The sequence below is a fragment of the Emydura macquarii genome, unplaced genomic scaffold (assembly GCF_026122565.2).
Source record: "Emydura macquarii macquarii isolate MOO-44397 ecotype Brisbane River unplaced genomic scaffold, CSIRO-AGI_Emac_v2 contig_3044, whole genome shotgun sequence".
NCBI classification, from domain to species: Eukaryota; Metazoa; Chordata; order Testudines; family Chelidae; genus Emydura; species Emydura macquarii.
This window is the reverse complement of record NW_027133181.1, coordinates 6,195,250-6,267,338: the sequence shown is the minus strand read 5'-3', so window position 1 is coordinate 6,267,338 and position 72,089 is coordinate 6,195,250. Positions and strand designations below refer to the sequence as shown.

General features: G+C 39.3%; 1 protein-coding gene across 2 annotated transcripts; it reads right to left on the bottom strand.

Annotated features, from left to right (window-relative positions):
- Positions 1-35,443: 35,443 nt before the first annotated feature.
- Positions 35,444-71,429, bottom strand: PCDH10 (protocadherin 10). Of its 2 annotated transcripts, XM_067530179.1 has the most exons (6): positions 68,829-71,429; positions 66,986-67,044; positions 66,265-66,371; positions 57,378-57,683; positions 54,788-54,820; positions 35,444-36,068 (listed from the first exon to the last, which is right to left on the bottom strand). In XM_067530179.1, exons 1-5 carry the CDS (start codon positions 71,427-71,429, stop codon positions 54,807-54,809), a joined length of 3,087 nt encoding a protein of 1,028 aa, XP_067386280.1. In that variant the 3' UTR covers positions 35,444-36,068; positions 54,788-54,806. The 2 variants fall into 2 exon arrangements, with proteins under 2 accessions (XP_067386280.1, XP_067386279.1); XM_067530178.1 differs by lacking the exon at positions 54,788-54,820.
- Positions 71,430-72,089: the final 660 nt, after the last annotated feature.

Here is a 72,089-nt window from a genome sequence, read left to right as displayed (position 1 = left end):
CCACAGTTTGCATTTATAGTACATCTAGTTCATGGACAATACATGACTATTAACTGACTGAGAATATCATTGAAAATTCTGAGTCCAGATTCTGTTGTTGGGATGGAAGAGATACTTCCTACCCCTCATCCTTGGGTGTGAAGGGCCCTGTCAGAGCAGAACTAATGTGCTTCCACTGTGCAAAGGGCAGCAGGTATCTGGGGATTTGATCACACAAGTATTCCTCTTCTTATAATGTGTGGAGATCATCTCTGACTTCCCAATGCGGCAGCATACAAGGGAATGGGGAAAAGGAGGCAGGGCATGAGGATGGAGAATGACATGAGGGAAAGAATGGGAGGGCCCAAGGAGCGATGGTAGGGGTCCGAAGAGGAGTATGAGCCAGCTCTGTTACATGGGAAAAGGATTCCATCCCTATTTCATACACATCTTCCCAGCTTGCTGAGCTCAAGGATTAGCTCCTAATTGCAGATTTTCCTAACTGAAACTGAACATTTTAATGGACCATAAGTCATGACCCATCATACTTGTACATAAAACAGATACAACATAGAAGCACAAAGGATTGCAGGAAAAGTGTTGGGGAATAATTGATTTTTTTCAGATCAGCCAACAAAGTGAAAAGTCAGGAAAAAAATATGGAGCCAGGAAAATGTTTGGAGCTTGTCAGAAAATTGGACAAGTCTGTTCTGAGCCAGGAAAGCGTCCCCTTTATAACATTCAGTCCAGCAGTTGGGCCCATGCCTGAGATGTAGTAGATTCAAGTTTGAATCTCCATGCTGAAATAGGACTTGAACTCTGATCTCCCCTCTGGCAAACTAGTGCCCTAGCTTCCAGCATATACATTATTGTGCAATGGGTTGCTTTCAGTCTCTCTGACTGAAGCTGTTCCACTTTGTATAAATACATACATATTCACTGGGACCAAGAGAGTAAGAACTGTAGCCTACAGATTAAGGCACATACCAGGGAGATCAGAAATATGGATTCAAATTCCTCCTCTGAATCAGGCATCTTACAGCCTTCCATCTTGCGAGTTCATGGGTGCTAGTTTTTTAAATGAAGATTAGTAGGCCAGATGCTCAGTCAATGTGACTCAGCATAGTTCCAATGACGTTAATAGAGCTATTCCTTTTTCTACAAACTGATGATCTAGTTCACAAACTTTAACAGTCTCTTCCTGTATTGTACAGAGATTATAGGCCAGCTATTCAGAACAAGAGAATTGCAGTTTTAACACTGTGCTCTTTATGACATGGATGAAATAGTAAATGTTCCAAAGCATGGATCTGATCCAGCTCCCATTGAACTGAATAGCAGAACTCCGACAGATTGTGATGGGAGCAGGATCAGGCCAAAGAGACATCTATTCCTAGATGGGAAAAGACAATACATGAAGGCTGAGCTATAGTCTGACCTTTATCTTCATATTTGGTGATTCTCAAATGACCAAAAGGTTAACTAAACTCTAAAAAGGTCACCTGTCCTTAATCTAGCTACATAGCTCCTTTTCTGGTGTTTAATAATTATTCAACTCTGTTCATTAAATATCATCCCTCCTTTGTGATTTTTCCCTTTTTCTGTATCAACAAAAGCTAACTTTATTTTGTCATATTAAATAATTGCAACTTTTTTTAAAGATGCAATTTATTTGTAGTAGGAAATATTTGTTAAAAATATACTAACATTCAACATGACCCCAAAGTGAATTCAAAAGTGAATTGTTTTAATTGTGGTTTCTACTATGTAATACATCACCTACAATATAATGACATCAAAATATTATGCTCTAGTTTTCATTCGTGTTTGGAGTAAGCAATTAATGTGCTTTCAAAACTGAAAAGTCTTTTTTTTTTTTAATCCTATTCATGTGAAATAAAAAAACCCGATAGTCCTTAAAATGGCAAATACACAAGTCTCAGAGCCTAAAACATGTAAAATTATATTTTCAACCAAATCATACTTGTATTGCACAAAATTATCAGTTTGTTAATCAAAAGCAAAAGGCTGAGTTATATATGAAAAGCTTATATTCAGGGCATGGAGACTTAACTTTTTAAGATTGCTACAGAAAGTTTACAGGAAGAATATCTATAGACTTCTAGAAGGTGCAATAGAATTTGAGAGGGAAATAAATTTCCATTTAGTTGTATTGCGGTGCACAGTCTAGATAACCAAGTGTTTGCTGTCATTGTTACTCATCATTTCGCCTCATCCCTTTCATTTGTTTATTACAGTGTAATTTAGAACTATAAGCAACTCCTGAGTGTAAGTTCTTCATGGCAGAGACCTTTACGGGTTTCCAATGAATACTGACTAAACACATGCATGTGAAAATACGTAGTTTGGCACTATGTGACTGGGTCACTGGTAAAAATGTGGTTCCTTTCACTGCTTGCATTACTTGTCAAAATTAAGCTGGATCAGATAGAAAGATGTTATAATCTAATGGCTGTTCATTGAACTATATGAAAGAAAGAAGATGTGCAGTTCATAGAGCACATGTTTTCATACCACAAAAAATAATTACATTTGGCAATGACTGGCAACCATTTTTTGTGAATCTCAGCACATACTTCAGGGATTTAATGAGCAGGGAAAACTCTATTACCTTCTCATTCCTAGTCACCTACTTTTATCACTGTCAGGGTTCAGGCACATTGGCAGGATACTGTGGTAAATGCATGCTGAGCATTCTGCACACGTTCCATGGATAAATAGCTCTACAAAGACTGGCACCTTTCACCATAATCAAATGCACTAAAGAGATTTTATAAAGTTCATTCCTGACACTTTTCCATTCTTGTTTGAAAGAATATCTTGGACAGGGGTGGGAGAAACAGTTAAAGAAGATCTCCTTTGACCTTTAAATAACTATTTTAGCTATGCAAGGGGCAGTGAATAACCTTCTCAGAAGGCAATTCCATTTCCTTCAGAACCTCATCCCTGTGAAAACAAAACACGAATAAGGCCAACCAAGAAGAGAAAGATGCTGGAAGTGCTTTCTTCATTATTCTTTGTAGGTTTACAGGTTTAGGACAGGATCAATACCCCAGCCCCAGGTTTATGAACTAGAGGGAAAAAGGAAAGAAGAGGAAATGTTAGCAATCTATGGGTTAGTGATCTTGTTTAGACTTTCCTACCTCCTGTGGGTCTAATTATAGTGCACTGATTATGAAGCTGAGGAGCAATACTTAACCACCCTTCTCCCTCCCCCCCCCCCCCCCAATATGTGTAGAGAGATCAGTTTGGTTTCATCTGGTGTGGGAATGTGTGGTGTTGCCAACAGCAATAGAGGAGGATACTAGCGTTGGCTTCAAGAGATTGTCAGCTATTCTTCAAGGCCCATAGAAACCTTCCACAGGTACACCATGGAGGTGTGGCCAGATGTAAGAAAGGGGCTTGGGAAAGGGGGAGTCTTCAAGGCACCATCTCCCAAAACCTCATGAACTAGGCAGCACAATTTACTGCTAGTTGTTTTTTCATGTAGTGATCTCCCTAGCCTTGTTGGAGCATTTGAGGCAACCAAAGGCAGATTTGGCATGACAACCAGGATACTATGGGAACTGGAAGAGAAGTGGCTCAAGAAGCTGTGTGAATATCCTTGGCCTCTGTCAGTGTCCTAAGAGCTGTATACATCTTGGGACATCTCCTGGTTTAGAGGGTGAACCCCATACTTGATCTGCCTTCCCAATAGAACAATGACAAAGGAACTGAAAATATTAATGTTTGTATATACTTTCCTATATGAAGTACACTAACCCATTGCAAATTTGTAAGTAGTCCTATTGACTTTGGATGAAGTCTTATAGTCCAGTAAAGGATTGTGGAGGCTCCGAATTCACTAAACTGATGCAGTTCATCTCTCCTGAAATGGACAGGACAAGGGAATAGAGTGAGCCCCAGGGCAACCACGTCCCTGTGTGCTGCTGAGCACAGCTTTACAGGGTTCCTGTTACCCTGAAAGGTTGCATTTTGAGGGTGGGCACGAAAAGGGATCACATTTCCTGTGTCACTGGCTGTGCAGAGCTACAGTTCAGCTACTTCCACCATGGTGGAGGACTCAGCCACCACAGGGACTACTGTCAAAGATGATCTCCAGGTTGTGAACCAGGGTGACAGGAAGGATTATGATGCTGTCAACGGCAATAAGGAATGGAGGAGGTGGAAAGGGTTTAAAAATAAGGTGGTTTATTTAGCTTTATTAAGCTTGAATTGTTGGTGAACTATCCAGGAAGAAAAGGCAAACTATTACAGGGCAGTCTAGGTGCTGCGAAAATTTGAGCCAGCCTAAAACTGTCTTTTGAATTAGTGCAGATGACACTCATTCTCCATACTCAACTATTTTACAAAGTTTTCAAGACCTACAGAATAGCCTGAAGGATCAGTAATGCACCATATGTCTCTTCTAGGTCATTAGTTCAAATCTGGCTCCAGTGAGGAGTGCTGGAAAATAATCATCTAACCACTGTTTTGTGACCTATTATGAAATGGGTTTTGCAGCCTCAGTCTACTTGCTAGCAGACAGGTGTTCACACCACAAATGGCACTAATTGGCTCCCTTGTTAGCAATTTCAGCAGAGAGGGCAAGGAGTGAATAGATATGGACACTAAACTGTCTTCTTAGACTCCAGGTTTTAGGCACAATGGCACAGATTTAAAAAAACAAGTCCTTGGATAATGGCAACAAATGCCATTTTTATATAGATGTTGTGAGTGAATGTTCCCTTCATAATGCATGCACATAACATCCATTAAAGAGGCTTGGTTATAAAGTTCTGTAAATAGTGATATACAGTGGAAGTTCTCATGAAGCCTTGGTACAGCACTCCAAACCCAAGTCTAAAAGCAGAGTGCTCTGAATAGTCAGAAGATACAAAAGTGTTGTAATATTAAATCATTTTTATCGTCCTTCAGAAGTACCATTTGGTTTGTGTCTGAGCTTCTGAATAGTGGGTGGATGGTTTTTTCAGACAAGGTAATTTTAGTGAAAGCCATATTTCCCACAGTGATTAGGAATTTTTACTTAGTCCACATAGAAGCCACTTTACAAACCAGCTGCTTTATTAAAGAAGAGGTCGCATTGCAGACTGCTATTTAATTTAAGTGCAGTTACTTTGATCAAACAATTTCTGGATGTTCTGTAAGACAGTACAACGTGAGGGAGGCACTGTTTCTTTCAGCACACTGATATATGCCTCACCCTTTAAAGTGTGTAAATAGTCCAGGAACTTGCTCTTGTCTCTGAAGCCAAATAAATATAATAATACTATTAAGCATTAAAAAAAGATAGGAGAGAACTTCTAAAAAAAACCAAGTGATTAAACAGCTGTAACTTTAAGATTACTAATTTCTGAATTTTCCTGTCTCATATTAGCTGAATATGGAGATGTGCTTAATTTGTAATGAAAGAGGTGCCAGGGTTCAATCAATTAGGTGTCGGGGCTCAAGCAATTTTTTTACATTCATAATTGATGCAGCAAGCCCAGAGGTGCCAGGACTATCAAGCTTAGAGGTGCCAGGGCTCAGCCCTATCAAAACATATGCTCCTTATTGTGCATATGGATAATTTTAGTAATGTCTGATTTTTGGAAGATCCTTGATTGATGTGACAATGTACCATTCCAAACATCATGGACTTTACATTAAATTCCAAAATGTTTACCATTTGAAACAAACTAGTATTAATCACACCTCAGAGTTAATCAGATGCATATATTTAAAAAAATTCATTCACTAAGTTTCTGTAGGAAATTACAGATTTACTACCTCAACCTAAACAGACTTGACAAGCTCAGTAGGATCTGATCTGATTAAATCAATTAGGATGTTTTTTAAAAGGAAAGTATTGTTGACTCACACTTCTGAGTCCACTTTGGATAAATTCTTTTCCAGCTACTACGGGTTACTGTGCTGTTGGTTGTGCCATCTTTCAGATGCAGTGTAAAAACCAACATTCTTCCACTAGTGATGATTGTTGCTAAAGTGTACTGCCAAACTGGTGATGTCTTTCATGCTGGAGGAAAATTATTCCATATTCTAATACAGATATCAACTATTAGAGGGAAATAGCAATAACATATTTCCCAAAGTTGAAATACGTGAAAATCTCAAGGAATATCACTTGTAGTCTTAGGCTGAAGACAATATACCATAAATGAACTGTTTTTACTACTATTTCCTCTCCCCATGAAAGTCAGAATTTGGGTTGTTATCTTTGGGAACTCTTTCCCCACCAGTTTCAATGCTAATTTATCTGTTGGAGACATAATCCACTATCTCCTCCATATATGATAGGAACACTGATTGAGGCAAATTCCATGGATCTTGCTCTCCTTTCCCAAGCCAGAGAAGTTTTGGGTAGGAGAGGGACAAATTATCTCATACACTGATATAAATCCTGTAATTACAATGGAGTAACTCCAGATTTACAGCAGTATAAATAAGGGAAGAATATGACATAGCATCTTATAGAAGGGGAATAGTTACTGATAATCTTGCATTTATAAAGTATGCAAATACCATCTAAAACCTTCTATAATAATAAAGAAGTGTGTCAGAAAACAACACACACTAGAACATACCTTCAAACAATACAACATTCCTGAATAATTGTGAAGTGATTTTTTTTTATTATGATTTGTATTCCAGGTGTACTCCTCTAGCTCTGTTCTAGGTAATGAAATAATGATTCCTGACTGACTATCTCCCTCCTCCCTCCCTTTTTTCTCTTCAGCTCAAATGCTAAGCAGTTGAAAGTCCATTTTTAACAAACTGAGAAATTTGCCAACTGTGATGGGGTGTACTTGCCCCACACTGGAAAGAAAGAGGTTAAGCCAATACTCCTGGCAGCAGAAGCCATGCCCCTTCTCCCCTGCTAGGCATGCTTCAACTGCTGTTTTCAGCATAAGGGGGCCTGCCCAGCTCACTCTGGGTGAGATGCTGAGGAGGAAGGATGTGTGGTGGAGCCAGAGGAGCTTGCAGATGCCCCACAGAAGTTGGATTCACAGGCTGCTATGCCTGCTGAAGGAGCCGGAGACCCCTAAGATGCCCAGGCAGAGGCTTCAGGAATTGGATTAGGAAGTGATCCAGGGTGAGGACTGCCTATTGGCCCATGAAGAAGCAGCATGCTTCAGCTGGATCCCTGCTGATACTGTGGCACTCACAGGTCAGACAGGGCCTGATAGAGGGAGGGGCCTGTTCCTTGTACCCTGGCTGCCACCCATCCCCAGGTGGCAGCTGCTTCTACTCTGGCCATTAGGCCATGCTACCCTGAAGACTGGGGTCATGCTGTTGACTCTGGGCATTAGGCCGTGCTGCCCTGAAGGCAGGGGCAGCTCCATTGACTTTGTCATATAGGCTGCTGAGCCCTGAACCTAAGGGCCGTTATTGACTCTGGCCCTTAGGCTGTGCCGTCTGAAGGCTGGGGCAGCCCCAAGGGCTCTGGCCGCTAGGCCATGCTGCCCAAAGGCAGTGGAAGCTCCACTGACTTGGGCCACTAGGCCACCTACCCTGAACATAAGGGCCGCTGTTGAGTTTGACCCTTAGGCCATGCCTCTCCAAAGGCAGGGGCGGCTCCTTTGACTCGGGTCTCTAGGCTACCCAGCCCTAGACATATGGCAGTTATTGGCCCTAGCCCCTAGGCCACACTACCCCAAATTCAGGGGTGTGTCTACTGACTCAGGCCACTAGGCCACTTTGCCCCGAGGCTGAGGGCAGTCAGCCAGATTTCACTGAGGAACCACAGGGCCCATATACCACCCTCATGGGAGATGAGTGTATGTGCCGTGTGACAACAATTCATAATTCAAAGAGTATAGTATAAAATACTCAAGGTAACGTTCTCCCAATATCTTCACAAATAAGTAAATGGAATCTACATGAGTAACTAGTAACAAATGGGCTTCTATCTCAGTATCAGTTTTTTGTCATTAGCAACTTCCCAACTATGTTGTCCTTTGAGCATGTTTCTCTGGTCCCACAAGGAGATGACACTGAATAACACTGTGACCAAATGAACTCCTTTACTGATGATTCCTCAGGCTCAATTGTTAAACCTTTTGTTTATTGAAAGTTTTAATTGAGCTAAAGAAAATACTCATAAGAATTAAGCAGTTATCACTGATATGCAAGTTTTCTATTGAAAGGAAAACGGTTTGCTGCAATAGTAAAAATGTTTGCTTTGCTGTGGCCTTTGAATTGCCCCTAGATGAATGCCCTTCATATGTTCCATTAGTTGTAAATTCTCGCCTGCTGGGATGAACCTGATTGTCTGGTAAGGAAGGCAGTGTACAGTGTTTGGTAAAGAGACCTGTCTTTGCCAAAGAGTCTTGAAACCCAGTGTTCTCATATTTTAAGAGGCTTACATGACTTACAACATTCTGGGTTTCTGTGAGTAAGTAATTGGGCTAATTGGATGGTAAGTTAATGGAGGTACAAGTGGGTGAGTAGGTGGATGGATAACACACTGTACTACAAATATTAGGCCTGATTTGCCACTGCCTTGCACCTGTATCTACTTACAACTATCCAAAATATCTAAAAGTCTCTAAAAGCTTACCATTCTCTTCTGGGAGATTTTTACACCCATTCAGCACTCTCTTTTTATAGTGTACATAAATACTCTAAAAAAATCAGTAGCTAAAAAGCCTGATTCATAACTGTTATTCCAGTTTAAGTCAATTAAGTTGCATTACTGTAAAACTAAAGTAACAGTTATGAATCATGACAACACCATTGTAGTGACCAGACAAAAGTGTGGGACAGCACAAATCAGCTTCTGAAAGGCATAATGCTGTAAGAGGAGAAGGAAGAGTGGGGATCTGCAAGCACACTGCGAGGATGCAGAGGACCATAAGTAGGGTCTTCAACACTAGGACACCAGGGTCAACTACATAAAGAAAGAGGATGTGGGCCTCTTTCTTTTGTGCATTATTTCTGAATGAAAGAGCAAATAATGTTTCTTTACAAAATGACAAATCCGTAACTAGTTATTGACAGCCTCATTTATATTTCTCCTTTAATATCCAGTCATATGGATATACAATTAGTGGTCTCAAACTACATTTTTAGTTAAAGCATCCACTTCTTGTCTGGACTGACTGTTATAAAGGTACAGACTCCATGTACAAATCTTTTGTTTTAGTTTTGTTCTAAAGATTCAGCTGTATTTCATATTTCATGCACATTTGCTCCTAAGCACTAAATTTTTTTTTTCTTCTTTTGAAAGAGAGATGACAAAACATGAGATGGGTCTAGTACAGGAAGATTTAGAAGACTTCTAAAGCACTCAGATAGCATATCTTGACTACAGAAAGACTTTCTATACGGATCTGTGTATGTGATACTTGAAGCATGGCTGAAGACAATCATGAGAATAAGGTGTGTATGAATAATAGAACAGTAGCTCACTTTCACTTTGTACTGTTTCTTTAAGTCTATAATAAGAAGTCAGGTGAAGTTCTAGGTAGAAGCTGTGCTTCACTGCAACAAGGATAGAATAGATAAGGGATCCTCCTGTCAATACATATGCAGCTCTATATAAATAGCACAATACATTCACGCCACTTCTAAAATGGGGTCATGCCCAGGAACGCATTGGAAGTAATTAGGCCATGGCTATGATCTGGGCGCTGCCCCCACCTGATCAGTTGAAAGTTAGATGAGAATTACTAGCTTTGGATCTATGCTGCCTCAGAACTTCACTGAAGGGGTAACATTTATGCAGCCACTATCATAGAACCAGGAGCAGCATTTCAAGTGAGTAAATAATGCTGCCAGTTCTTGGGAAGTGGGTGAACATGTCCAGATACTCAAAGGATGTGGATTCATTGTGGCCATGGAACTCCCATGATGTAGCTATGACAGATATGGCAATTTCCTGCAATATTCCCAAGATACATTATATTAATGTTATGTAGCATTATGGGCCAGGATTGTATGTAACCTTTCTATGGAGGAAGTATGACTAATGTAAGGCCCAGGAGTTCAAGAGATTATACTGAAAACATGTCAGACAAATATGGAGTTTGGGGACAAGAAGTGTGAAGTGGATTTTCTGGAGAATCCCTATGGAGAACTTCAATGCAAATTACCCACCTCTGTTATACAAAATACAGCTTTTTGTAGTTACACCCTGAGGAAAGTGTCACTGGCTGGTGATTACCTGTTACAGAGGGCAAAGATCAAAGACCCCATTTGAATAATGAAACGGTTTATCTACCCAGTCTTTGTTCTGATTCTGCATCCAGATTGGATATGAACTTAACCATGGGGGTAAGGAGGAGAAAGGGGAAACAATTGTTTGTTTCGAAGGACTGACACCTACCAGAGCCTACGTTGGAGCTAGGGATGATGTGTAGTAAGCTTTAACATGTATGTAGATTTTTTTATTGTTTAAATATATTTTGTCTGTAATGCTTTAACCTGTATAATAAGTGTGCTTGCTTAGAAGGAGCAGTATGGTAACTTAATTGCCAGCCATGCAATGGTCATGGACTGCAGAGAAAAAGCCAAGCAGAAATACTGGCTTTCTAGGCCGTCTGGCTGCTAGGACTATCACAGTGTAGGCAGGGAACTGTGCAGCCATAAAACCCTCAGTCAGGAGAGAGAGACACATTTCTACCCAAGAGGTGACAGCCGGCAGATGGAAATCCCTTTTGTGGTCCCTTGAGGGTACACACTAAAAGAATACAGGTGGCTACCTTGAAATTGACGATAGCACCTCCCATCACAGGAAATGGGAGGGGACAGACTGTGATACATCATTCATAGGAGATGCAGGCTGACCAGGATGCCTGGCTCATTGAGGAGAATGATAACAGGAGGCACCACCTCAGATATCCAAATCTAACTTTTTGGGCTAAAATGTCAAATTTTCATGCATGAAAAAGGTTCAGATGAGCTCTGTACTCAACTTTTGATTTTTATTTGCCATAGATCTCTCCTGTATAAGCCCATGTTGTTTTTTTCTTATCACTGGTCTCTTGTGGGAGAGAGTGAGCACCTGAGTCAATAAGCCTGGGTCTGGAGAGAGCAGAGAACCCAATCTTCATCCCACTGAAGTCGAAGTGTTGCCACTGGATTTCGCTGGGACTAGAATTTGACCCTTAATTATCAAAGGGTATTACTTTTTTGTAAAAAAAAAAAAAAAAAAAAAAGTTATAATTTCCATTATTTGCTCCAAAATTTAGCAAGCCATCCTGCTGGTTATCTGGAGAATCAGCTCTCATCCAGGCAGATCCTCCTGTCTCGCACTCAGTCCTGTGTCCGCTGGACCCTCCTTCTCATGACTCAAGCCTCTGGTCAAGTCATCATCTATGCTCCCTCCTTCTGGGGGATTCTGCAGTTCATTCTAGCCACTTCCTGTGTGGCCCCCACACTCCTGCCGCCAGTCCTATGTCAATGAGGGGTGTGGCGGGGACCCAGGCCTCCCCATTACTCTGGGTCCCAGCCCAGGGACCCTATGTTTGGGTAGCCTTCCCTGACTGCCTTCCTCTGCATCTTCCTCACAACTTCTCTGTAGATTTCCTTGGGCCACTCCCCTGCAGCCCCAGTACCTTCTCCACTCTTGCTTCAGGGCATTTGGCTATGCTCTGTCCAGGGTGCTGACAGTCCTTCCCCTTTAAGCTCCTGGAAGACACTGTCCTTGTTTGCTGCTGCAACTCCCTTATACACTGGCCTCCTATACCCTGACTGGCTAACATGCAGCCCCTTATTAGTGGCTACTTCTCATGCAGCCTCTCCAAGGGCCCTCTTAACGCTTTCCTGGCCAGCGAACCTGGATATCAGTGATGATTATTCAGCTGTCAGCCTTCACTAACCAAGCCTTACAAATAATAGAAGTGGAGACGGCCATAACACTTTCTCTTGCAAGCCAAAACTGAGAGAAATGGCCTATGTGGGTGATATACTGGTAGCAAAGAGTGAGGAATTATGGACCTTGGATTATAGTGTAATGGAAAGAGAGTTAGAATTTAGCTATGGCTAGAGAATGAGTAGTGTAGAGAGTAATCTTAAATCTAGTTTTTAATCTACAAGTAATGCCATTTATATCAATGAGACTACCAATAAAAATTAAATTAGGCATAGTCTTAAATTCCTTGTTGGATCAGGCCACAGTGATGAAATGATACATAAATAAATCTGAAAATATCTGCTCATAGACTCTAAGGTCAGAAGGGACCAATAGTAGCCTAACCTCCTGCACATTGCAGGTCAAAGAACTTCACCCATCCACTCCTGTAATAAACGTCTAACCTATGACTGAGTTATTAAAGTCCTTAACTCATGGTTTAAAGACTTTAAGGTACAGAGAATCCACCAGCAAGTGAGCCGTGCCCCAAGCTACAGAGGACGGCAAAAAAACCCCAGAGCCTTTGCCAATCTGCCCTGTGGGAAAATTCCTTCCCATCCCCAAATATGGTGATCAGTTAAACCCTGAGCATGTGGGCAAGACTCATGAGCTGGACACCCAAGAAAGAATTCTCTATAATAACTCAGAACCCACCCCATCTAATATCCCTTCACTGGTCATTGGCATATCTACCACCAGTAGTCAAAGATCAATCAATTGCCAAACTAGGATGTCCCATCAGACCATACCCTCCATAAATTTATCAAGCTCAGTTTTGAAGCCAGCTAGGTTTTTTTGCCCCCACTGCTCCCCTTGGAAGGCTATTCCAGAACTTCACTCCTCTGATGGTTAGAAACCTGTGTCTAATTTCAAGTCTAAATTTCCTGATGGCCAGTTTATATCCATTAGTTCTTGTGTGTGCATTGGCACTGAACTTAAACAATTCCTCTCCCTCCCTGGCATTTATCCCTCTGATATATTTATAGAGAGCAATTTTTGACGCTTCATGTGCAGAGGCAGTCAAAAAAGCCAACAAAATGTTAGGAACCTTTAGGAAAGGATAGATAAGACAGAAAATATTATAATGTATCTATATAAATACATGAAATGCCCACATTTTGAAGACTGCATGCAGATCTGGTCATCTCATCAATCATTGCAGGGTCCTAGATCTTGAGCTCCAGCCCAAGCCCAAATGTCTATACTGCAGTTAAACAGCCTTTTAGCCTGAGCTTCGGAATCCCAAGTCAGCTGGCATGGGACAGCCATGGGTGTCGAACTGTAGTGTAGACATTAACCCTTTCATCACATGCATGGGGTAGACATCCCCATCACAGGGAAAGAAATATTGGTGGCACTCTCCAATGAATCATATATATTTCTATAGCACATTTATATGTGTATAATGGTACTATCATGTATTATCTCAATCATATATATTCAAAGTCTGTCTCTGCAACAATTATAGAATAATCTAAATGTATAAGTGTTTAAAAAGATGATGTTTGGCATACTTGTAAAATATTTACTTTTGTTTTTAAAAATGTGCACCATTTATTAAAATTCCTGTAATTGTTCAAATTTGTAACAAAATTTCCAAGAAACACTGTAAAATAGTAAACAAAAATATCACCTAGAGAATAAAATAAACTCCTTTCCATGTCACCAAGCCAAATCCTGAAGTTTTTACTGCATTACTACTCTGTTTTTACTGTAGATCAGATGAAGTCTATTGACGTATGGAAGTGATTTTCAAAGGCACAAAGTGAAATTAGGTTCCCAACTCCCATTTAAAGTCAAATTAAATTTTAAATGAACCTGATCTAGGAGGAGGGAAAAACTAAATAAAAATGGAGAAAACCTCAGAATTTGGTCCACGCATAACAAAAAATATAGGTCCAGATCCTGAGATCTTTACTCATATAAAACTCCTATTGTCAAAACATGAAGGGGGAAAAATACATTTCATCAATATACATAAATAATTTCAAGATTCAGCAAGTATTGCATCCAAAGTAGGTACTTTTTCATTACATCTATTTCATTATTCATTATATCTCTATTTTTAGAGTAATATCAATAAGGAGAGAAGAGAGTCTGGTTTCTGTTTGTTGGATAAAAATGGCACTGAGGTCAAATTCCTCCTTCAGAGCCTTGGATGAAATATATCCAAAATAATGATCCAGAATATATCACTGCTATATAGCTCTAAGTCTGTCAGCTCCTCAGTTACGATGTTTTATTGCTTTTGTTCTTGAAACTTGTGTGAAGAAACAGGGCGTCCCTGGTTAGGGTGTGAGGGTGCAATCCATGAAGCAAGGTAGGCACCTAAATGCCAAAATTAGGTACCTAAATCCCTATATGCAGCACAACTGCAATTCACAAAACTCTTGGTTGTCTGCTGCCTAACCTCCAAGGTGCCTAGCTCTCCACTGTAAAAGTTCCTAGGTTTTAGACTGGGGCAGGCTGCTGCTTCACTCCAGGCACCCAGGAGCCTATCTCCTGACTAAGCCCCAGAGCAATGAACAAACCAGGGGAAGAAAGGTGTTCATCTACCTGAGTCAAATGCTGGGCCTGATCTGGTAGGCAGCATCTTAGCTGGTCTAGCAGACTGAGTCTGGTTAGACAAGGAGTCCATCATAACTCAGTCCAGTGACCCAAAGCACTCAGGATATAGGAGACCCAGGTTTAATTCTTCCTTTCCCCTGGGGGGGGTAGGGGAGAGAAGGAAGAAATGGGAAAGGATTTGAACTGGGGTCTCCTACCTCTATAGAAAGTTGTTCAGGTCCCTAAACTATGGGATATTCTGATGTTTGGGAAGGGGCATTCTTAGCTTCTCCTGTTGAAGCTGTTCAACTGTAGATAAATAATGAAAGATCCGGGCTTTCCCACCTGTTGGCTGGCTGCCCTAACAACTGAAGTACGGAGTCATTCTCTCTGGTCCACTGTGGATAAACACCTAAATAGCCCTTGGGTCAGAGATTGTGGGAATTACTCTCTACTTCATTGGTTACTCCCCTCAGCTGGGAGATGCTGAGGGCCCCCCGCTTTCAATAATTTAACCACAATGGAACAACTTCCCCAGAAGAGCTTGAGGGAGCCCCATAGGAGAACACTCCAGTGGTCAGTGGTATGAGCACCTATCTGAAAGATAGGAGACGCCAGTCCGTATCTTTTCTCCCTGTCTGCTTGAGTGGGCAAAATCAAACCTGGGCCTTCCACTCCCAGGTGACTGACTAATCAGTGGGCTTAAAGTGTTTGTAGCACAACAGGTTTTTTTTAATCTCACCTCAGGCCTCTAAGGGTAAGTCTACACTGCATTTAGATGCCCGCAAGGGGGAATGGTCCCAGAGCTCAGGCTCCAGCCCAAACCCAAACATCTATACAGCAAGTTATCAGCCCCTTAGCTCAAGTCATGCAAGCCCCAGTCAGCTGGCATGGGCCAGCTACAGGTTTTTAATTGCAGTGTAGACTTACCCTTAGTGCTACCAAAAGACAAACAGAGCAAATCAAGATTTTTTGGGGGGGAGGAGGGAGAAAAGATCTTTTATTGCTTTGTAGGACCCAACACCATAATTAAAACAAAAAAGTACAAAAAATTTTAGTTGTTTAGGGTGCAGATGTTTTCTGTGCAAACTCAAATGGGAACATTTCTGTAAATAATAAGCTTTAAATAAAAATGGAAGATTTATGCACACAATTTAACTATTAATACACATGAGGATTTTTTACACACAAAAGGTCCTGCTGCATTTTCATTCATAAGGGGCAGGGAATTTGCATGAATCTTTTAAGTAATTTTTGAAAGTAATCTTTTAATTAATAGTAAAATTGTAATGCATTTTATGCCATTAAAAAGTCACATAAAATGACCAAATACAAATGCCTGATTTGCCCCTCTCCCACCCCCATTTCAGGACAGTGCCATGTAACCACAATCTATCCTTCTAAGAGCAAGGAAGACAACGATACTGACCCCTAATTGTGCCTTGGATCCAGCAAAACTTCACAGGAGCAGTCCTTTTGAAGTTAATGGGTCTTCCTGAGGTGTAGATTAAACACTTGCTTAAGTACTTTCCTAGAGCAGGCTCTTAGATAGATAATTCAACAAATAATGGCAGTAGATTGTGGTGGGCAAGTGGCACATCAAGGGAGAAATAATAGTAAATGACGGGAAGGGAAGATGGGAATACAGCTGCTGGAGAGCATTCTTTCAGGAGAAAAGGAAAGCAGATAGTGAATGAGTTTGGGACTAGCCCTTGCACAGATGTATGGAGTAGAGAAGGCATGTGACCTCTACACGTGGGCTAATCACAACTGCAGTCCCTATACTTCCCCAAGCACGGGAACTCCTTCCTAAAGTGGAGCCCTCTGTGACACAAGCTACCCTAAAGGGGGCAGGGAGGAGGCAAGAATATGGCTCTGCTGCCACCTCTCTTTTTTACACATCTGTGGACAACAGAGGTGGCTGGTCCCGAGAGGAAAGCACACTGCACTGTCCTAGGAGTAGGTGTAACAACTGCACACCCCTGAGGGGATCTGAAGATGAGAGAGAGAGAGAGAGAGAGAGAGAGAAGATGCCAAATTCAGAGGAGATTTTTGGAGCCTAAGATGAAGAAATTTGCATCTTGTTCACACACCTCAGCTGGTAAGACACAGACTCACAGCCTACAAATTTGGCACATAGAGTGCTGGCTTACAATAAATCAATTTGGTTAACATTTACGTCAGAACACGTTTTGTATTTAGAGTAGCCCTTTTGCTCTGCGATGTGGCCATTTCCATAGGGCTGCTTTTCTAATGAATAGCAGAGTAAAAATGTGCGTCAAACAATGTTTACAATTCATCTTTATGGCCTTTAACTTGGTGAGAGTTGGCTTTCTGCAGTTAAGATGCTGATAGATATTTTGGAGTATATACATTCCCGTTACAAAACAATGCATTATGTAAACATTCACACAGACAGGTTTATGTGTGGTGTTTAAACCTCACTTGATTACCTTAAATGCTTTTAACTTGGCTCTTCCATTTATCTACAACAGTTCTGTAAAAAGAATTATGACATTGAGCTCTGCTAACTCAAATAGCCATCATGCCTGAGTTTATGTTTTCAAACAGACAAGAATCTGCTCTGTTTTTCTTTTATCTCTTTCCATGTGATAAGGAGAAGTCTGGATGCACTAAGTAGAAACTTGACACATCTGTCAGTAGAACTACTATCTCCCCTCCTGTGTTGAGGAGCCAGTTGTCTATCATCAGGATCTCAGTGGACACAAAGGTTGGGCTCTGGAGTATCTCTCTCTCCCCAGATGGAAAGCCCACTCTAGAAGTGCCATTCCTTGCATGACAGCTTGGCCAGATGATTCCATCATCAGATTGCATTCTGTTTTACCACTTGGGGCCAGGTGTCATTCTTCAGGGAAGAGAGTTAAAGCTTTTGTCATGATGTATTTCTCTTGTTTTACTTAACATCTACTCACCTTTTAGTATTAAAAAGAAAAATACAAACTGATAAGGATATCCCCAGGCAGCGTTTTCATGTTACCCAAGACAGTCTCTGTGGCTGCAAAGATCCTTCAATAATCTGTCAAAAACCGACATCACTGTGTAAAAAGCTGTTCATTTCTATATCTCATTTTGGATTGATGAATGTGCCACTTCTGTATCCTTCAGCTCAGTATAACATTTGCCCTTTCATGTTCTCAGTTTAAGCCACTGGGAATTCAGAGCTATTTCAAAGCATAATTATACCAATCTGCATATAAAAGGCTATATGTCCTATAGAGGGTTCAGAAGAAAAAAGCAAACTCTTCCGAAGAAGAAAATTAGAAGTAAATCCCATAACTAAGATTCAGTAAAGTTAATACATTTTTCATCTGATGTGAACTGTCTGTGGGTTTGTAAAGGCATGGGAAAATTGTCTAAGCCACTGCTCTGTGGCAGTCTTCTTTCGAAATATAGCTGGTACAATACAGCTTTGGAACTCATTCACACCGTTGGTATATAACACTGCTACTTTGAGAGAGAGTGGGTGGGTTTTGGTTTTGAATTTAGTTTTTCTACCAGTTTATTGTTGTTTGTGGAAGGAGTGGTTTATTTCATTATTCCTCATTTAGGAATTCACAAGGAATATCTAGAGCGAGGAGTAAAGGCTCTTTTCTAATATATGTGTAATTCTTTATTTTATTTATTTAGACCTTTTTCACAGTAACTTGCTTTTAAAGATGTTTTGAATACTTTGGAAATATCAATGTCGTGTTGCTACAGCAGTTGACTTACATACACTGTAGTCACAAATGTTATCACGTATCTAAGTGGCACCTAGGAAAAAATAAATTGGTTTGTAGTATTGCCAACCCCAAGCCTTCAAAAATAATCCACCTCCCCAAAACCATGAGATTTACAATATATATATATTGTATATATATGTTTGGACTTGTTTTAATGTACCTTTTGAACTTTTATGATTCTCTTGAGGCATGTTCTTAGGCTTCTCTCTGTAACCATGATTGTTCAACAATTAGAAACTTCCTTAAAAAAAAGAAAGAAAGAAAGCTGAGATTCTTACATATATGCAGGACTCTAGGAGCTGGGATGTTATGAAATACATCAAATATCATGAGACTCACAATAAAATCAGGATCATCTTCCTTCTTTCACTCCTGTAGTCCTAATAGCACTTACATCTTGGGTTTCTAAAGTAACCTAAAGGATTTAGGCACCAAACTCCCAAATTAGCCTTCTTAGAAAATTCCAGCCTGTATCCTCTATAGTTTGTGAACATGCACAATTGAGCAGGTCTGAAATATTATATCCAGTAGAGGGCAGTTTTTGTGAGGAAAGAAATATATGCAAACTGAATATATTATTATGTATAGATAGTAAACAAAGACTCCTCACATCTGTCTCCTGAACAGCAGCTTTACGGCTAGCAGTTGTAACAAGAGGATTGTACCAGCTCCCTGTCAGTCTCTAGAACCATCAGTCAGTTCCCTCCTGTGGGGACATTATATGAGGCACGACCCACCCCAACAACCTCTCAGGGGTGAGACCACAGCATCCAGGAGACACACATTTTCTGACTTCAGCAAGTGGCAGAGTGAAAGCTCAGAACTGCCTATGACAGCAAAACCAAGGATTTGGAGAACTTGTGATCTGGACAGTCTGAGATAAGCAGCTGTCTGATCATTCTGTAGAGGAGTGGAGCTATGGCTGTGGGGAAGCAAAGACAAAAGCTTTTGGATTAACAATAGCAGTACAGATTGACCAGGACCTTGGACTACTGGGAAAGAGGTCCTTTAAACAATCTTGAAGAAAACAAAAATCAGATAGAATATAGTCAATTCCAATTTGAACAGATGTGTTGGTTAAAGTGCATTATAGTCAAATGCCCAGTAATTAGGGTGCAAGTAAGAAGAGATGTTGTTTTTTTTATAAGGTGTAAAGAGCTAGCATTCATTCCTGCTTTTCAATTGGCATTTCTTGGAAATGACTCAGTTTGTTTATATTTCAAAAATTCTATATATTCTAGAAAATGAGTAACTGGCTTTTAGCATAGAATCATTTCAGCATATGGTAATCCCAGTCCTAAACATTAAAATGTGCCTGTCTGTGCCAGCTCTTAATTACCAGATCATTAACACTCGGATGTCAATTGCTGGTGGCAAAGGCAATACTCAGCTGGCCTGGTTTCTGTCATATACAATGTAATTAAATTGACCTCAGCAAAAGGAGCCCAGTAGTGGCCTGATACTTCTTGGACACTGGTCTCAGGCTCTAATCACAATAGTGTAATTTGGTGAATCACACAGGGTAATGAGAGAAAGGCTCTGGAGAGTAGGAAATTGTACTTGCATATGTAATAATGACTTTAAGGACAATTAGAGGAATAATCACTGCTGTTTTGTTCTAAGCTAATAATGAACTATGGAAACTATTTGATTTTTGCATTGTTGAGCTAAAATTCTAGATGCTGTTGGGAATCATTTTAAAATAATGGTTATCAGTAATTTTTTTTAAAAGTATTTTAACACTATGGACAAAATCTCACCTTCACTCTAAGGCTACATCTACACCACATGCTAGGGGTATGGTTAGAAGCTGGCATACATCCTCATGCTGTTCTCATGCTAGTGCTCATTGAGCTAAATAATAGTGTATCTGCAGTATCACATGCAGTGGTGGCACCACATAGCTGTACGTGTAAGCCCTTATGGGTTCAGGTGGGCTTGTACTTGGCATGGATGAGCTGTGCCACTGCTACCCATGGTACCCCAGCTGCACTGTTATTTATACTCATGCTAACTCCCATCAAGCTAGCATATGTGTATGCATGCTGGAGATCGCAGCTACAGCTCCTAGTGTAGCCTTAGTGACCTTACTGTGGGTTATAGCTTAAAGAGTTGGCTGTATGGCTAGTCACTGAGCAATTCATAATGGGTCAGGTCATTTAGCGGGTATGCATGACTAAACACTCCTTTGGAGATCAGCATTAAGAACAGCAGTGTGCACCCACTTCACTGTGACCTGTATATATGCGGGGTGGGATAGGGATCTGAATATACCCTGATGTAATTACTTGTATGGTCCTCCTCATGGTAGTAGCCCTTCATACTAATTAATGGATTTTGTCCTCACAGAGGCAGAAAAGTATTATCCCCACTTTACAGATAGGGATCTGAAGCACATGGTAGATTAAGTGACTTGCCCAAAGTCACAGGAGATCTGGTTTGGAAGTAAACCCAAATCCCCATTCATTTCCATTTGTACTAGGCCATCCTTCTTGCACATTATATTTATTTGGAGTCATGCAGCTTTGGCATCATGTAGACTGGTGACCTGCTTCCCCTTTCTGTTTCATTCTTTCATTGTGCTCCCCTGTCTATCTCCATCTGTTCCCTCTTTTTTTTTATTTTATAATTAGATTTTGTTTGCTTTGGGACATGGACCCTCTTTGAGAAATGTTTGTACAGTACCTACCCAATGGAGACCTGGTTCATGACACAGTCTCCTAGGTGCTACAGCAATACAAATATAGATAAATAATAAGCTATTGTCTAAAACCAAGTGAGAAAAAGATGGGTATTCTGTCCAATTGCATTACTATGGTGTGACCTACCTCAAAAAATTGTCACACACTTACAATGTGAGGCAGAATTTGGCACTGTATTTTATTATTATATTCTGGGCACTTTCTGTTCTAGTGACTTTATGTATTTATACGTTTGGTTTCTAAAGTATAGAAGTAATTTACAGTAAATAGTAAAAATAAATGGATATTAAAAATCCAAGGGAAAATTCAACTTGGAGCCACATGTGTTTTAAATATAATATAGGTCCAATTATATAGTACAATATAGAAGGCTGCAGATTCTATAACCCATCAACATCAGTGAAATTTTAAGCTATCTGAAAGTAGAGTATACATAGGATCAAGTATATTATCATGGTGAATGGTTTAAAAAAATATTCATGATAAAGAGTGCAAGTCATCTGATGAAAAGTTACTGAGCTGGGAAAAGAACAAAGAAAAAACCTTTAGTTCCTGAAGAATGATGTAAACAGATTTGCTGACAAGTTTGTTAGATATGTAGAAGGAGAGAAGTCATTTCTAGTAGCATTACAAAATTTAATGAATAGATGAAAGCATTTTGTCGATGATGTGTTTATTAAAGATTGTGAATTCTAGAGGAAGTGATCTAACAAAGGGAGAACAATACTGTGCACAGATTATGAATAAAAGGTAAGGAGCTCTCTTGAAGATTAACAGTCAGTCATGAAAAGATGATTTCCAGTGAAGTGCTGACAGATACAGCAGGTGGGACTGAGTAAGTTGAAAGGTACCCACCATACAAACAAAGCGGTGTCAACACAGCCAGCTGGAAATAAGCACTCTATCTAGACTCAAACTGTTAGAGGGGAAGGAAGCTAAAGACTCCAGTAGATATTTGTAAACTGATCCTATGTTTGTTGACCAAGGAAAACCAGGATAATAGGAGTTGTGTGTAACAATGATGGCAGAAGTCAGGTCAGACTTTTAATTAAAAAAACAAAAAAAAGTCAGCTCCTTAGTGTGTCTGAAAAGCAATGGCTCCCCTTGACTTGGATGGCAGCTCTGAAAAAAATCAGGCTTTATAGACATTATTAAATGCTTTCAAGTAAAATATAGCTCTAAAAGATATTTTGAGATACTGTTAAAGTCAGCCAACCCATGTTTCTTGGGTTTAGGTTGAAAATGAGCTTTTCACAGGCAAATATGGGAGAGGGGAGCCCTTCTTCAGCCTGCCCTAGGACCAATCATATTTACCTCAGAAACTGCTCACTCTGTGGTCACAATTCACCCCAAGGTAGGCAGCCCAAAATTGGGCTTAGTGCACAGAGTGTGTGTGTGGGGGGGTGGTTATCCAGAATACACAGTCTCATAGGAAACAGTCTGCAGCTTGCTGTAGTCTGTGGGTGTGTATACAGTAAAATCAGTGCACGGGCTAGCCTCCTGAGCTAGCTTGAATCCAGCTAGCACAGGTAGTAATACCACTGAAGAAAGCCCAGTCATCTTCAGAGCAGGCTAGCAAGCCAAGTATGTACTCAGGGTCTGTGCTAGGCTTGTACTACCCATGCTGAAACTCACACTGGGCTTTCTTCACTGCTATTGTTATCTGCACTAGCTGGATTCAAACTAGTTCAGGTAAGCTATATATAGCTTGTGCTGGGTAGATATACTCTGAGACTCTTCCTCCAATATGAGTCATATCAAAGGCACAGTTTGATTATAATATTTGTAAAATATACACCATGTCCACCATCAAACAACATACTAATACTGATACTAATATATAACATGTATAAAGCATCTTTCACCCATAGCGCTCACTCTTTCTCTGTTGATACACAGGCAATGCTGGTACAAAACCTCAAACTAGCACGTAGAAGGACTGACTAACCACAGGTACGCTCTTTCATGGCTGGACATGGAATAGTAGGCCAGGCTCACCTCCCCTAATGACAGTTACCAACAGTCACTTCAATTCTGAAGTGGTATACCTGTCCTCATGACTCAACCATCTGTCCAGGTCATGTTTTAGTCCCATCTGTTTCACGTTAACAAACTTCAATGGAAACCACCATGTTCTTACAGCAGGTCTTCAGTTACAACTCTAGCCCCTCTAATCCTTGGACACTCATCTCAGGACTCTTGAAGGTCCTTATCTCTTTATAAAAGGGGCTTCACACCATCTTCCCCAATGGCTAGTAGGGAAACCTAGGCCTACCCTTTTGTGACACTATGTGGATCATCTAGACCAGTAAGGGGTTTGTCAGCACCAGCCCTGTAACCCTGGTGCCTCTGCTGTGTTGTTTTGGGTCAGAGCCTGTCACAACACAATGGCCTTGTTCTGGCTTCCAAAAGCCTAGTTACTCCTTGGACCATGACACCAACAGCCCTTCCAGTCTCAAGTCTTCCCCAAACAGTCTCCTGTGCAGTGTGCCCCTCTCATAGAAGTTAAGTTTGCTGCCCCCAGAGAGGCAAGGCACATACCACCCTGGTAGGTTAGCTGATAATTTTACCCTTCAGTTTAATATAAAGCACTGAGATAGTTTTGTAATTAAACAAAAAAATAAGTTTAACTAAGAACAGATATTTAATTGATAATAAATAGCAGACAGGTCTGATTACAAGTAAAACAAAACATGCTTCTCTAGTAAACTAAAACTTAATTTCATCAAGTTACAGTCTTGGTCTATGCAGAGTAGTTGTAACAGTGTCAGTCTTCATCTAAGCAGGTTTCTCACATTATATTAGTTTCTCACATTATATTCACTTCTCAGCTACTCTTGACTTCTGGGCCAAGAGGATCCACTTTCATGAACTCAAAGGGTACTGCTTCTCTTTTGTCCCCTAGGTGATAGATTCCTTCAGCAATTCCTTATATCGTCAAAATTTATATTTGTTCTCAAAGTCAGGAAGCCTCCTAAGGGCTCAGGTTTCTGCGTCCACCAGAGAATTGATGCTATGTTAACTGTAATTTTGAAAGGCAAGTGATCTTTCTGTGATTTCCTGTGCAAGTGAATAGTCCCTTGTTCCTGGCCACATCTGGCTTTATTTGTGATTGTCTTCAGCCCAAAGAGAATGGTCAGAACTTTTTGAGCTCAATCTTTTTTGCCTCCTTAGTCATGGTCAGAAAGTATCCATCGTTTCACATGTATTTCATAACAATATTAATGACCAGCATGATATTAGTTTTCCAATGATATATTACAATACACTTTTAAAATAAACATCATGACAACCATAGGTATGTGCATTGAGCTGGTCAGGCCAGATAAATTTTACTGTTACATAGCAGGGGTCCCCTTCTCATCTGGCATTGGGGCACACCTCTACAATGGTTACAGTCCAGGCACCCTCTAACCAAAAGAGAGTGTCCACTCCATTAGACACTTTGCCACTGTCTCACTGGACTTTCTTTTACCATAGTCTGTCAGCAGGCATCTCCCATAGCTTCTCTAAGATCACCTTTCTTTCAGAACTACGTCTCATAGGGCTTTTCCCTGGAATCCCTAAACCAGAAGTACCATCTAAACCACCTTCTGCCCTTCACAGGCTTGACCTTTCATCCCTCTTACCTCTCCCTTGTCCTGTTCCTCAACTGAACACCTCCCATGGCTCTCTCCCTGGAAATCCAAACCCTATCCTTCTATCAAGACCCACCACCAGATATTGTTCCCAGACTTACCTATCTAGGAGAGGCTCCCAGGATCAAATTTTACCCTGGGCTTCCTCCTGTATTCTTCTACTCTCACTACACACTAGCCTCAGAAAGTGACTGCAGAGTTTCTCTCTGCAGAGCTTTCTACTCTTGTACAGTCACCACCAGCTCCTTTCTCAGCTGGGCTTCATCTTTAATTAAGCCTGTTTCACACTTCAGGTAGCATAATTGGTCTCTCAGGCCCACATTAACCCTTTCGTTGGCTGTATGGAGTACATATACCATCACACAGCAGTTAACATTGTTTTTACTGAGGACCTTTTACCATTCTCTTTACAGTATATTGAAACATTTGCACATCATTTGTATTTTCTCTAGGATAACATACCTTTTGCCATCTCTATTTTTTCCCCCTGAGAAATCATGCCATTATTTTTAAATACAGGCTTTGGCACAGATCCTGAGCTATGGCCAAGGAGTGCATCATGCAGCTTAGGAGTGGGGATGCAGAGTGTCTTTTGTGATACTTTGATCCTTGGCCAGCTAGTTGGGAATCTGAATCCCTTGTATAACTGAGAGAAGCCTGAGGATTACTCCAAGTTATGTCAGCTGCCAACAGCCTCAAGGGACGAATACATAGGGAAGCTTCAGCCATGCCCCTTTTCCCTTGACCACAACTGCTATGATGACAGCAGGGAGAAGGAGTGGTGTAGGAGCCAGTAAACTGGCTTTAGGATATTAGAAGATCCTTCTTTCTTGAGCTGATCCTCCTGTTGTTAGTTATGCCCATTTGAGGGCTCAAAACCATCAGAGGATTTGGTCTTTTGGGTGAGACCATCAAACCTCTCTGGCTCTTGTATGGCAGGTTAAAGGGCCAGAGCAATGTAAAGGGAGCTTAAAAACCCTGGATCCATCCAGGGGAGGATTCCCCTAGAACAGTACCAGAGGAGACAGACATAAGGCTATTATTCAAAAATCTTTCGACACAGCCCTGATAAAGGGGGTGTGCTGGGGTGAGGCTGGAGGTATGAGACACTTAAACAGCCAGTGCTGCAGTCTGTAGGGCAACTCAGACAAACTGCTGTAATGTAGACAGGCACCCAGGGTCTCTGAATTATGCCAAGGGCCAAGGTGCAGCTCAAGGTCAGGAAGGACCAAAGGTGGCCTAAAGCTACTTTAAGCCCTTCTACCCCTTGGCTGCAAGTTCTGTGCTCTGCTTCTCAGTATAGTTTGGGTAGACACTCTGAGCTCAGGAGTTCTAGCTCAGATAGACATGGATTAGTTCTACTTAACTACCACAAAAAAAAGTCATGTGGCTGCTTTGGCTCCAGAGAGCTGTTGGGGGTCAGGCGGGGTTGTACTTGGGTGACTTTATATATAAAGTGAAAATATGTAATTATAAAACCCTTTTCAAATCTAAACACCCATTTCTTTCACCTTGCCTACATGGAGTTAATTTTTACCATTAAAATAGCTTTAATAGAAGCATTAAGAGATGCACATACTGTATTTTAATGGTGTAATTATGTGATCTTACTGCTGTGACTTTTGTCCTTTCTGTGGTGTTAGCCAGTGGAATCTGTGGACACTGAGTACAATGGGTACAGAAAACTCACTCATGTCAATTAAATTGGGCTTACTACTGCTTTGCATTGCCAAAGTGGTGCAAAAGAGCAAGAGAACAATGGGGAATCTGGATCTCAGTTTGATACTAGCACTTCTGTATGTCAGACCTTTATTATGTCTCCTCACACTATGCTCTCCACTCTCCTATGATTTGTTATTTCTTGAGCCAGAGAAGCAAAAGGATCTCTCAAAATAACAATTGGTAAAGAAATCCCATTGATGTCAAGTGCATAGTTTGTGATGTGAGGGAAGTCCACTGGTGGAGCTCATCAGATTGGTCTATATACTTTATGGTAAATCTTCAATTACATGATCACATATACTTTTTTTTTCCATAAGGAACCTGCCTCATTTAATGCACACGATAGTACTCTGGGAGTGAGGTAGCAATTCAACTTTTATTTTTATCCTCATCATTTGTTGTGGGCCTCCATTCCTTAATTACTGTACCCCATCCAAAAGGTGCAATAAATATGAAATATATTATTTCTTCAGAGGCTCTTTGATACTCATGGGGTCTCTTTGCTGTCTTAAAAACATTCATGTGACAATAAACCATTATTATCCCTATTTTACAGACAAGGAATTGAGACACAGAAGGACTAGGGCCAACATTTGCAAAAGTGTCCATTAATTTTGGTTTCCCCCAGTAAGTTAGCACTCAATTTGACACAGATAGGGCATCATTTTTCTGGGTTACTAAGAATCTCACTGGCTTCAAGTGGAGTTGTGCATATTTAGCGCTTCTGAAAATCAGACCCCAAGTGTCTCAGATTGGATATTGAGAAATGAGGAAGGCACAATTAGTGGCCAGTAGTCGCATATGAATATTTTGGTTTTAGTTATTTGTCCATCATCATGCAAGAAGTTTGTAGCTCAATGAGAAACAGAAATCATGGTCCCAATCCCATGTTTTATCCACAAGACACATCTTCTTCCTACATCATTTTCAAATTCTGCAGCAAATCAGGCAAGGATCAAATGGACTCAGTCACTACGTGACTCTAATCCATTCCCTGGGCACTGCTATGCTGTACATTGAATGTGATGGGGTACTGAGTACTCGGTTTTGTATCTTTGATAACATTATTTAACTGGATGTATGAGTGGGGAATGGCAAGATGGGGAGGAGTGGTTATGTAATTTCTTAGCGGGGTTTTAAAATGGGGGGAAAAAAAAGGATTCTCATCATATTCACCTGTAATAATGACCATGTAAGCCAACATCTGGGTTTGAGTTCAAGACTTTCACATCTAAAACAGAGGCCTCTGCCACTTGTAACTTTTTTAGCTGTAGTAGGCTGTTCTCCTCTGACATGCTCTAGTGGGAGATGCATAACATAGTTAACTAGTAGGTTACATACGAGTTTTATAGACTCCATAGCCAAACACATAGAGTTGAAAGCTTAAATGTGGGAAGCACTGTGGCTATAAGGATGAGACATAACTCTACCATATTAGAGACTGTGGCTCTATTCCCAACTTTGTGAGACGTTGTATTGTGTGACCTGTTTGCAGACCTGAAAAAGAGCTCTGTGTAAGCTCAAAAACTCTTCTCTTTCACCAACAGATGTTGGTCGAGTAAAAAAATATTCTCACCCACCTTGTCTCTCTAATTGTATATCCTCAGTTATTCCTTCAGTAAAATGAGGAGACCAGTACTTGTATCTCTTTTAAAACAGGGATCTTAGGCTTTGCTTAATAATAAATGATGTGAAGTACATAGAATACCAGTCGGTAGAGAAGGTGAGTCTAAAATACATGATTTCTTAGAGGTCTTCCCACGTGCACATTCTCTTAGGCTAAAAGTTACTCTGCTGGATTAAAACAGGAGGACTGTTTCATCTGTGTCCATTCTAAAAGTTCAAGTCTGTATTGCTACAGAAAAATGCAGGAGGTTCAGTGCAGCCCAGGAGTATGCCCAGTGCTGTTGGGACTTTCATTCAGAATATTAAGGATTCAATATCTAACAAATTCTAATGTGCACATGCAAATAGTCATTTTTTATGGCTTATTACTGCCAAACCAAGACTGATTTTTCATAGGAATAGTAAGACATTTCTCTGACCCCAGGAATATTCCCCTGCTAAATTTCATGTCCCTGTTTCTAACTACTTGGGTGCTATCTTTTTTATTTTTTTTAAGATTGGAGAATATCCTATTTTTCACTTGCATTATTCTTGAAAACAGTGGAACTTCTTGGTTAAAATATGGGGGGGGGGGGCGGGGGGGGGGGGGGGAATTAAACCCAAGGCTGAGACTAGCATGGAAAATAAATCCCCAGCTATTTAAAGTTTAACAAAGTTATAAGTGACTGAAAAGAATTTTATAATGCAAAGCATTAGGCATCCTTTATGTGAGTGTTGCACTTGCTCCACCTATAATTATATGAATAGTATTAATTGAGTACAAATTTAAGCTGATTGGTCTATTTTTAACAATCCACACTGCTAGAAATGGAAATGGTAACCAAACAGCATTAATAGTGAAAAGTAATCTAGGTTGTTAACATTTTTCCAAATCTAATAATCTAAGTGATAATCACATAGATAAGGACATTTGTTTGTAAATAATGATTTACTGCCCCTTTGATGTCAGCAGTATTTGTTTTATTTACAGTATATTCCTCAAATGGAATCATGGAATGAGACTGATTTGGCTTTTTTAGCTGAATCTTTGTGCCAGGGTGTGATGGAGGTTTTTGGTATCACTGTACATATACTGTATGTATGTATACTGTATATCAGTAATGTATACTGTATTTTTTCCTTAGAGTGTATTAATTAACTTCCTTCCCTCTCAATCCTTCTCTCTTCCCCTCTTGAAAGTCATAAATATAAATAATGGAACATTTTCACAAAAGCTGAATGGTTGTGAGTTCCAAGGGCATCATTTACCCTCATCTTCAGGGCCAATGGTATTCACTTACATTCTTCATCTTTCCCAGCTGCACTAAGGCACAACATATATGTTGCTCTCATAGTTAACCCTTTCTCACTCCCAAATATTTATGATGATCAATATCAGATTATTTAAGTACCAATTCATGGCATCTGGGAGACTTGTAAAACTAGAATGATCTTTTTCTCTTGGTGATAGAATATTTCTTTTTTTTTTTTTTTTGTCCTGGGCATATCCTACTCTCATTTACTCTGATATACATCTGGAGTTAACTCCACTGATGTTACTGGAATTACTATGGACATAACTGGGAGCATAATTTAGCCTACAAATTGCATCACAGACAGGAGGCTTTTTTTTTTACACTGAGTTATAAGTGCAAAATTAGAACACCTCCAAACAGTTGGTGTGTGTGCGTGCGCGCGCGCATGCAGTGGTTCTAACAGAAAGGTCAGAAAGGTTTGGGGATCACTCTCCCACCAAGCCATAAAAGGTAGTCACACTGTACTGTGGACCTTTGGTGGAGGGAATTACATCCCCTAGATTGAAATCCATAAAAGCAAAGACTTAGTTTTGTCCATTATGGTTACAGCTGAAGAACAGTTTCTATTATAAATTCCCTGTAAAACTTTCCACATTCATTTTTAGGCTGATATTTTCTAGTCTTGCTTTCTGCCAACAGATTTATATTTTTCTCCAACTAGTATGAGCATAACCTCTTTGAATAGTTTTGAGTTATTTGTAAGTGGAATTAATACTTTTACATTTAAAAAAAATCAAAATGCTTTTTTTAGACAGGATTACAGCCTGAAATTTGAAGCTTTGAGCACAGATATTGTCCTCTCTGTCTTTGCTTAATTTGAGACAAAATCTTTGGAATTAACTAAAATGTGGCCATCTGAAGACTTCACACTAATCAAGTGCAATAAAAGATTTCATTAAGTTCATACATGTTCACACAGCTATAGACGCTGCATGCATATGTTAAATGCACAGTCAATTGGGTTTTCCCTTTTTGTCTTCAAATAATTTAAAAGCTTCTTGGAGAAGCTTGTGAGCTACGCGTGCTAAAAAGCTGTGTGAAGAAATTACAAAGCTTCATCCTTCTATTTAATCAACGGGATTTTGGATAGGCTTCAGTGGAAACAGGCTTGCTCTTTGAATGCACAAAGCTAGTGTTAATAAAATGTTAAGGTTGCAAGATCAAGCACTCAAGTCAGGAAATTCCAAAGGTTAAGGTTGATCTGGCTACTGTCTCTCTGCCATGTTGTCAATGTAACCCTTTGTTAGTAATGTGTATTACTCTTTGTTATTAATGTAATTCAAAGAGCAGTTACTAAAAATAGACAGATGTACAACAACATTGAGTTAATCACACCAGAGCAACCTTTGTTTCTGGAATTTCCTGACTTTTGAGTGCTTGAGTTCAGAGACGCAATGTTTGATTAGCACATGGTTTTATTCCATATATGCATATTGCAGATTTGCACTGAATATTCTATATATTTTTTATTTTTCTTCATCTCCTTGATCTGCAGCAAGAACAATAAATGTGTTACCTGAATCCAGACTGTCAGTGTTGATGCTTTCTTGGTTACTAGTTTAACTAGCCAACATCCATCCAATGGATACTTTCATCAGTTCAGACACAGAAAAAGAACACTGCCTCTGTAGCTTCACCACACTCTATTTCTTCTTCACTTGGTAAGATTTACAGCATTTAGTTTTGTAAGGTTTCTGACAGGATGCTTCCTAGATGAGGTATTTGCTTCCAGGAGAATTACACCCACATAGCTTTCATTTTTTTCTGACGTGTCAGCCAACATACAGTATCATAAACTTTATTAACAAATTCAAATTCAAAACCAATTTCAGTTCAAGAAAGCTGTCCAAGTTTGTTTTTGCCCATTTCTTACATATGAAGATATCTACAAAGACACAAATTCTCAACAATGGATTTTAAGTGTCTGTGTATATTTGTATGTGTATGCATTTTATACCAAAACAGATTAGCAGATTAGTGAGAAAATAAAATGGAAGAGCTTTTTAAGAAGCTTTTGGACTCTGCTTGAGGGGATCAGTGGAAAAGATTAAACTATTTCAGAATTTTTCACAGAGGTAATATCATAATGAAGTCTTATTGGCCTGCTGCACTGTACTTCAAATAGATTAAAGAACTTTCCCATATTTATAGACATCTGGTGTCAATGTGTTATAGTAAAACTGAAATGACTAAATTTACATCAAAGTTGCTCATTTTGAATGAGGACTTCTTAAAGATTTTATTACAAAATTTCCCCTTGAAATAAACTGGAGATCCAAACATAGAACAATGGCAAGGTATGCCTAGCTTTTTTTTTTTTTTTTTTTAAATAAAGGACATATAAATATATAACAGCTTTGCAAAATTTCCAGGGAAATATATTATTCCAGGAAGAATATCTACTCATCTAACCTTAACCATGAGGAATGATAATAATGGAAAAAATGTTATTTTTTATCTATGGGAAGTAAAATTTTGTATATCTGGTGTGTGTTTGTGTGTGTACTCACACATAATATAATACATAACAAAGAGGCTGAATTCCCACTAAATGAAAAACTCAATTCAGCCTTAATTATGGAGCCATGACCTCTATAATATGTAATCTCATTTTCTACCATGATGTGTGTATATTGTTCTAATGTCAACATTTGTTGATCCAAGACAACACGTCTGAAAGAAACTCAGTTGCAGCTTTTCAGATTTTAATTAAAATTATCTCCATATATCATGGGTACTATTTATAAATTAGAATCCTCACAAACAGATGAAATTGTATTCATCTGTATGTAGGTCATCCAACATCCTTTGTAACACTGGGAAGTTTCTCAACAAGAAACTTATATTAAGTTTATTAACTTTCTAAATACTGGTAATACATAAAGTGAAATACTTAATTTTTTCCTTAGAAAATATGATTTAATAAATCCGATGTAAAACTAGCTGATTTTTAAAAAAGAGCTAAAGCGTTTTGAGATTATGGCACAAAGTCAGTCTGGAAAGGCTTTGAAGAAACTGAATAGTTAAGCCACTTAGAAATTCTCTGATAGATATGAATCTAAAATAAATAAATAAAACTAATATTATCCTTTCCTTACTCTTCATAGTATCTGATCTTGCAAGCCTTTTCTGCATGTCACTCCCGTTGACTCCAGGGGCTATTCTGCACACTGAGAGCTTGCAGTAATTGGGCCCAATAATTACAAAATCATGCATTATTTTTTGGCATTAAACACCTAATTCAGAGCTAGATTGTCCCTAACCCCAATGTAGCCATGCAGGAAAGGCACAATCTCTCAGTACCTGCACATCCATTTTAGGGCAATATGTAGATCCAGGCCCTGGTGCTCAAATGAGTGCAAGTACATACTTACACTTCCCCTGGGAGCAAGTAGGTGGGAACTGGGGGAAATGGGCAGAGAAATAGTGCCAAATGTTTAAAGGGGTTTAGACTCTTAAAAATGCAGAGAGGCATCTAGAGAGTTCAGCACTGAGGCACTGTTGAAAATTCCACTAGGTGCCTATTTCCATCTGTTCCATTTTAAAATCTGGCAAATAGAGCTGTTCACCCCGTGTAACAGCCAGCAGAGCTGACTGGATGCAAAATAAGGAGTATGTTCCCCTATCAGTGCAACAGAGGGCCATGGGAAGGATTGTGCCTCTCAGAAGCAAAATGCATCCCAGGTAAAGCTGGGTGAAAATTTTTATGCAAAACCTTATTTTGCCAAAAAAAAAAAAAAAAAAAAAAAAAAAAACCTGCAGATTTGGGTCAAATGAAACCTTTGTGAATTCAAGTCAATTTTGGCAATTTGTGTCAGTTGAAAAACAATTTAAAAAAAATCAGAAATCTGGAAAAAAAATGTTTTTTGGTTTGTTTCAGAAAGATGTTTTGTTTCAGAATTTCCCTCAATTTTTCATTTAGTTTTTGAAATTTAAATCTAAACAAAATGTTCCATTTCAGGTCTACATTTTGGTCAGCACAAAATGAATCTATTCTGTTACATTTTTGACTCTCAGAAAATTTTGAAACATTCTAATTACAGGTCAACCCAATATATATATATTTATTTTTTTCCAGACTTGCACCTGAACTGACTTCAGTTATTTGAACAGCCTTATGCCCAGTGGTCCTCCTGAGGCAGTGCAGCTATATGCTGCTTTTTACTATCACCTAAGTGTTATAAACACAATCTAGTCCTAAATAGAGCTCAGTTTGACCATTGTTCTATATGCGGCTCTCCCACTGCACTCACTAGGATTTTTTTGTGTGGATTGATAGCAGGATTAGTTAAGGTAAAAATAAATGGATGTATGCAAGGATGTATACAGTATGGAGTTAATGCAACAAAACCAATCATGGGAGATGTATGAAATCATTTTGACATGGTTATTTTAAAAAATAATTGCATGCAAAGTGTGAATGAAGTTTCAGCAAATAAAAAAATGTTAATAGTCTATTAAAAAAGAAAAATGTGATTTTTTTCCCCCTCCCGGGACTGAAAACAACTCTGTTTTACAGTATATACCTCAGTTTAAAGACGGTTTAGGAATAAAGCAAAACCAGTTCCAGGAAGGCAATCACTTTCTTGCCTTAAAAGCAGCAACAACAAATTGACAGACTTCTTCAAATGAAATATACTTCACACATTTCATTACTAAAATAGCCCATTCTTCATAAAACTAACAAGGCATATAGGTGACTAAAGTCCCATTACCTAAAGCTAAATAAACATTTCACTGCTGTGTTTGCTCAGATCAATAGTTATTTTCTGTGCTTTTTTTTTTTTTTTTTTTTTTTGTGATTTTATATATACATTTTAAAAAGGATCCCAAGAAGTTTTTATAAGTTGTACAAATAAGCTAGAAATATGTGTTAAGTGTTTAACAAGCATATTTTCTTAGACATATGAAATAAACTAATGACCTCAGGGCTCAATCCAGGTACACGGAACACCCACTGAAGGGATCCTGTATGGATCAACAGCAGGTTGGACTCTGTACAAATGATCTGCATGTCTCTATCTAATAGCAGTTGCCATTGGAAAAAAGAAAAAACAAAACAAAATGAAAAAAACAAACAAAAACACCTTCCACCATTTGGAGGCCAGATTCTATCACTCTTACTCATGCTGCGACAGATACTTAGCATGGACAAGGTTTTCAGAATCTGGATGTAAGGGCCTGATCCAAAGTCCATTGAAGTCAATGGGAAATGTTCTATTGACATCAATAGACTGATAACAGATAGTATTCTATAATTTCTTTTCAGTATTTGACAGGTAATAATTAGGAAACACAGAAGAAATTGTACAGTAGAGAACATAAAAAGGAAAAAAGAAACGTCTTACTAGATTTTACACTTTGCAAATGATACTTCCTCTATGTGGACATGAAAGTAAAGATATACTTCACTTTTCAAGGCTTGTCTTTTCAAACAATTTTTTTTATATATGTATGCAAAAAAAATCTGAGATAACATTTCAGTCCACAGAATTATTATAAAAGGTAAAAACAATATGGATGGGCTTAATCCTGCTCCCAATGAAGTCATTGGCCAATCTCTTATTAATTCCAGTGAGAGCAGGGTCAGTTGGAGAATGTACCATATTCCTACTCCAAATCTCTTTAGTGTAAAGAAAAAAAAGAAGAAAAAATAAAGGCTTGGCCAAATCTATGCCTTTTGTGATTTACCTTTTATCAAAAACCATTTCTAGCCAAAATGAAAAGATATATATGTATTTGTTTAGGTTTGCACAAAATTATGTCAAAGAAAGATGTATGTGAGTTAGGAGTTTGGGAGGATTTCCTTAGAACAGTTATCTTCAGTTACATTACATCTTACATTTCAAAATGTACAGACACCCAGTGTTCTTTTTAACAACATATACAGGTGAGTTTATAGATCCTTTATAAAAGGTGTGATACCAAATTAAAAACCATAGAAATAGAATCAAAATAATGGAAATTGATATATACTTTTGATAGTACATAGTCAGTGCTCATTGTGGTAAAACTGACAGCTGCATCTTTGGCATTGAAAATTCAGTACAACGTCTAGACAAAATGTTGTTGCTTACAGCTTTAAAAAGAATAACAAAACCAACAACAACAACAACAACAACAGAAAACAAGGAAAAACAGGATTGACCAAAATACCAAAATTGGGGAAATATTATTAAAGATTTATTTTTTTAGCAAGGATAACTTAGGGACCCTGAATTACCTTCTCACTTTAGTGTATGATTTGGACTATATGAATCCATTTAAAAATCAACTAAATTGTACCACATTTTTCGGAAAATTATATATAATATAATATATATATATATTTTATATTTATTTAGAAGCTTTGAAATAGTACAGTAAACACTTTGCAACACGGTGTATAAACTACAGAATGTCTTTGATATTTTGTGGGTCTGTAGATTAACAACATTTTTATGACCCACAGGTGAAAAGAATATGATCACAATCTCTCTTGTAAAGTCGGAATAGTTTGGGGAACACTTGATCACACAAAAATAATATAAAACAGTCAAGTTTAAAACAGTGATATTGCATTTATAATGCACATTTCTTTTATCTGTACGATTGGCTTCTTGTGGTGAATATAAACATCTAAAGGGCTCAGTGACATTTTGGAGAGAGAAAGATATATAGTGCTGTAAACAGGCACACACTGATCAGAAAGGCAAGATCAGTTGCCTCTGAAGTTTCTACAGTTCCACACATTTCAACTCATTTCTCAGGCCTGCTGAGAGCAATTAGGTCCTATTGTTGGCCATGATGTCTCCAATAGCACACAAATCCTTCAGTTACACAGAACTGGATGGCCAAGATAATGAAGTTGAAAAGTTGATGCTTTTTGTTGGTCGACTTTTGTGCAAATCATGCTGCTTCAGGTAAGTCCTGTAGAACTGACTAGCATATCCTTTTCCGTGCTGCAGAAAGAAAGAAAGACACTTCTGAGAAAAAAAATCAGTCTCCAACACTTCTTTGTTTTAGTATCAAATCAAAACTTGTGACAAGCTATCTCTTGGTATTCCCATGTAGCAAACAGTTTAATGTTGAATCACTTTTCAGAGAACAGTCTCTGTGGTTTGATATTCTAAAAGCAATGTTATATGTTGTTTTATTATCTGTCTAACATGCCATGGCAAGTATTCCAATGTGCCTTTATACAATCAGTTTATGAATAAGGCAAAGAGTCACTCTTGCAGATTCCCTCTTACTGATATTTCCAAGACTACTTTTTTTCTAATTCATCTTGTTATTTGAAACAAGACCTAGAATCTCCAAAACAATCAGAAGCTGACTTTTTTTCCCTTTCAAAATGAATCATTATCCTCATCACCAATTGACCCTTTAGTCTGGTTTGGCAGAGAGATGAAAAAAATATGCATTAGTGCTACAATTTAAATCCAAACATATACTGTATTCTGGAAATTGAACTAGTGTAGCATAGGTGAAGAAGGTCAATGCATTAGCAAACCAGTATCCTAATCCACCAGCTGTGGTAGCTATATTAGCTGCAAACACTGGCTATTTTAGCTGTAATTGGGAGCAAAGGTAACAAATGACTTGTACTAGCATTCAGAAAAGACACTGGGTCAGATTCTGATCTCAGTCAGACTGATGCTGGTAAGAAATGGAACTGGCTTGCTGGATTGAAGTCCTGATTTTTTTTCTAAAAGACTTAATGATAAACTCAGGTTTTAACCTAAACTTCAAATTTGCAAAATCTGATTTAGAGGAATGAAAGGTCAGTCCATTCATGTGAAGTGTTATAATGAAAGCAAAAGGAATTTTCCTAACTTTATAATGGCTTCATACATGCAAATCACATATGCCTATGGTAAGTCTCAAGTCTATTTTTTAAAAATATACAAATTAGGTTCACCTAAAACGTTGTAAATCAATGAAATATAATTCACAATGAATTTATGGGGAAATCTATTAGCATAGATATTATGTATTCATCTAATCTAATCTGGCTACATACACTAGTGTGGGGTACTCTTGATTTACAAATATAAGAAATGAAGTCTGTTCAGTATAGCATCTTAGTAGTTCAACACAGCAAACTGTTATCAACATTAAAACTAAAGCCAAATAAGAAATATTGTTTTTTGTAAGTGACTATGAATTGTAAAGATTTTTTTTCACTGTCCCAATTGCATCAAAACAGATAAACTAATGAGATACTTTTATAACAAATATAATCTCATTAGTTTTTTTGTCTGTTCTGATGCAGTTGAAAAGTATGTGGGGGAAAGATTTGTCCTTCATAGTAAATATCCAAAAACATTACAATTCATAGTAATCATAATAACCAAAAAATAATATTTCATGTTTGGCTTTAGTTTTAATCTTGATCAACGGTCTGGTAGTTTGCTATGTTGAACTGATAAGATGATATATTGAACAGACTTCGTTTCTTATATTTGTAAATCATGCGTGCCCCACTGTTGTCAAGGTAGCTTGACTAGATTAGGTTAACATATATCTGTGCTAACTGATTTTCCCATAGGTAAATTTAATTTCAGTGTGATTTATATTTCACCATATCTATTCTCTTTTATTTTTAAAACGAATATGCATTAGTAGTTTTGGTGACTATACTTTGAATATTTAACACCACTGTAAAGTAAATCTTACTTGGGTACCTTTTGAAGACCTTACTATCTAATTAAGTTTTCATAAACAGCTGCCTTAGCAAATCCTTAGCAAATATCAGATGGCTAGAAAAAATCACAAACAAAGAATTCTGGAGGAGGACAAAACAGAAGTGGATTGGACCGGAAATTACAAAACAAAAATGGAGACAGCAAGGTCAGATGTGGAGGAAAGTAACAAATAAGGTAACAAGACAGTATTTGGACTAGAACCCACAGGGCAAAAAGCAATGAGGTAGACCAAATACAACATGGAGATGCACAGTAGCATTCAATTCTGCTTCTATCAAAATGACACAGGAAGAAGCTAAGACTGCAGCAGGAGACCAGAAAAGATGAAAGGCAGTTATGAAGGCTCTGTGGTCTGTATGGAATAGAGAGGCATCAGAGAGAAAAGAGTTTTGGTGAATATGAGATTAGAACCATCACTATCTCAGGACCAAATATTATATTCAGTAAACTCAACAGAAGCTCACACATGCAGACAACTGTCTGATTCCAAGTACTGGACTTTATGTCCTTTATAAATAAATAATCAACCAACCAACCAACCCGTATATATTTATTTCACTCTTCAGAGCTCTTTATAAATACTCATATTAATCTTTACAATATCCTGGTAAAATAGGTAAGTACAGAAGCTGAGATTGCCTTCTGCTATTGAGAAAGCCATGGAAGGAGACAGATATGCAGGAAATCTCTGCAGGGATTCCTGTCGTGCATTCCCTCAAGAGAAATTAATTTGAAGCCCTTTGGAATTGGCAGGGGATGAAGCCTCCCACCCCTGCAGCCCCACATCAGGGATAACTGCTGCCTCCATTAAGGTCTGCTGGCCTTTATTTCCTATCTGGTAGTGAGTCCACTGAAGCAGGGCCACTGTCTCGGTCTTTCAGGGCAGACAGAATGATCTCTCTGTTTGCCTAGGCTTTCCCTAGAGATGAATGAGGTACAGTTTTGTAGTAGAGGTCTGGTAATGACTCTTTCCCTTACCCTGTGTCAGTGTGTAAACTTTCTTGTAATTATTATTTTTAATTTATGTGCTTGCACTACAATTAGCCCATTTTATAACACTAAGTAAATATTTGCAAAGTCCATACCCTGGGTATCTGCAAGTCCCTTATTGAAGTCTTTCCATCCCTAAACCTAAGAGAACTCTTTCATATGGAACACCAACAGAAACAGACTTAATTGCATTGGCTGGGGGGAGGAGGGGAAGGGGAGAGGGCGTGTCAGCCCTGCCCTTTTCTTCATTGTTCTGCATGGGTGTCTGTACAGAAATCCATGTGCCAAGAAATCGGTTTGACCCTGTATTATTATCCTTGTTTTGACGATGGGGAAACTGAGTCAGAGCAGTAAAATGGGAATAAGGATGGTCTTGTAGTTAAAGCAGCAGGCAAGAAGTCAGGAGATCTGGAGTCTATTCCTGGCTCTGCTAAAGATTGTCTGTGTGAATTTGGGAAAAATCACCAAACCTCTCAGTGTCACAACTTCTCCTTCTGTAAAATGGGAATAAGATAGGAAAGCAATCTCATAAGTGTAACAAGGCTTAAATCTCTATTCTTTATAATCCGCTTTGAGATCCAGAGATGGAAAACGCTATAGAATTGGGAAATATCAAAAGTTTGTAGAGGAACTCAAGAATGCCTGACTCTCAGTTTTTACCTCAGACTACACTTCTTTCTTCATCCTTATTTAACTGTTTTTTTGTATTCTGTTCTCTGTAGTGAACTCTGAAATCTAGTGAAGAAAGCTTCACTGGGAATGATGGCTTTTGGTTACAAATATTGTTGTAATAATTAGTAAAGTTTAATAATATTACAACCATACTTACACAAGTTCAGCTCTTTAATAAATGTCTTTGGGAGAGGAGAAGGACTAAATAAGCAGCACAAATAGAAAGCAATTTTAACATTTTTTTCTTATTATTATACTTATTAGCATACTTATGTGATGCATACTTATGTGATGGGTAAACCCCACACTAGGACTAAAAGAGTTAAAGAGCATCTCTGGATGCTCTGGATGGAGGTGGAGTTTAAAAAGAAACCAGAAGAGGGCTGACAAAGCAGGGCGAAGGACCTGGCCTAGGAGCTCCTGAGAAGGTATTCTGTGGTAGTGCCTCTGCAAAATCAAGATCCTACCTGCTGGGCCCGGACAGACTCAAGGTGCAGTGAACACTTTCTTCAGTAGTTCTTGCTACAGACTGCAAAGCATGAACTATAGATTGAGGAGGAGGCAGTGGCCCAGGGAGGGTAGCTGTAAGGCAGTCCTGTGTGCCTGGCCTTTGGTAACCCTCACGGGGCCCTGGGCTGGAGTCTGGTGCAGTGAGAGGGCCCAGGCTCACCTACGAGCCCCACGCTGAATTAAAGAGGAGCTGACTCCCTAGCCACTATGTGATGCTTCCATCAAGTACCAACCACCACCACTTCCATGAAGGGTAGTTCAAATAGCGTTACAGATCCATGATCTGTGTCATTTTGGAGGTAGCTGTCCTTCTCCAAAGGGCAAGGATTTTGAATGTTATAGAAAGAGTATATAATACAGAAAAAATTATAATAGGTTTCACTAAAAATTGGAAGCAGCATACAGCAGACTTACGTTAGGATTTATTCTTCCATTGAGATGCATGTATAACTCTATTAATATCAGTGAATTAGTTACATGTAGACATTGAGGAAAGAAAATCACACAAAAGAATGAGTGGAACAAGAAGGAATGAAAAGGAAGAAAAATAAGATAATAGAAAAGAGAAAAGAAAAAAATCAATAACTGTAATGAATAATTCTGGCTTATAAACAATAACAGAAATATATTGAAATATATTGAACAAAACAGAAGATCTATCAAGATGCATTCATAAGAACCCTTTCTATCACAAAATCTCACCCATTGCCTGCCCTTTTGTCTGTTTTCTCGCACATGGACAGAGCTAGATTCTAGGTTGGCAAACGAGGGGGAAGGGCAAAAGGAGCATTCCTTACGCTAATAACTCCCGAACAGGGACTGGCCATATTTGCAAATCTTGCACTTCCCTGAACAGAAGAACAGTCCGTTAAGCTTTGCTGGCAACCCCAAGGAGTACAGGAAGGAGACAGAGCCATGACCCTGCAACTTCCCTTCACAATGGCCAGCTGCAAAAGGAGTGCATGTTGCACCTTTTTTATGAGCATAGCTGCAGTCGTGCCCACCCTATACACTGACAGCACCAGAAAGAACATGGCATAATGTAACCCCATACTGCCCACATGATGGGCCAGTAGTTTTTAGATCCAATTGATCCTTCGCCTTGAAGGTTCAGGGAAGGGACCATGTACAATGCCATGCACACTAATGCCGCTGTATAAATATTAGTGCTACTGCTACCAAGAGGAAGAAGAGGAAGAAAAAAAATAATCTCTTCAGTCAGACACATCCATGTAACAGAAGAACAGAAAGGAAACAAGGCAGCACTATATATGTTATATTTACTACCCAAGGGCCAAACTGACGTCTAGTGTGGAGTTTAAGTACGAAGACTTTCATATCTCTTAAGCCTGCATAGCAGCTGTGATGGAGATTGGCATCTGGGCTGCCATGCAAGAGAACAATCTCATGCACTGTAGTATTTGTCTCCATGCCTGTCTAGATGAGGGGTAAGCAGAGAGGGATACTTTGAGGGTGCAATGGGTATGTTCCAAGGACAAAGCAATGTTTATGCAGATCCAGTGGTCCCAATGTCCCATGCAGTTGGTACAAAGGGTCTATGGTTGCTACTGCTGCCATAGGAAAGAAAAAGCAACCCAAGTTCCTCACATTCCATTCACAAAGAGCACAAATACTCAGGCATTATACAGATACAGCATATTTCTTCCACAGATAGTATAGCATAAGAGGCCGATATCATATTTAATTTATGTTTATCTTGGTTTTCAATTTGTCTTATTAGTTGGCTTGAACTGTCTTTATATTCCTATAGTTTGTTTGCAGCATTATATGTGTTTTAAACACAGAGTGTGCAATCTGGCACTATCAAACGCCCACTGATTTTGACAGGGCCAGGATTTCACCCGGGAGGCTGGAGGAATGGATTACTCAGATGATTAGTAATCTATGTCTGCTCTGTATCTCTAGTGCAAATTTAGTTTGTTAGTGACTACAATTTATCTGATGGTAGCTTTGTGCTCTATATGAAATGAACAGGCACTTTCAGACTAGTAATTAGCGGGCAGGTGTTCACATCACAAAGCCATGACCACAGTTATCATCAAATGTCCCTTTTTTTAAGAGAGGTCAAGGAGTGAATGGGAATGCACAGTGAATTAACATTATCCCACACCCTTTGTGATGGTTATACAGGTAAAGGATGAGATGCATTGCCGGCATGGGGATTTGGGATAGGGAAAATTACACCTCTGATGAACATTTTAAACCTGTTCTATGGATAGGAAGCATTCTAGTCATCACAGCCAATATGTTTCACAATCCATAGTCATTTTAAATATGTAATATTTAAAGAGGATTTTTAAATGATTAGTGATATCTTATGAAAATGCCGTTAAAAGACATTCCACATATTTCTTAATGGGATACGGTCAGTCTTGTCTGGTTCCCAAATCACTAGTTCGCAAATGTGAAGATGACATGTTCCCAAATGTTCTTTCCTTACTGATTAGTGCAGACGGGATTCTTTTTTTCTTTAAAGAGCTTAAATGGGATGTTTTGTTCCCCATACATACATCTGTACATTTGCATGTTTGTCTTTAGAATGCAAAAGAATGCAATTTAGGGATTTTATTTTGCTTTATTAATTTTCTTTGCCTGACAACAATTGGTTGAAAAAAGGACTTTAGCTAATTTTCCTTCTAGATATGAAAATGAGTATTCTTCCAAATTCACCCGTGTTGTTGCTCTATTGAAGTGAGTAGTATAACATCAGGGCTCAATAACTTCTTAGGGCTCCACTGTGCCATTTAGATACAGCTCACATAGTAAGAAGTGAGATGAAGATACAACAGCCCAGAGGAATTTAAGTGTCTATCTGCCTTTTTAGGCACTGAATTCCATTGATTAGGTGCCACTGACATTTCCAAAATTGCTGCTCTGCTGCTGCCTGATCCTGTCGTCACTTACTCCCCTAGGTGCCTATGTTTCCAATGGTCAGCATTCACAAAGCTGCCTACAACCTGATGCTTCCCCACAGCTAACGAGCAGCTCAGAGACATAGCTCAAGTCAAAGTCCCAAAAGCCTTGAACTACAGTTCACAAATGAGGCAAGGGAATGTGCATCACACAAATGGGGCCTGACCCTGTAAGCATGCTCTGAGCATGCCTAACATCCGTTACCTGCAGCCCCACAGCAGAAGGGCCAGATGCAGGCCACTGATGAGTGGGGAATCAGTACAGAACCTACACAAAAGTCAGTCAGGGAATACGGAAATGTAGGATGAGTGTGAAGGGTATCAAGCGTGAGCAGCACACAGAGAGAGAGAGAGAGAGAAATGGTTTTAACTTCTAGGGGATGGGCTACCTAAGCAGTTGACCTGGCTTAGGAGCCAAACTCCAGGAGAGGGTCTGTGTCTGAGGATCCTGAGCAGAAGGAAGTGTACCAGGTCAGTTACTTAGGCCTAAGCCCCTTTTCTATTCCTGCCCATTCTTCTCCTCAGCCTTTCATTCCTGACTAACTTAGATGGTTTTATGATCACTTTGCTGGCTGCTGAGAATCCTTTTCTTAAGCATTTAACTCTCCCCATGCATTGTGTAGAGAGCCTGGGTGCCTAAATCAGGGCTGAGGATTCAACTACGTAGCAGGCCACCCAGAGATGTGGCATTGCAATGCTGAGCAGAGCAACCCCTAAGTACCTTTGAGGATCTGGGCCAATACCTCAGAGTAAGTACGAAGAGCCATTCTTCTACTACACCCTTTAGGGAGACCAGACATTCCGTTGGCCGTGTGTGTGTGTGTCTCTTTGTGTGGGTGTTTGTACAATGGGGTCCTTACCATCTGCCCAGCAGGTGTATTGGAAAGGCATAGTCCCTGCTCTTTCTTATGTACAGACCTGGTAGCACTACTCAAAGTGGGGAAGGGGGTGAAGAGATTCCCCTACAACACATATTATAGCCAGGCAGAATTTGTCTCTTGAAATCTGATAGCATTTGGAGTGATATGTACAATTACTCAGACTATGTAAAATCAAAAGAGAATGTGAGCATTAGATCTGCAGGCTGTGAATAAAATAATGAGGTGCAAATACAAAGGATTAGTAATTGCAAGGCTGAACCTTTTCTAACAAATACACTTGCTTTTATCTAAATAAATAAATCCTAAAGATCATTAAATTCTGTTCATTAGATTGAGGATTTTCTCCAAACTTAGATGGTCTAGCATATCCAAGAATTACCATTCCCATAACAAATAATTTAACTACATATAATGCCTTTCCTTTTGTCTTGTATAAGTTCATATAAGATGTCATTGTCCAAATTCACTGAAATCAATTCAAGCAACAATGACTCTAAGACAACTGGAGATTTGACACGGATGGATGTTGTATTGATCACACAGTGTTTACAGCCTCCTGAAAATTACTTTGATACGGATGATGTTACTCCCAATATCCCATTAAAAGGAACATATCACTTGTCTAAATAAAAGAGGGTCACTTTTCAGTGCCTTTTCCTACAAAAACTTAATTTTGAAATCTACACCAATAATTAAATGGATGATCAACTGGTTTTTAAAGTTTGTTGACCAAATTCTGTATTGACATACGCTCGGTCAACTCTACTAGCTTCAGTGCAGAATTAACAGTAGATATTTTAAGAAATTTAATTCCCTCATTTTGATACGCTTTTGAGGCCCTTCTAGGCTCTACAGATATGTTGTCTTCATTAAGGATTGTATGTGCACGTCTGTGTGGACAAATGGACTATTCACAGTTCCATTTTCATTCCTAAGCTTAAAACAGAAGAAAACATACAATGACCATAGCCCTGAGAACAAATTCCTCAATATTTTGCTACACTGAGGGCCATTCCAAAAATTTGCCATACAGCGCACTCTTGAGGTACCATATTTCCTCTCACCCCCATACTTAAAATACTTAGAGCTGGGTGGCCGGACCCTGCTCCCGGCTAAGAGCCAGGGTAAGAAACTCAGGTGTCTGGACCCTACCAAGAACCAAATAGCCTTTTCAATTTCACGGAGTCGTGAAATTGACAAGGCTGCCCGGCTCCCAGCAGGGAGTGGGCAGTGGTGGGGAGAAAAGGGGAGAAGCTAGGCCAGATGGACCACACTCCCCGGGGGTGAGAAGCCCTTGGTGGCTCCCCCCCACTCTCCGCAGGGAATGGAGAGTGGTGGGAGGGACAGATCAACCTGTTGGGAGCCCATGAAACTGTGGGGGAGCCAAGCTCCTGGGAGGGAGCTGCCAGTGGACCTGAGAGACCAGGCTCTCAGTTCCCCACTGCCCCTCTTAGGTTGGTGGAAGTGCTGCTGGTGAAGATGCATACCACCAACCCAAGGAGGGTAATGTGGACATGCACCACTGCGGTAATTACCGTGATGGCTGTAAGGTGACCTATATACCTTTTCTAGTGTAGCTATACCCTTAATGTGGTAAAAGTTTGGTATCTGATGGCAGATGCTGGCTTTGTAATGCAACTCCTGTTTGATATTAATATTTTAGCCATTTCTCTCATTCTTTTTTTTCCTTGGTGCTAATACTTATTTTTAAGACTTAAGACTTCTGCTGATTCTTTGTCCAGAATTGAATTTCACCAGCTATAAATAAGACCTGATTCAATAAAGTGTTTAAGCACTGTTTAGGGCCACACTTTGGTGCTTAACTCTAAGAATTCACTTCAATGGAATATTGGCGCATGTTTAAATTTAAGCATGTGTTTAATAGGGATGTTTTCCTGAATTGAGTCGGGGCTGTTTGTTGCTACCAGTGTTCTATGACATGTATGATACTTCTGTGTATACTTGATTTTCTGTGCTAATTTTTTTAACAGAGGCGGCAAAATATATGTCAGATTTGATTCATCTTGTGGTTGCCATTATTTTCTATGGAAATAATGCCTTCCAAGTGCAACTGTTCAATATACAGAACAGTCAGCTGTTCTTTACAATGGACCATAAAAACGTGAAAGCCAACGTTCTCACAAGATGTACCAATCAGTAGCAAATTTTTCTTCTCTGTTTTACTATAACCATAATATCTTCTGATACCATTGAAGATAATACACACAGTATCATTGTCTTAGAGACGGAGAGAATCATAGAATATTTCAGACTGGAGGAGACCTGGATAGCTCACCTAATCTGTACTCATGCATTGTGTTGGGACTAATTCCATTATTCCTAAACTATTCCTGATACATGGGTGTTGTATCTATCATTGAACATCTCCAGTGAAGGCAATTCAAAATCCTCTTTTAGCAACCTATTCCACTGTCTATGTGTCCTAATGCCTAATTTACATTTTTCCTGCTTCATCTTAAACCACTCATTCCTGTGCTGTATTCATTGAATAATGACCATAATTGATCCCTATCCTCTTTGTAACAGCTGTTTACATATTTATAAATAACTCTCATCTCCCTTTCAATCTTCATTTCTCTAGCTTCATTATTTCCCATTCCCCCCCAGTCTTTCGTGTCTTATTTTCAAAATAATTCAACATTTTCACTGAACATTTCTGACATCTATGGACATTTGTCTTTTTTTAAGTTGAGAAGCCTGAAACCAAATAAAGCACTCTGATACAATATTACATCAGCACTGCATTCCTGTCTTATACCAAATTTAACATTTACTATATATAACCTATGGTGCTTTTTCTGTAGTAGTATGATCTGGCTGGTATTCCTTATTCTATATCTAAGCATTTTCTTTGCTTCACTTAAAACACTTTACCTCAGTTTTTACTGAGTACCATACTTTCAAATTTCAGCCAGTCCCTCCAATTTACCAAAATTACACTATATTTTATAATATTTATAATGTTCCCCAAGTTTCTACTGTTCAAAATTATGATTAGCATACTCTCCACGGTGTCTTCCAAGTCAATAATGAGTTATACTGGGTCTAGAATAGACCACTTCAAGATACTACTAAACACCCTCTCCCAGCTTGATATTAGTTGATTATAACAACAATTACTGTTTTGTTATTTGTGAGCTAATTTTTAAAACTCACCCTCTCTTTTTGCACCCAAAGTTATGTGTGGCACATTTAGATGTCATGTGGGTGTGAATTTGCTCTCATTTAGATGTCATATGAAAGCATAACCAGATAGTTAAACACCTACATGATATACTTGGTATCTGACTCTACTTAAGGGTGCACCTGAAAAACTGCAGAACAAGGAAGGAAGATTGAGTTGAAGCACTGTTCAATATCAGTCCCTTTTAGTCTACTCTAATCTATTATTATATATTATTATTATTATACATTATTTCAGTTTACCTATGAAAATGGCATGTAAAACAATTGCAAACTCTAAACCAAGAAAATATGCTTGATCACATTTCTGAATATTTGAAACCAGCAGATTGAATTGTACACGTCAGATCTGAACAGTACATGTTGCAAGCTTAAATACTACAATAGAATATGTAAAACTGGTAATAATGTATACATGCAAATACAGGTTTTACTCTTGCAACTCATGCATACACACATTTTGCAGGTAGAATTTAGGAACATGTTTTGAAGATTTGTTTCACTATGTTGATTATATTTTCTTTAACCAACAAAGATTTTTTTCCTATCAAAGAAATAAATTAGCTTAATTTAGTTTTCATGAATCCACACTGCTCACCAATCATCATGTTATTTTATTCTTGGTGCTTACAGACTGAGTGATTGCTTTATTAATTCTTTCAGCAACTTATAAGGAATTGAAGTTAAACTTAATGGTCTAATTACCTGGATCTCCCTTTTCCCTTCCTTAAAACAAAATACTAAATATGTCATTTTCCCATCCTCTGAGACCTCACTAGACTGCAGTGACTTCTGAAAACAAATTAACTATATTCACAGTAGCGTCATACCAGCAGCATTTCCCATCGCTAACATGAATCTCTCTGCATGGTCAGTGGCTGACATGTGAGAACAGAGATGAAGTGCAATCTAAGGAGAAGTAGACTTGCCAGTGTACCAGACATTAGAGTGTTCTTGTGTAAATGTAAAGGTATCAGTGCAATTAGTTCTGAGGACTGCTTTTCTTTGCTTCCCCTCTCCCCCCCCCAATTATTTGTCACTTTCTTTAAACTGTTGTCCTCTTTCCTTCCCTCGGGGCAAAAAATAGTTGGAAAGAAGGTGTAAAGCCTTTACAAATGAAAGTGGGGGAAAGGGAATCACACACATGTGCATGGGAGCCTTTGTGAGGGATGCTTTCAAGGTTTTGCTGTGTATGGAACCGGGAGGAAGAGAAGCAAAGGAATAGGAGCTAACTAGCATGGATTTGTGAAGAGGACCATCCAGCCATGGAGCGAGCTGGGAGCAAGAACCACTTGTAGTCTCTCCTCCCTTGTGGAGTGCATAAGCTGGAGGTGTCATGAGGAGATTCTACTTTGCATAGAGCCAGGGGCAGGAGCAAATTCTGTTCCATACCCCTGTGTCAATCAACAGCAAATAGGACAGAAGCAGCCGGCCTCTAACAAATGTGAGGCTAGCATTTACTTTTACTCATGGTAGGCAAGCAATGTGAGATAGAAGTTTCAAAGCCACTTAAGTGATTAAGCCTAAGTCCCATTGCCTAAAACACATTTGAAAATGAGACTTAGGCTCCTAAGTCACTTAGGTGCTTTGAAAATGTTACCTTGTATTGATAGACACAGCATTCTCAAAAATGACTAACAATGGCTTCAGCAGATTTTCTGTTAGTTTCTGTAATAGTTTAGTGTTGGTGATTCAGAAGATGGCATTCTATTTTCTGAGGGTAAGTCTATGTCTATGCTGCAATTAGACACGCACAGCTGGCCCATGCTAGCTGACTTGGGCTCACGGGGCTCAGGCTAAGTGGCTATTTAACTGTGGCGTAGACGTTCGAGCTCTGAAACCCTCTCACCTTGCAGCGCCCTAAAGCCTGGGTTCCAGCATGAGCCCAAACACCTATATCACAATTAAACAGCCCCTTAGCCTGAATCAGCTGTCATGGGCCAGCCGCGGGTTTTTAATTGCAGTTTAGCCATGCCCCAACACTACTCAACCACTGTTCTAAAATGGTGTGTGTATTTGATCGTGGCAGGGGAGATTGTCTGCTGTCTTTTAATGAGATGTAAAATCAAATTTTCAACAATTTGAAGTTAAAGAGCTCATGGTACCTTTCATAAAAGTATGCGTGGAAATTCAATAAACCTGGTCATATTCAAGTTGCCTCCCTGAAAAGAAATCCCTCTTTAAATTCAAACAGACAATTTATTCTTTACCTTCTGCCCTAAACTGTGTTGCTATGAGTTGCTGATATATGTGGTATTTCATCCCAGAAGTGGCTGCATTTCAGGGTAGACAAAGTGTTCCCAGCCTTACCATTGCATTTCTCACCATTTTATAATATAGAGGATACTACAAAGTTCTGTCTAGTGTCTTAGCTATATAAAAAGGCTCAGCTATATAAAAAGACTAAATATAGCAGCTAATATTCCTGGTTTAGAATGGAAAATTGAATGATTCTCTCATTTTTCTTCATGTTAAAAAAATGGAACAATTCAATTAAAAATAACATCACTCAAGGTTAAATTTTATTAATCCATATTAAAATGAACATATTAGGTTATTTCTGCATTTTCTAAACTGTTCCTTCTTGATTTTGCCATGTGAATTATCCATTTCCTCTCTAACTATTACTACAGTAAGTATCCTGTTACTATTCTTCCCTTTGAGTGATTACTGCAAGAGAACTATAGTCACAAGAAGAATACAAAATAGTGGTGAATAGGAGATTAAAAACTTATCATAAATTACTCAATAGTGGTTGAGCGGTGAATCACCATGAGTAGTTTATGTAAAGTCACAGAGTATTTATGGCACTCAGTGGCTATATATCACCTCTCACACTTACCTTATTCATTCGTACAATTTAAGATTTTAAGGTACTTTATTTTATTTAGAAATATAGCTTAAATTATTTTTAATGGCCCATAATGAATTTAGACTGATAAATTTTATTAATATAGCAACTTCTGTCTCTTGGCATTTTAAAAATGACAGTGGCGAAGCCAAGGGGTTCCTCGTACTGCTTAGAGGAAATGTCCAAATGCACAGTTCGGGTCTGGGCATTAAAAGCTATCTTTTAGGTTTGCACACACAAATCATTTGCACATAGAGGCCTTGATGCTGAAATCCGAGTCATGGGGGTGACCAGGCAGAGTTTCATTGATTCTATTGGGGCTCCAAACCAGTGTAAGGGGATCACCTTTACAGGTCAGATTGCAAGAAGGGGAATAATATTTTCAGCAGTCTTTGTGCACAAAATTATAGAATTTACACATGCATAATTCACTTGTGCATGCAAACAGAGTTTTACACATATACATTATTTTTCTTACATACACATGATGGTGCTCAAACTTGTGCATTTCAGTGCAAATTTGTTTGAAGCCACCATTGAAAAATTCAAACTTTAGGGTCAATTTTTAGTGGTAAGAACCGAATTGCACATGCATTTTTGGTGCATGTTTGTCCATATTTGATTGCAAATACGTACCACAATTTTACATTAAAACTCTGCATTTTCATGAGGAAATCATTAGTTAAGGGCCCAGCTAAGCCTTTGTAATACCAATACCTGATTTGTTTGTACACTTGTATGAGAAATTATAAGAGCATAAATGCAAATGCAAAAATGGGTACAGGCCACTATATTCCCCTTTTAAAAATCAAGCACTTATTTCTTTCTCAAATGTTACTAATTTTTTTTGTTAGTTTTTGTGATGCCACAATATTGGTTGTCTGTTTGTTGTTTGTCTATTCAACTATGGTCTATTCAACTATGGTAAAACTGTGCAAATAATTTTCAGAAAAAAGGCATAACTAAACAAAAAGAATAGAAAATTCTGCTGCCACAGTACTGACCACATAAGAGCCTCACTAATTACATTTTAATTTTTTTTTCAAAAAATGCAATGGAATTCTTAATGTAAACAAATATTTTCCTATATTTGCTTTTTCCTTATGTTGAAAAGTGTTCTGTGGCATATATGTTCTCATGAAGTAACATTTCTCTATGATGCTAAGGCCACTCAAATGCCAATAAATTAATTATATAATTAAAAATTCTTACCAACACTCTTTTTTATTATTTTGAAAAAATCATTACAAGGCAATGACTGATTCAGTGTATTGTTAAAAAGATACGGAACACTTTCCACATCTAGGTCATTTGTTTTAAACCAACTGAGATTGATGGATAATGACTAGGTTTGGAAGGATCAGATTTTTATCAGTATATGTTGGTAAATAATGATTTATTCATATACACACAGACTGATGAAAAAATATTTCCATTGATGATCATTAGAATTTCAGATAAGTAAAGTAAGAAAAATGCTGCTTGAGAATTTATTAGGGTTTGATTTAAGGATATTTACTTTGTATATGTGATGTTGACAATTTATGTTTTAACAGTTATAAAGCCTTAACGTTTTGAATTTCACTGTCATTAAATAATTGTCTGAACCCCCGTTGTCTGATATCCCCAGTTTTCCACAACTGTGAAAACTGAAATGGATAAAAATAATAAATACTTAAAAATAAACATTGATATTATCCATCAAAATTATAAAAAAATAAAAATTGAATTCTGCTAATCCTAATAATGACTGGGGGAGAGGAAAAAACCCATACCTTATGATGGTTCTTTGGTGGCTTGTTTGAGATTAGTTGATAGTCCAGTTCCTAGGCACTCAGTTCTTCAAAGACATATGCATATACTTAACTTCATGCATATGAACAATCCCACTGACTTCAATTGAAAGTTAAGCTACATGCCTGCAGAGTTAAGCATGCACCTAAATCTTTGCAGGACTTGAGCCCTACAGTTCATATCAAGCAAGCCATAAGAACCATGGTCAATAAAGACGACAAATGTAGGGAGATTGTTCTACCACTTGAGCTCTAGAAGTGTGACTCCAGACCCACGTTGAGGTACATTGGTGAATAGTGTAGTTAAGCTTGTTTAGTTCCTGCCTTACATTACCGCTCTCCATGTTGTGCCTGTTCTGCTGCTGCTAAGAAAAAGTAATTCTCTATTGATATCAAATCACAACTCTCAGAAGCTCTCAAAAGTGTGTGTATATATATATATATATATAAGTCAAGGATAACCCACAAGAAACACAAACATATTTAAAAAGGATGAAAGTCAAAACAATGTTAAAATTAAGGGTCAAATTCTTAGCTGCTGTAAATTTGTATGGTTCCACTGAACTCAGTTGAACTGTGCCAGTTTATATCATCTCAGGATCTGGTCCTAGGTTTTTAGGAACAGGTTGGTGTTCTAATCTCTTTGGCCCAGGACAGTGTCCCGTTACATATCTGTAAAGCATCCAGCACAATGGGGCCCCGATCCTCATTGGGACTTCTAGGCACTACTGCAATAATATTAATATTAACAAAAACAACAACCATCTATTAGCAGAAGAAGAATAGAGAGTTAGAATTAGAGCTGGGAAAAAATGCAACCTCCCCCCCAAATATTCATTCAAATTTTTAAATGCTTTTGCTTTGGCCTATGCTCAGGATTCGTCTCATGTTTTGATTTCTGTGATCCTTCATATGATCAAGTTTTAATGGCAAAGATGTTTGCAGTAAGTCAGTTTCCAAGTCGCATGCCTGACTACTTGAGGAAAATGAATTTTTAAATTTGCATGCACAAGTATTCAATTTAGTAGAGCTTGTGCATTCACCCAATCAGAAATGTGTAAAGGGCCCTCTGATTTATTGCCCAAGTCATAACTAAGCAACACAGCGTGAATTTCAAATATTTATGATAAATCCACAGAATGAAAATTTTGAAAAGATATTAATCAAATAGCCTAGTATATACAAAGGAATCTGAGGATATCATGATTTGCTCGTGGATATTCCATTAGCATAAAAATAAGCTTAACTTACAGGAACGTAGGAATTGCTATACTGAATAAATTCAGTGGTTCAGCTAGTCTGATGTCCTGCCTCTGACACAAGCCTGTGCCAGATGCTTTCGAGGAAGGTGATAGATAACCTGCTTATGGGAGATGTTTCTTCTGAACCCCTTTGAAACATGAGGATTTATATCCCTTCGTATATCATCATATTTTTTAACTGCTGATGTTTTCATTAATCCATACAAAAGTTTGATCCTATTTTTAAATTCTACTGAGCTCATGGCTTCAATTATATCTCATAACAATGAATTCCACAGATTAATTATGAATTGTGTCAAAAGTATTTCCTTTTATCAATTTTAAATTGATTGTTTTGCAGTTGCTTTGCTGCCCCCATGTTCTCTTGTTATAAGAAAGGATAAATGGGAGTGCTTAATTTACTTCCTCTATATCATTTATTATTCCATATTTCTCACGTTCCCTTTCACATCTTTTCTAAACAAATCAGTACTAATCTTCCCACTACTTCTTCACACAGAGGTATTTTCATGCCTCTAATTATTATGCTATGAGTTTCTGTGTGTTTTATTTTTGTTTGTTTTTTCAGATGGAGTGACCAGAACTGAACACAGCAATAAGGTGAGAGGGTATGATCAATTTACATAATGGCATTATATTATTTTCCATATATTTGCTATTCAATTATTTGTACAACCTAGCATTTTTGTTTACTCTTTCAACTACCAATGCACATGAACTTTTCATTATAATGTCCTCAGTGATATTAAGGTCTTTTTCTTCCGGTGGTAACAGTCAATTTATAATCCATAAAGACACAAGAATAGTTCAAATTACTCCTTCCAATATGTATTATTTTCCCATTACCCTAGCTTTGCTAAGTCCCTCTGAAGTTCCTCATAGTCTAATATAGTACTGACTAACCAAAATAGTTTACTATCTGCAAATAGTTTTGTCCCCTCACTTTTCATCCCTTTTCCCACATCATTAATAAATACATTAAGCAACATGGGTCCCTGTACAGGCCCTTAGGAAATCCTTTTGTTAACTGTCTGCTGATGCTGAAAACATTCCATTTATTACTACTAATTTTCTGCCTCTTAAACAGTTCCTAATGTGTGAATACTTTACTTCTCACCTGTGACTACACTTAGTCACTTTAGAAGCCTCTTATGAGGAACTTTGTCAAAGGCTTTTTGAAAGTTCAGACAAATTACATCAATTCTCTTTTACCTACCGTTACTTAAACATCCTCAAAGAATTCTAATAGATTTAAGAGGCAAGGTTTCCTTTTACAGAAGCCATACTGGTTTGTTCCTAACATATTATGTTCATGATTTCATACTGTTTTAAAACTCCATCTTTCATATACCTGGTACTAAACAGAGAGAAGGCTTACTGATCTGTAATTTGCAGGAGCATGCTTATTGTCTTTAAAACTTTTTATTAAGGCAAATTTACAATAAAACATTAACATACTACATCATACATTACTTATTCAGTATCAGGTTAATGTTCAAAGAACCTGGTTAAAGATTCTGGCTTGCTGGCTGGGGACCCTCCTCTGAATGACAAGTACAAATTTTGCCACTCATGAAACACCTACTACAGTGGCTGATTTTTGTTACGAATTCTGCCATTTCATTCTAAACTTCCTTCAGAACTCTTGATGAATACCATCTGGTGCTGGTGACTTGTTTATATTTAATGTATCCATTTATTCCAGCACCTCAACTTTTCACACCTCGTCTCAGACATTTTTTCTCATCTTTATTTGAAAAAATTGACATGTGGTAGGTAGCTTCCCTAATATTATCTTTATAAAGACCAATGCAAATATACTGTTTAACTTCCCTGCAATATCTTTATCCTCAATAATTGCAGATCAACAGACCTACCTGTTCTCTCACAGGCTTCCTATCTCTGACATACTAAAAAAAAAAAAAAAAAAAAATGTGTATTAGTTTTCATGTCTTTGGCTATTTGCTCTAAAAAGACCCTTTTATCCCCCCTAATTTCAATGTTATAGTTTATCTGTTATAATTTATGATCCTTTCTACTGAGTTTGGTCAAGCTGAGTATATTTTTAATAGATATCTATTTGTCTCAAATAACCCTCTTGTATCTTCCAATTTAAATGTATTGTTTCTTTTTTCTTACCTTCCTGCTTTCTCTTCATTTAGGATTTTGCATACTTGCTATGACTCTGGTATGGTGTGCTTAAATAGCAACTCAAGTGCATTGAATCTGGAGGATTTTATTTTCCTCATATGAGGGCCCTTTTAGATTAAAAAAAAAAAAAAAAAAAGCTAATTACCCTTTCTAAAATTTATTATCACCATGCTAGTTTTTTGGACAATTCCCCCCATAAGGATATTAAACTTAATTATATTGTGGTCACTATTAATTAGTGGCTCAACTATAGTTATTTTCTGAACAATCTCCTATGCATGTTTTAAAACTAAATTGAGAATAGCCTCTTCTCTTTTCTTGTTCAATGAATAAATTATTCATTGTGAATCATCTGCTCAGTTCTACAAAGTACTAGATTCACTTTCTTTTCTTTGTTCTCCTATTATTTGCTATACATTTTTAAATCTAAAATTGTGGTAATGAAAACATTAACTATGGAAAAACAGAAGACAGAAATATTCATTTAGATTTCGTTGAAGATTTGTTTTGGAAGTATAATGAAATTCAGAGTCCAGATTTAATTTTGCTGAATGTGTCTCATAACATACCACTCACTGATATTACTGGGCTTCCTTCCAATGTTGCCTCAATTATTTTATATTCTCATGTCACAGTTTGTGAGGAAAATAAAGTATAAACTATGGGCCAATTGGCTTGCAGATTGACAAATGGAATAATTTATATTAACTGCACATAAGTTTAAAAAGTAAGCTAACAGTAAAAGGCGCTTTTATTTAAAAATAATCAACCTCCAAACCATAGAACAACTAAACAGAAGCATCAGTTTAGCATCGTTACGGATAATCCTCACTATAACAAATTTATCTAAACTGAACAAAAACAGAGGCATTGTCATGATGAGGCGGGAAGTGCTATAAAAGTCAAACATTTTAGTTAAAGTTATGAAGATTAAATTAATAATGCATGGCTAGAATGGGACCGAATACTTTTGAACACTTTTGGAAGACTGGATTGTTTAGGGAGCTTGATAATGAAAAACAGAAGAGTTCACCACAAAGTCAACAGTTCAAATTTGACCTTAGTCAGAAGAATAGAAAACATTGCTAGTTGCTGGCTGTTTTTCTGCCCTATGTGAAATGAGTTGCTTGCCTCAGGCCAGTTCCTTATTAATAGGTGTCTACATCACAAAGCTAATAATTTGCCAAACTTTTTCATAGTTTCAACAGAAAGTCCAAGGACCAAATGGGTAAGACGATTGAACTACCTTCACACTTTGAAAGGTACCTTCATACTATCAGGACAGAGCTGAGGGAGAACAGAGAAGCAAGCACCATTGCTGTCTATGATGAACCTTTCTGTAGACAAAGACTTCAGTTTCCAGGGCTCTCAGTGCAGCACCTTTCACAACTACTGAATTCATCTGAAATTTAAAAATTAACTACAAAGCCACTTCCAGAAAAACATTCCTCACCCTCACCTACTGTCCTAAGGAACTGCTGTTGCACTTAGAAGGATCATTGTATAATACTGTTCTACTTGGCTCCAGTCACACAGACTAGATCAGCATCATAAACTCTTCAAATCAAGGGAGATCTTATAGTGGCTTAATAAAATACAATGGGCTAGTAAATATAATGGTGAAACATTTTAGACCAAAGTATGACTTTTGTGTACTCTCTTTGGCTCAGAATCCAAAACACATAATTAACGATCTTTCCTATGTCTACATGCTGTCTTCTATTTCAACCAACCACAAAGATTACTAAAAAAGATGTAAGAATTCAGACTAAAATAGAAACCATTGAGCAGCATACTCAAGTTTATATCTTGTAGGATGACCAAGAAAGTAATAGATAGTGAGAACAAAGTGTAAAAAAATGACTTATCTGCTTCCCTCATGTTAGCAATGTAGGTATGATACAAGCCCTGATTGATGAAGTGATGTTCAGTATCAGTAAGAAAATGAGGTACCTGGGGCAGTTAAAATGTAAAGAAGAACTTAGCTTGCCATCATCTTATACTTCAAATCTGTTTACTATGCTAAAGCATCTATTTTGGAAAGTGGTGAAAGCAATCTTTGAAAAAATTCCTCTTCAGAAAAACATAAACTATGTTTTTGCTGCTAGCAACAGTGACCTAATATCATGAAACAAAGTCTTTTTCTTTTTAAGTACATTCAACGATTTTCAGTGCAGCCTGAATCCAAGAGGAGTAATTTTTTTTTCTCATTGGCTCCTATATTCTGACTGTACTATTCTTAGTAAAGATAGCAGAGAGCCATATTTTATTCCCGCAAAGGGAACATTTTCATGCAGCTGTTTGAATATTACTTACTCAAATATGGTGGTTTGTAAGGCGCTCGTGTATTAGTCAGCAGTCCATCCAATTCCTTCCTCTCCAGAGTGTTGTGAAGGGCCTTCTCCTTGCCAAAGGTGGAGAAGGACCTCTCTGCACCAGGCTGGGCTTCTGGTGTTTCAAACACTTCAGTGTCTGGAACAGAGTCCATACCGGGCACATGCAGATTGCTGCGGTAATCTGCAGCTTGGCGTCCATCAGATGGGACAAAGGAGGGCATCCAGCACCGATCTGAGTGGCCCAGTGCTTTACATTCCTCTGTGCAATTGGAGAAGAGATCCATGCCTGCAAGCAGGAGAGAGAAAGAAATTGTAGATATAAGCTTCATCATCATGACAAGCTGCTGACAGATGAGAAAGAACATGGTGGGTGAAAAGAGAGATAGGAGGAGAAATCTTACTAGAACTCTTTCCACTGCCTTCATCCCACCAACAAAAGATCTGATCATTTGGTCTTCACCAGTCAATGCCACCATTTACAAAGAGAGGAAGTGCCAGAACGTCACAGTGTGAAAAACAATCATGAGAAGAAGGGTGATGATGATTCACGCCTCAGAATCTCTTGTGAACCTTACTGCCTAGAACCCATTCAGGTACAAGACTGACTCAATTTACAGGTGATGGCAGCAGATCATCGCTTGTTAATACTTAATAAGGTACAAACAGGAAAAAATACTGGTGGACATGGATCTTACAAAAAGAATGAAATTTCGGTAATAAGAAATCTCAGAATTCAATTTCAAAAACTAAATGCTAATTATTCCTATAAAGCAAGTGTTTGTGCGTATATGACTGTACAGATAGACAAAGACTATGAATTATTAAAATCAGCTCTGACAAAATAGGTGACTGTACATATCCATCGACTGTGCAAGGAAAATGAGTCACTAAGTCCATCCTTTTCATTAGTCCTTCAGAGTTAGTTATCATTGCCACCACAGGAGTGCTTACCATCACCAAGCCACTCTAGTGACTGGAGAGAATCCCATAGTAAATTACTGTAATTAGTGGCATGAAGGTAGCTGTAGTCCGATGTGACATGGCTGCAGATACTACTGACAAATGTGTTAATGCTCACTCTATATCAGCAGACACTTGTCTCCGCCAACTCAAAACTGTTTGCTTACAAATCCTTTAAAGCTATTAGGATTTCAGTGACAAGCAATACTTCCATTGACTAGCTTCAGACTGGCATTTCAAATGAATATTTCCTGACTCCGATTCCGTAAGTTATCGGCTTAGATTTCTTGAGGGAGGAATAGTGTCTGAAGTCTTTGGAGTAAAATGGAATAAATACTATTGTCTCAAATTGATATTCATCACCATAGCGAAAGAACAGAATTGTAGAGAGGTTTTTTTTTTCTTTTATTTGTAGAATAAATTGAATGTTTTGGAATATGTATGTGTCAAAACTGAACAAGATCAGTTATAAACATCGTATTTACAACCAGTGCATTAGAATTACAAAAAAGTGTCATATCTCCCTGCAAGAGAAGTAGGAAAAAATTGGAACACCTACAACAAGATTCATGTAATGTAGCTTATTCATCAGTCTACACCATAAAGAACTTGAGTAACTTGATATTCTAGGTGAGGATTAGTTTTTAAAATTCTGCCACGGTTCTGCATTGTAATTTGATTTATATTAGTAATAGTTATGTGTTATCTCTCACTTATGAAAAACAGTTTTTCAGCAAATAAGAATGGCCTTTGAGTTACCAACAAGTGCTTGAGAACTGAGGGCAATCATTTAGATAAATGATAAAAAGAAGAAGCAGCAGCAGAAGCAAAAGCAGAAACAGAAAGAGCAAGCTTTTATCACAGATTAATCTCACTTTATAATGACTTTTTTATTTTAAATTAAGATACGTATGATACTAAGTCCAGCTTCGATTATAACCTTCCATTGATAATTGGTAAGCAGGAGTCTGGAAATAAATTACTGATCAGTGAGCTGTTGAGAAATGCAAACGTGAACTGCAGTTGGAATTAAGGAAACAGACAGGGAACAGCATGCAAGACATACAAATTGTTCATGAGGTAGCTGGCTAGTTAAGTTCTGATCTCATAATGGTAGCATCTACTACAAAAAGGGATGATAAATAAAACAGAGAAAGATAGGTTTACAAATGCACTTTCCACAAAGAGGTGGACATAAACCATCATTACTACAACTGGTGTTAGAACAGTTCCAAGAATATTTTTTCTATGACGAGTAAGGCATGCTTTATATTTTAAGGATTTTTGCAACTCAGAAGATAGAGGCAACATTTAATTCAAACTGATATATTCAGTTTTCAGATTTCCTAATAGAAGTCAAATGTAAACAAATAATATCCATATCTTTTGTATGAAAATGATTACAAATTGTATTTCACTAATATTACTTCAGTGACCAAATTCATTCAATGTTTTCTGAAACTGAATGGTGATGGGAGAGGGGAAAAAAAGCTTGATGATAAACACTGAACTGTTGATTTTTTGTTTGTTTGTTTTTTTGTTTTGCCAGTGGGGAGAGACAGCTTTAGATATTTATTCAAGGACAGTCTTTTTTTTTTTCCTTCTCCCTGGATCTATTTTTCTCCTGGAAAATTACCTGCCATATTACCATTTTGGTTTTATATCAGCTGCTAAACTGGAAAATTCTCTCTATCCAACTATTACGTCTTAGTTTCCTTTGATTTCTGCTTACCAACTGCAGTGCACTGAACAAACAGATTTATATAACAGCTTATTATAGGATCTGAAAATGATGTTATAGCCACCACAAACCAGCATTATAATAAATGAAGAAATGAAAACAGCGGGCTCTGAAATGTATATTGTATATATGAAATCTGATTTTTCTTGAAGGAAAGGGAAGGAACAGAGAGATTATTTTAAAATAAAAATCTAGCTACCGACATTCACTGCTCGAATAGACATCTAGAATTCAAGTGCATATATAGGCGAGTGGCTGGGGGAGGAAGTGTTCAGAGAGGACTGTTCCCACTTGTCAATGGCTACATTCCCACGGACTTTTATGGGTGCAGAATCAGGCCCAGAGGTATTAATATTCTTACAGCACAGTAAATTCAAATTAGCACTCTAGTTTTGAAATCTCATGAGTACCTATACAATCTCTTATTAACTATAATACAATAGCAAGTTATTCGTCCTTTTTAATTATGATATAATGAGATGACATTCTTACAAATAGTTTCTAACCGATTATCTATTTTTCTGTTTTGCATAAAGGACGCCATATCACAGAAGGGGAAATAAAGCATCCAGCACAGGACTTCTTCATAAACCAAAGATGATATTTTTGATTTATAAAAAAAAAAAAAAAAAAAAAATGTTCAGGCAGTATTACACTTCCATCGCATCTTCTTCATAAATCCTGCCCGATGTACAGACTTTCTGGACTAAACTATCCATCATAATTGCAAATCCACAGTGAATAAATATTTCATACTATAATTGAATTGAAAAATATAAAGTCTTATGTACCAGATAAACTGAGATTTTAAAGGTGAGAATAAATTCAATATCTACATCAAAAGAATATAAATATCTGTCACAGAGTTCTCAAAGAACAATACATTATAAACACTGCAATATAATATATGCATGAAAAAAGACCAGGAGCTCATTCCTTGCCATGGATCTAGTTATTGGATAGGTCACTGGACAGTGAACAATTTCACGTGCCACCTGGCCTGTCATATTTAGGATAGCAAAGGGAGGTGGGGGGGTTGAGGGCAGAGTTTTAACCCTAACTGTCATTCCTGAATATGGTTGGTTTGAACCAGGTTATTAATGTAGTTGAATTCTAAAGTATCCCTTTTATCCCAATTTAAAAAAAACAAAAAAACAAAAATTTCTATGAATATGTTTGCTAGATGGCATGAAAGACTCTCTTTAGATTAAAGAGATATTTAGGCAATTTTTGAGATTCATTTTTTTTTAAAACTTATTTTTTAATTTAAAATTGTCCATATATCAATCCTACAGAATAATGAATGAATATATTCAAACATATTGACGTTAATGATGTAATAAAAAAAGCAAATACAAATAAGGTGTTAACAAAACAACTGTCCTTTTTTTAGTGTGTTCTATTTTCTACAACATCATTGTTTTTTATTAATAATGAAAGTTTTCAATTTCTTCTATTCTGAAGATAGTCTTCATAAGGCAATTGATGTACTGCCCTGCATAAAATTGTCTCCATCCTCACAGCAGCATGAACAAAGACTTAAACATCTCCAACATTCAACTCTTCCAAATATTAACTTCAAAACCTAATCTGGACCACTAAGACACAAATGTCATTAAGAATTCAACCCTCCTGTCCACCTCCCTCCCAAACCCCCCCCCTCCCACTCAACTAGAGTCAAAGGACTTTTCTAAACCACTTTATGTTCATCTTCATTTTTTCCAAGATGGGCTTTTTTGTTCAAGTGATCTTCAGAACAGGATTTAATTGTCATATTGGAAACGAACGGTGCCTTTTTCTTCCCTTTCACCACTGGAGTTCTTCTCTATATTTCTCAATCTGTTTTCCCCATATCTGTTGCAATGTGGTGCCATTCCTGTAATGTATCCCACAGAATAGATGCATTGGCTCATCTAAGTGGTGCTAAAGCTGTTGCACAAATCACTTGGCAAGAAGGGGTGGAGTGGCACAGCCTGCACCTTAAACTCCTAGAAACTCACCAGATGTCTTTAATGTCCAGTTTCTTACAGATATGGTGAGAGGAAGACTAATTTTAGATCTTAGCCTTGCGGTCCCTGAAATTGATATTGTCTGAATAGTTTGCAAGATAGGTAGGTGTACTTGCTAATGGGAAAATATTGGTGTATTTTGTTATATCTATAATGTTTCATACACATCTCTACCTACAAATATACCTGCCTAATTATGTTAAAAACTAATTCCATAAAACTTGTGATGCAAAACTAATGACATACAGAATTCTGCAGATCCCAAGTGAAAATCTAGTGTTCAAAAGCCATTATCATCAGATGGTTAGCTGGTGATCAGCTACATGAAATGAACTGGCAGCATCGGTCCAAGTCCTTGTGGACTGGTGTCTGTCTTATACAACTTAAACACACAGTACACCAACTGGCATCTACATAATGGCAATCTCAAAAGAAAAGCCAAGAACTTAATCAGATGTGGAGAACAAACTAATTTCATTGTTGGAAGAGATTGATGCACATTTAGAGATTGATGTAGGAAAGCTAGAACTGTCACTGCTCTAGCTGTATCTGTTCTACAGATAAGTAAGGACTTTTTCTTTCCAAGACTCTGAGTCAGAAAGGAAGGATAGTCCAATGTTTAGGACGCTAGCCTGGGTCTCAGGAGACCCTGTTCCTTACTCTGCCACAAACTACCAGTGTGATCTGGGGAAAGTCACTTATAATAGGATTCGCAAAAGCATTTAGACATCTAACTCTCTTGGGAGTTAGGTGCCTTGGTGCTTTTGAAGATCACACTCTTAGTTATTCTGTGCCTCAATTCCCCATCTCTGAAGTGGGACTAATAGTACTTCTGTACTTCACAGGGTTTTAGGAAGATAAGTGCATTGAATATCGTGAGGCATTCAGCTGCTACAGTACTGGGGGCCGCATAAGTATCTAAGAAAGACAGACAGAATCAAGCACTTTTCACATGCACTACATTTAATCAATATTAAGAAAGTATTTTTTTTTTAATTGAGCCAAATCCTTGGTTCAGTCACTGGAGCTGCAGTTTATACCAACAGAGGATCTGCCCCATAATATTTCAAAGGATTGTAGCATCTTAGTTCAGTGTTACTCCCTATGCAGTTGTGCATGGTGGATCTATCAGACAGTGAAAGACCCCCATTCTGCATAAGTATCTGTGCCATGGTTGCCAATTAATAAACCACTACCTCTTCTACTGTCACTTTGACTGGGCAGTGGACTATACAGGACAACTGGTGACAGCAGGAGCAGTCACACAGTATAAGAAGTCAAGTGCAAAACACCTTTCCAGGTCAAGCCAGCTGCAGTGTGCAAATGACTAAGAATATGTTTAATTTTGCAGTTGGAACCATTTATCAAGTATTTCTGGACATCAGTATGATGATATTCTGTGGCAGATACTATCTTGAGAAGAAGAAAGACAGATGATGATAAATGATGATGAGGAAGAAAAAACAAAATATAAAGAAGAGAAGGGAGTGGGAAGAATACAGAGCTAGAGGAAGAAACAAAAAAATCAAATATAAAGGGGGAAAAAAGGATGGTAGATAATAGCATATAAATAGAAAAGCAGAAAAGCAGCAGCATAAGGGGAATAAGAGAGCACAGTTGGTTCACGAGTTAATGCCCCATATAATTTTTCACTGAGATGATGTTGGTCATCATCATGTTTTTGTTTTTGCTAGCCTTGCTATGGACCAATGTGTTTTCCTCTGCTAAATTGGAAAGAATTGCACATCAAAGAGCTTTAAAATTAATTGACAAGCAATGCTCTCAGACATCATATTCCCTCAAGTCACTGAAATTCAAACAAGATTTACACTCACCCTTTCAGAGAATCCATTACGAAATACTGAAAGTTTATGAGTAAAAGTTTAATACTAAGCTTCTCTGTATCATCACTGGTGCCCATGCCTGTGTAATGACAGCAGGATTCAGCGCAGGATTTATGTAAGACTTTACCATATGCCTCCAATAGACCAAAACAAGCTGTAGAGATTTCCAGTATACCATGTAAATACATATTTACAACCTGCTTTGTAAAAATCCTTATGCAAAATAGTTATCTATATGCACTGTAGTAATTTATCAAAACTGAATGTTTAATTTTGTATGTTTGTGTTTTCAGTTCATAATATTAATTGTGATTAGACAGAAAGCTTATTGTCAAATTTCATTTGTTCACATCAAATCTCTGTTTTAATTGTACGAGCCTATAAATCATATTAAACCATTATTTAAAAATAAATTAAATGTCTTTAAAAGAGCAAATAGATTTGTTTCTTAATTTGTAAAGCAAAAACAACAAAAAGAATTGGTTGAGTCTGAAAACTGATGCCAAGTTTGAGAATGGCTCCAATGTTCATGTCTGAATTATACTACTTTAAAAAGGGGAGAAGGTTGAGGAAGCAGAAACATAACTATAGTAACAGCACTGGATGCTTCTAAAATAAAATAGCTTTTGGCTGATGTGCAACTATGTGATTATATTCCCACCATCAGTCTTTCAAATCCAGCCCTTTATGCAGCTGTTTATTCTTTTTTTCTCCTGTTTGGTTATTATGGTTCATTATGTTGAGGGACTAAACTGATGGAAATGTTCATCAAGATGAGTGCTGCAGTAAAACATGTAAAAAAAAAAAAAAAATGAAACGCAGCTAAGTTGAAAAAATCAGGGACAGAGGCGGGGGGAGTGGGAGCTTTTTATAACTCTCTAGTACTGATTGCTGCTGCATCAGAAACTGTGTGAAAGAATGGGTGGGGAAAGGCTAAATGCACTATTTTTTAAGACAACAATAAATCGTATGCCATATATAAGCCAAAAATGAAAGGGGGCTCTGTGTTCAGATGTAAACTTCTGGCAAGACCTGGTTTGTTGTCAGGTTCCCAGACACAAAATAGACGCTCTGTTCAACTAGCGGGAAGCCCAGCAAAGAGCGGGGAGCTCCGGAGACTCTTGGCTCGTCTCAAGTCTCATTAGGTCTGCATATTAATGACTTGCAGCAATATAAAGGGGCCCTTGAGTGGCCTTTTTTCCCCTGATGCCTGGGTTTCCCATGGCAAAGGAGACAGTGGCAAGAGCATGAGAAGACACAGCATGTTAGCAGAGCAAGAGACTGCGGCAGCACCAACTCCTGGGCACGATGGTGGCAATGGCCAGCCTTTCGCTTTAATGCTTCTGGGAATACTAGCCAGAGACCAGTGAGAAGGGGATAAGAGGAGGGAGGGAGTGGGGAATCATCTTGTATAAAACATTTGCAGCAAATGCCTGGGCCTTTTACAGGCTTCAGAAGAAAAAAATAAGTTGTTATAACTAATCTGGTGTTCCCAGTATCGGTCATTGGGGTCAGGTGGCAGACACCAACATAATTATCTGAAGTGTACTCTGTGTGTCTGTTTTACAGCCAAATGAACGCTAACACAACAGCAAAGAGAGAACAATATACATGTAGAAATAATCCCACTGTTTAAACACACCTATCTGTTTTAAATCATGATATGATAGTATTTTTAAACATATTTTCTTTCATTAGGACTGAAGGGATGACCATTGTATACCTTTTACGCATTAACAAGGACCTCACTAAATTATATAGTCCTTTTATTTGAATTACAAAACAAGCCTCAAAAAGTCTTAAACTATAAGGCATTACATATTCAAAGCACTCTATGTGTCTCCACAGATCCCCAGCAAAAATCCTCACAATCTGGCTGTCATTCAATCAGAGAGTTCATTCTTTTCTTTGGGAACTCCCCCAATGCTTCACCTTAGCATGCCAGCTAAAGTCACTACCAACCAAAGTTGCCTAATGCTCTGAAATCCCTCAAATCAGCTGTTGAAAAATCTGTGGTCTGCTATAAAATACACTCACAACTTTGCTTTAATGTGCAGGAAACTTTATTCCAGCCAAGGATGCAGAACAACATGCAAAAAACAGCTACACTTTTCAAAAGCTAGTCAAGGTTGAGAAACAATCTCTTGATTGTCTCAGAATAATATCAAGTTGACAGTAAAATCAGCCATCCATACATTATATACATATGCTGAACCTATAAAAACTCATGTTACATTATTTATATCTATATAATTGCCCTTTCTGACTCTCTTATTAAAAGATCAAATATTTAGATTCCCTCATCAGACTTACCAGAGGATTGACCTCGATTAGTGGCATCATGATCACTGTCTCCTTGCTCGCTGTCTCCATGACCACTGTCCTTAGAGCTTACTATGTCTGCTTCCTGGAATGCAGAACTAGAAACATCAAAAATCTTAATATTAGAATAAACATGAAGAGAGGCTCATAAAACATTCTTCTGCCATCACATGGCCACACATGGTGCTGCATTCATCCAGGCCTCCTCTCTGCAGAACTATTTCTGCAGAACCAGTCTGTCCATAATAAACAAAACTTGTATTTTCAGGCATTATTAATACAACTGAAATAGACAGCAGGCATTATCATACTGCCTGTGTTACATGCAGTTGTTATAAATAATTTGGTAGCATTTGCTTAAGCTGGAAGGCTAAATTTATACTCAGATAAATCAATATTATCTGTCAGAACTACAGAGGGATGCATAAGTAGTTAAAGCACATTTTAGATCAGTACAGAATTAGAATTTGCTTCTTCAGATGACTTAAAACAGGTTCACAAAAGCCAGAATTCACAGATGTTCACTGCTTATTTTATTTAATGGTATGTCTAAATAAATTCATAACTCTAAATAAATTTTGATTGTTTAGCTATTTTTTTTACATCTGCAGTAACCACATTTCTACATCCCCACTCACAGATGCCAAAACATATCCTGGATTGTGTATAATTGGATTCCTACATTAGGAAAATAAGAATAAGGAGCTCATACCTGTTCACCCGTCGGGGTCTATCAACTAGATAACTGAGCTCTGCACGCTGATGTTTTGTCTGGAAAAAATAATTGGAACTTATTTGGATTCTCAATATATTTATAACCAACATCAGAAGGCACACAAGTACAGCTAGGAACACTCATTACAAAGGGTATATATATTGCTATAGGTAGACCATAAATAATTGTTTCCTTACAATGAAGGGGACAAACCCTGGTGGCCTTACTCATGCAAATGGGACGACAGATCAATAAACAGGGGTTTTCCTCGGTTATTTAAGCCCAGCTTCTGATACCCTTATTCATGCTGAATAGTATCTTACACCACAAGTGTAAGTCAATTACACTGAAGTCAAGGAGCTACCTGTGGTGTAAAGCACCACTCATTGTGAGTAAGAGTGTCCCTTAATCTGGCCCTGGGTGTGTTTTATAAATCTTATGTATGAGAAAAAGGGAGACTAATCATCAGACAGATAGACCCCTGAAAAGAAAATATGGAATAGGTGGTTGCCCTCAAAAGCACCAGAAGCCACATTTCTTTACAGACATCTGGTGTAGGGTCAACATTAAAGGCTAAACATTTAAGATCTTGCTATAAGATTTAAAAACTATTTTAAACAAAAAATAATTTTAAAATATCTTAACTGGCCCTGGAGTACTCAGCAAATCAATATCAAGGAACACAATTTCTTTCAGTGGTACGTCATTATAGATGTACTGGTGCACACATTAGTTAACATAGAACAGCCAAAATGATGAATAGGAGAATGTTAAGTCTTGATATGTGCTTTCACAGGAATTCTTTACACACTAGATAATACAATGCAGACAAGGTGTTTAATGGGTGAGAATGTTAAGACAATATATGTGTTCATGGAAATCCTTTTGTGATACTTTATTTTCAAGTTCTGCTTCAGTATACAAAAGAACCATTAAGACAGAGACATAAAAAGTCAATTAATGAATGCTAATGTTCACATTAATTAAAGTTCCTGCCAAGTATAAAGATGTTCACAAAGTCCAGAGGGGCTTCCCCCACAGACATTGCACATGCAAAGATTTCTGGAAACAAATATATATGCTTTTCAATTTTTTAATTGTTTTTTTTTTTGCTTTAGGAAAACTCTAAATACATAGTGCATGTAATTTCATTAATGCCAATTGCAGTGATTTTGCCAGAAGCAATGCTCAGAAGATGGAAAGGTGGCCCATACACAGCATACAGTTAAAATAAGATTAGAAACAGGCATGTCATGATGTTATTTTAATACAGACATGGACTGTGCTAGCCAGCTTCATTCATATTCACATGGTGTGGGCATTTGGCTGCAACAGTTTCTGAAATGCTGTCCAGTGCACAACTGATGCTTCAAATGAAAAGAAGCAACTGACTCAGTAAAACATACATCACAGCTGAAACTACTATCAGTGTCAGGCTCCCTTGTTGACATGTGACTAAAACCAGGCAAATATTTTTGACCAAAGAAGCATGAGGATAGGAGGATGAGGAGAGGACAAGGAGGGGCAAGGAAAGGCGAACATTCTTCACAGAGAAAGGAAGGGCAACAGCTTCAAGAAACTAAGTGATATCAAGGAGGGGGTTGGAAAAGACTGCAGAGAGAATCAAAAGTGGTTGAGACCTGCAAGCCTTGGGGAGAGCAAGAATCAGGGGCATCAGAGTGCACAAGAAAACAAAAGCAAACTCATTTTTCAACGTCAAAACCGTAAAATGATAACAAAGAAGCAAAGCAGCACAGGGAGACATGCACTCGTAATGAAGGAGGGAGGCTTGCCAGATACGGAGGGCTTGGAGGGTATCACCGTTCCCTTTGAACCTTACCTCGTTGGACAATATGCTGCCATTGGAGATGATGTCTGGCTGCTGGTCCGTGTAACCCGTCACTATGGCCCCGCAGGGGTTGTGCTCGGTGTCAGTGCTCCGGGATGGGCTGCAGGGCTTGAGGAACATCAGGTCGGTCTTGGCTGACTCCGGCGTGAGGCAGACTTGGTAGCAGTAGTTCTGGTTGTGATGGTGGGATCCGAAGCTGCCCGATTCCTCCACGGGGACCTGGGCCGGGTTGCTGGGGACGTTGGAGCTCTGCACCAGCATGATGTCCGACTTGCTCAGCTTCTTCTTGCGGGCCCGGGCTTGGCGGCTGCAGCAGGGGCAGCAGCAGCAGCAGCCGAGGCAGCAGTCGCTGGCCAGGCAGGTGTAGATGTTGAGCTTCTTCTCCTTCTGGCAGCGGACGGCCAGCACGATCATGGCGAGCAGGAAAATGAAAGACACCGAGCCCAGGGCGATGATCAGGATGAGGGTCAAGTCCAGCGAGGTCTCGGCACCGGAGCGGCTGGGGCGATGCTCCCCTCCCGCCCCGCCCCCGCCGCCGCCCCCCCCTGCGCCCAGGCCGCCGCCGCCGCCGCCTCCCTGGCGCTCCACCGCGCTGTCCACCAGCACCACCTGGATGGCGGCGGTGGAGGAGAGCGGCGGCTGCCCGTGGTCCCGCACCTCGATCACCAGCTCGAAGGGCCGCTGGGGGTCGCGCTTGGCCGGCACCTTGCGCGCCGTGCGCAGCTCGCCGGTGCGCCAGTCCATGCGGAAGAGGCTGGCCTCGTTGCCCCGCACGATGCTGTAGGTGAGCCGCGCGTTCTCCCCGTCGTCGGCGTCCACCGCCGCCACGCGGCTCACCAGGTAGCCGGGCTCGGCGCTGCGCGGCAGCACCTCGCGGGCCGGGGTCCCGTTGCGGCCGGGCAGGGGGCTGACGATGGCGGGCGCGTTGTCGTTCTGGTCCACCACGACGATGCTGACGGTGGCGTTGCCGGCCAGGGGCTGGGGCTCGTCGCCGGCGTCGCGGGCCTCCACCTGGAAGCTGAACTCCTTGAGCTGCTCGTAGTCGAAGGAGCGCAGGGCGTAGAGGAAGCCGTTCTCGGCGTTGATGGAGACGTAGGTGAAGACCGACATGCCCTGGATCTGGCTCTCCAGGATGGAGTAGGCGAGCTGGGCGTTGGCGCCCTGGTCCCGGTCGGTGGCGCTGACGGCGTAGATGTAGGCGCCGGGCACGTTGTTCTCGCTCACATAGACCTGGTAGAGGGGCTGGCTGAAGCGCGGCGCGTTGTCGTTCACGTCGCTCACCCGCACCTGGATGGACTTGCTGGTGCTCAGCGCCGGCTCGCCCAGGTCGCGGGCCACCACGGTGAGGGTGTAGGCGTCGCCGCCCGGCTGCTCGCGGTCCAGCGGGCCCTCGGTGACGATGGTGTAGTAGTTCTTGAAGGAGCTCTTGAGGCGGAAGGGCGCGTCCGCCTGCAGCAGCTCGCACTGCACCTGCCCGTTCTCCTCCGAGTCCCGGTCCGAGACGCTGAAGAGGGCCACCACCGTGCCCGGCGAGGCCGCCTCGCTCACCGCCTCCTTGACGGTGGAGAAGCTGATCTCGGGCGGGTTGTCGTTGGCGTCCAGCACCCGCACCAGCACCTTGCAGTGGGCGGGCACGGCGTTGGGGCCCAGGTCCTTGGCTTGCACGTACACCTGGTACACGCTGCTCTCCTCGTAGTCCAGCTCGCCGCTCACCTCCAGCCGGCCGGTGCGCGGCGAGATGCCGAAGAGCTCCCGGGCGCGGGCCGAGATGTGGCTGCTGAAGGAGTAGATCACCTCGCCGTTCTGGCCCTCGTCCGGGTCGCTGGCGTTGAGCTGCAGCACCAGCGTGCCGGGCGGCGAGTTCTCCGGCAGGGACACGGTGTAGACGGGCTGCTCGAAGGCGGGCACGTTGTCATTGGAGTCCAGCACCCTGATGGTCAGCAGGGCGGTGCCGGTGCGTTGCTGGGGCTGGCCCCCGTCCACCGCGGTCAGCACGTAGCGGTGCACCGCCTGCTGCTCGCGGTCCAGGGGCTTGTCCAGCACCAGCTCGGCGAAGCGGTTGCCGTCGCCCTGGGTCTGCACGTCCAGCGAGAAGTAGCTGTTGGGGGTGATCTCGTAGGTGCGCAGCGAGTTGGTGCCCACGTCCGGGTCGAAGGCGCTCTCCAGTGGGAAGCGGGTGCCCGGCGTCGCGCTCTCGGAGATCTCCACGGTCAGGTCGGGCTCCGGGAAGGCGGGCGGGTTGTCGTTGATGTCCAGCACCTCGATCTCCACCCGGAACAGCTCCAGGGGGTTCTCCAGAAAGACCTCCAGGTGCAGCAAGCAGGACGGGCTCTGCTTGCAGATCTGCTCCCGGTCGATCTTCTCGTTCACGTACAGCACCCCGGTCTCCAGGTTGAGCTCCAGGTAAGGGCTCCGGGAGTTGGGCACCGTCTGGAAGCGGCGAGCCGAAAGTTTTGTAATGTCCAAGCCCAGGTCCTCGGCGATATTCCCCACGAACGTGCCATGCTCCTGCTCCTCCTGCACCGTGTAGTGAAGCTGGGAAAGGGCTCCCTCCACCATCCAGAGCGAGGCCAGGAGGAATAGCACGATCATCTCCAAAAGGGGAAAAAGATCCCCCCAGCACCACTTCCTCCTTCAGAAACCTCCTCCTCCTCCTCCTCTCAAAACACTGAGGGCAGTGTACGTGTGTGGAGGGAGGGGGGGGGGGTCCGAGTGGGATTTAGATCTAGGGCTTTGATTAGTATTATTCCTTCTGCTTCATAGTAGCATTTTTTTCCCTTCCATCTCCCTCTTTTTATGATTAGTTCACACGCTGAGCAAACGAAGAAGACAGGCGTCCCCACCTCATCTGTGCTCTTCGAAATAAATGGCCAACTAAGAATACCTAGAGCTGCCTGGAGATAGATGGGTAGAGAGATGCACACACGGTATCTACCGGAGCCCGCTCTTATTTATTCCGAGAGTCCTGGCACTGCACCGCTGCAGCGGCAGTGGAGGCAGCAGCAGCCGCAAATCCCAAGGAGGAAATTTTTATATTTCAAGATTGTCCTCGCTTTGCCTTCCTGATGGGCGCAGGAGGGGTGGCTGCTGCTGGAGGAACCGCTGGACATGCCCTCTTTCGATGCAAAAAAAGGCAGGAAAAAACGGGGGAGGGGGGGAAAAAATTATAACCAGCCAAAGGATCTGATATCAAAAAGGCAGAGAGCCGGTTTGCCGCCCAAAACTTTCATTCCCTGAATTTCTCTGGGATTT

Bases quoted from the DNA above. Each gene is read 5' to 3' on its own strand.
- PCDH10 (XM_067530178.1), bottom strand. From the start codon at position 71,429: ATGATCGTGCTATTCCTCCTGGCCTCGCTCTGGATGGTGGAGGGAGCC. The intron at 57,684-66,264 runs GTAAGTCTGATG...TCCTGCTTGCAG, and splicing joins TAATCGAGGTCAATCCTCTG to GCATGGATCTCTTCTCCAAT. The intron at 36,069-57,377 runs GTAAGTAATATT...TTCTTTCTGCAG, and splicing joins TTACAAACCACCATATTTGA to CACGGAAAAGGATATGCTAG.